Source organism: Chlorocebus sabaeus, chromosome 4, assembly GCF_047675955.1.
Source record: "Chlorocebus sabaeus isolate Y175 chromosome 4, mChlSab1.0.hap1, whole genome shotgun sequence".
NCBI classification, from domain to species: domain Eukaryota; kingdom Metazoa; phylum Chordata; class Mammalia; order Primates; family Cercopithecidae; genus Chlorocebus; species Chlorocebus sabaeus.
The window spans coordinates 80,844,393-80,916,481 of NC_132907.1; positions in this window are offsets into that span (position 1 = coordinate 80,844,393).

The window sequence follows — 72,089 nt, forward strand, 5'->3', positions numbered from 1 at the left end:
CATGATATGTTTGCCTGTTATATACTTGTATATATGGCACAGGTTTTCCATTCCTTTGCATTTTGACGTAAGTAATTTTCTTTTGTAATATTTTCCTTTGATTGACACCATAAAAAATTAATGACCCTTTGGGCAGAGGATTAATTCACCCTCTGTGAAAAATCTATTCCAGAGTAAAACTGAGATAAATTGATAGAGTTTAATTATAAAATGAAGATTTTTTAAAAGACTTCTTTACCCCATAATTTCTTCTGTGAAATTGTTGAATTTCTTTTTATGACCACATAAGATTTCTCTCAACAGGGTATCCTTTAAAGTCTAATATAGTCTGTTTCAGTATCTTGTATGACCTTACAGAAATCAATAAATCTATTATATATATTTTTTTCTGGTTAGTATTAATATTGCCATTGTTCCAAACGGCTTTTATAACTTTTTTCTATTGAATGCAGATTTACTTATTTCATTGCAGGCTAAATTAATTTTGCCTTGTTGTGTATTTTAGTCCCATACCTATTTACTGCTAATCTTGTGTAGTGAATACCTGGATTCCAAGGCATTTTCTCTCCTGGCTGCCAAGGTGTGGCTGACTGATGGCTTACACTGAGTCCTTTCCACTCAGGATTGCTTGCAACCGAATATTAAGGCTCATGGAGATTATGTGCACTCCTAAAAGGAAGTTTTCATGGAATGGCTCAGTGATAGAAGGGATTCAAAGACCTGGCTGTCTTTCTTTAAATTAAGATGTCTCTCAAGGCCAAACTAACTTCACAGCTTTCCACAGTGTGGGCTGAGGCCTCCACTGTGATTGTCATGCAGTAGCACTGAATGATAACACTTCCATTGAACTGGGATGGAAGGCAGTTAAAGAGAATGCCGTGGTTGGGGCTATATCAGGCATTTGAGAAGTTTGGGACAGCTAGTAATTATTAGGCTATGCAATAGAATGGCTTGTGCTGAGTGCTTTTATGTCTTTAAGAAAGAAATGAAACACTTATGGCAATTCATTACCCATTTTGGCTGGAGATTTAAGTGTGTATAGCCACCTTGGAAACACGTAAAATCATACCTATTGAATTGAAGGGCAGAAAAAGCTGAGGATCAGGCTCAGAACTTAATTATAAGGCTGCTAGGAATATAAAGATGTCTAAGTTTTCAACCTCATAAAATCAGCTATGCTAAAATTAGCAGGTTGGATAAGTATGGCACCCTGAGACTTGAGATGGGAGACATCTGGGTTGATTCATTTGACAACCTTAAAGCCCTAGTTTTCTCTGAATGTCCTGGGTCTCAGAAGTGGCCCCCCTCTTCCTGTTAAGAGCTAGCATTTCTGCATTGTTTGAAGACAATGCAAGTGCCTATGCCTCATAAGACAATGTACGTCCTTCCTACCATCTATTTGTATCTACTTTCACATCCTTTCTAGTTGTCAGATAAACAACAAAGGTTAAGCCACAGTATAAGCCAGCAAGGCAAGTGCTGGACATGCTATAGGAAGAAACAGACTCTACCTTGAATTGTTCTATAAGACTTAGCTAATGTATATCAGCCAGAAGTATACATATGGGGCTGGGTGCTGAGAAGCTGAGAGGAACATAATATAAAGTTGGATAAGGGAAAATTTACTGATAAGAGAGAACATTCCCATGATGTAAGATTTAACTACCTGTAGAGAAACAGGGAGATGGTAACAAATTCTAGATTGGCTGTTCAAAGCTTAGAGAAAGCTATGGCCCACAGTAAGTAGGAATGCTTCCTGGCAGATGCCGGAAGAAAGGGAAAAAAACTGAGATAATTGAATCTTCTAGAGATGATAGGCTATGAAAAACTGAAACACCCACCAGCTACCTATGCTCCATGGGATGGCAAGGAAGACACTCTAATTTCTCAAAGCAAAAAGAAATGTGTTGATGAGAAGGAGCCCAACAGTGGCTGTACTTGGAACACTTGGGTTAATAGCGGAGCTAGTCTTACAGAATGGGGTTCCCTAATAGCAACGGGGATGAAAGGATGATAGGAAAATAAGAGGAGACAGATGGCAGACCTTAACCATCCAAAACAAGGTAGACATAATTACCACCAAAAGAACAAGGTCGATCTGATTTTCATGGGGCCATAACCAACAGATAGCAATGCAAATGGATTTTTAGAGCAAAACAAATCGAAGGTCCAGAAAAATGACAAGTGTGTCTGAAGTCTTAGTAAGACACACTCACTTCGGAGGTACTGAGGTAAACTCTGTGGCAATTAAAGGACCCGCTGCATTACTGATATTTTTAAGGGCTTCTGTTGTCTGGGATATGTTGAAACGTCCACTATGAAGTAAAATTCATAGAAGAAGAAAAGCAAAATGACTACTAGGCATCTTTGGAATCCAGAGGAAGCATTTCCCACAACTTAAAAATATTGGTTTGACCAATGTACACGATGACACGTGAGGCTGCCATCCCTGAATGGAGTCTATAACAGAAAATGGGCTCTGCAGCAGTTCCAGGTTGCGGTACCAGCAGGCTTTCCATGGGGCCATACGATCTGACAGACGTGTCTCTGATGGGAAAAGTATCGTGTGGAGTTTATATCAAGACTAACAGGAGGACTAGCATATAGATCCATAGATTTCGCGAGGCAGGACCGTGCATTTCTCATTGAAGTATGCACCCTTCCAAGCTTCTTGTTGGCTACTGAGTCCTGGTAGAACTAAAACAACTTGTCATGTGACATCGAGTGAACATTTGTCTAGAGGTGCCCATAATAAACTGGGTTCCATTAAACTCATCAAGTTCTAAGACTGTGCATGTGTAGCAGTAAATATTAATAACAGTAATGTCAGAGCAATGCATCCTGGATCATGTACAAGCTATGTCAGAAGGCACAAGTGAGGTATATGTGCAAGGATCCCAGTCTCCCATGTTATCTGCCACTATTCCACAGGTACTTCTCCCTGAGCTCACCTGCTTAGCTCACACCTGGAGCTGCAGGAAGGGTGTCTTAAGACTATCTAACTAGGTAGGAAAATGGCCCAGTATTGTTTATGGGTAGGTTGGTGCTGTAATTTTGTACAAAATGAAAATGGACTGCTGCTGCCCAAGAGCCCCAGTCTGATGTGGCTCTGAAAAGTGGCAATAAAGGAAAATTAAAGGGGAGAACTTTGTGAGGCACATTTAATCATTCACATTGTATGAAAAAAGAAGCAGCCCAAGCTTAGAGTATATATAGACTCAAGAGCAGTGGTGAATGGCTTGTTTGGCTGTTAATGGACCTTGAAGGATCAAGATTGGCATGTCAAGGACAGGGACACCTTAGGAAGTCATGTGCATTGATTTATGGGAGTGGGCATAGGGTGAAGGTCTTAGGATCCCATGTTTAATGCCCACTGGAGAGCATTACTCATGGGATAGGTATAAACATAGACAGGAGGACTTGGCCATATATCAGGCAGCTCTACTATCATCCACTCTAGAGGTGGTGCATTTGGCTTGTGAACAGATGAGCCACTGTGGCAGAGAAAGGGGCAGCACATGAGCCCAATGACATGAACTTTCACCCACCAAGCCTGGTCATTGGCTGAATTCCAGTTGGTTGGAATTAGAGATCAATGCAGAGCTCCTTATAGGGTGCTACTCTTTGAGAAGACCAACTAGACATTGTGGCAAGTTGATTACAGTGTAGCTGTTCTGCCCTGGAACAGACAACAGTTGACATTGGATGGAACCATCATGTATTTTAGGTATATGTGAGCTCCTGAGCCAGCACCACTCTCAGAGCTCATAGAGGATTTGATCTTCTGACATAGGATCCTGCTTAATTTCCCAATGGTATCCACTGAGGACTTTGTTTCAACTTTAGTCTCAACTCAATTTTTCTTTCTGCTTATTCCTGTTATCTTTACTCCCTTGCAGATGTTGCTCTCAAGAGCACTCCTTAATAAAGTTCCTTGATGCAAATCTCCATTTCAGAGTTTGTTCCTGAGGAATCCCGATGATACTGCTTTGTTCTCTCTGGAACTTTTTAAAAGTTTTTCTGTAATACCTTATTATTTTTCTATTTTATCTCATAGCTAATAATAATGTTTTATTCTACTATAAAATATGTATCTGTTGCAAATTAAGCTTGGTGAATGCATATTCTTCTGTAATTTATGTCTTCTAGTCCATTGTATATTTTTGATTCAATACTTACTCTTAGCTCACTGACTAATCTTATGGGAAACATTTTATCTGATTTGTGCTTTTTCAAGAACCCTATTTATTTTAGTACCATTATACTATCTATTAGGATTATATATCATTTTCTAATAAATGTGGGGTTCAAGTTCCTTCAATTTCATCCTAGGAAGCAGATGTTTAAAATTCATGCAGAGATGTTACTGTCCTGCTTCAGTGCAGGTTTCATTAAATGTATAAATCAAAAATGTCTTTTTGCAGGATAGAGCAAATCAAGATTCAAATAAGTAAGTAAAATATTGCTCTTGGCAGGGCTGATGGATTTTCTATCCATTGTCTTTATCAATTTCTACATATCACAACGGCCTCATCCATTTTTCAGTTTTACACAGTACCTTTTTTGTGTCTATCTATCCATCCTACTGAGATCTATTGAGCATCTTGTGTAAGATGCAAGATTATCCATGCCCCCAAAACACAAGATGCTGGTAACAGCTAAGTTTATTAGTTATGGTAACTTACAAGGAAAGAACAGAGTGCACGATCTCTCATAGTTGTTACCCTGGGTCATGTCCGTGCCAGTGTTAGTGGTGGTAGTTATCCACATGGGTCTGCAGCTGCCTCAATTCTTGCCTCCTCAGAATAAAGAATTTGACTGAGGGGCACGCGGCAGAAGGGAGACTGAGGCACGTTTTAGGTCAGGAGTGAAAGTTTATTAAAAAGCTTTACAGAGTAAGTTTTTTGAAAAAAGGAAAGGAAAGGAAGGAAAGTATACTTGGAAGAAGGCCAAGTGGGTGCTTTGAAGAGAGCAAGTGTGCAGCTTGACATCTTGACTCAAGGTGTTAAACACTGGCATACTTCCAGGGTCTTGCATTACTTCAGTCCTGAGATCTTATTAGGAAGCAGCTGATCACCTGATTCGGGTGTTTTCTGTCTATGGTTGGGGGGTGGATGGCTGCCTCCCTGGCACCAGCTGTGACCAATTAACAGACCATGTTCACAACCACCTGACCATCACCTGATGGTGACCCAACACTTCTGGGGTGTGTATGTGTGTGTGTGTGTGTGTGTGCGTGTGTGTGTGTGTGTGTGTGTGAGCGCCCTCTCCTGCCCTGCTCATACCTGACTAGGTACTTACTGTAACACCAGCAGCATGAACATGCAGCTAAGAGCACCTTAAGAGGGAGGAAATCCCTCCTAATATGAGCTCCACACTTGGGGGTTGGTCTGAAATGGATCTATTGGTTTGCTAGGGCTGCCATAATAAAGTATTACAGACTGTCTGGCTTAAACAAGAGAACTTTATTGTGTCACAGTCTTGGAGAATAGAAGTCCAAGGTGTAGGCGTTGGAAGTGTTGGTTTCCCTGAGGCCTTTATCCTTGGCTTGCAGATGGTTCCCTGTATCTGCACATGACCTTTTCTCTGTGTCTGTTTCCTAATTTCCTCTTATTGTAAAGATATCAGCCACATTTGAATTTGGGATCACTCTAATGACCTCACTTTAACACAATGACCACTTCAAAGATCCTATCTCCTGAGGTACTGGAGGTGAGGACTTCAACATATGAATTTGAGAGAGGACACAATTCAGCCCACAGAAAGGGGGTAGGGAACACCTACTTACTCTTCCAAGTAAAAAGAAAGAGAGAAAACGCCCTTTGGACCCAGCACAGTGCTGGGGAGAATGCATACTTTGGTGGGTCGAGATCTGCGTACTGAGAATCCCAGGAACAGTGATGAAATCGCTCCCAGGCCCTGCTGTCTTTCTGCAAAATGTCTTGGTGTAGGTGAGCCGGCTTGTCGCCGTACATCAGGTAATGGGGAAGGAGAAAACTCCCCATAGACAGCTAAAACTGTGTATGGATTTGGCTCCCTTCACACCTGCTATGTAACAGGCAGTATTTGAGTTGCCATTGATCTCTGCACATCTGGTGGGATATTCACTTGTAAATTTAGAATGGCTTCCACAGGGAAAGATGTTCACCTATAGATGGGTCCCAGGGTGTCACTAGGGCAGTCTGTGTTGGTGCTGGTTCTAGGTGGGCACAGTAGCACAGCCTCTGTTCAGCTTCTTCAACTGTGATCAATGTCAGCAATGGCTATGGGTATCTCAGTGGCTGAGGCTGTACAAGTTCATGGCAGTGATAGCGAAAGTGTAGGTTGTTAAGGTTCTCAGTGGCAAGGACTTTAGTTGTCCTTCCATTCTCGTTTTTTTTCCCCCAGTGGGGAGTCTTGGTTGGAGGATCCCTCTTGGTGTCTGGTCTGACATGACCCACAGCGGTCACAGCTACACTGTATTCCAGGGCATAGGAGTGACTGTGAAGCTGGTATCCTGGGCTTGGTGTCCTGTTAAACTAGGTATCCCATGGCACCTGTGTTGTGGGTGCAAGTTCACTCTCTGAGGCATGGGTAGATGCAGCTCTCCCACAAAGCCATGGGATGTGATTCTGAGGCGCTCCCCAGTAGCTTGGGCCCAGAGAGTAGAGATACAGCTGTAACTCTGATCCTGGGAGTCAGTCAGCAGCACTAGCACAGCTCCAGGGAAGAAGGGGTGTTTCAGAGGATTGGGCCCTGGGGAGCTGGGCACAGTTTTGCGTCTCAGAGCCAACAGGGCACAGTGGTAACTTGAGCCCCCAGGGAGGAGATGTTACCTTGTGATGACTCTGGATGTTGGGAGGTGAGGCCCAGCAGATACCCCGGCTCTGCAAGTCTAGATTCAGTGGTAGCAGGGACTGAGGAAAAGCGAGGCACAGTGATGGCTTGGGATCTGAGGGTGGGGAGCAGCACAATGATGACTCTATTTCCCAGGGATGTGGGTGACTCAACAGCTCAGACTCTGGAAAGGCTACTCTAAGTTTTGGGGCACAGGGGTTGTTCAGTTCAGCAGGTGAGGTGGCACAGCCCAGTCAAGGCTCGGCCTCCCTGGGTGTGGGGCACCATATCAGCTTCGGGGTAAAGGTGCTCCACCAGACCAGTGCTTCTGGTCACCAGGGAACAAGGCACCAAGTTGTCTGGGGCACCTGGGGTGCAGCTGCTTCACTGGGCCAAAGCTCAGATTCCCAAGGGGGCTGGGTGCTACATTGGCTCAGGTGCTGGGTTTGTGACTGCACCACTGGACTGAAGCTCCTGGTTCCCCAAGGAGTGGTGTGCCGGTCAACTCAGGCTCCAAAAGGCGTGGCTGCTCTGTGGGGCTGGTGCTTTTGGTCCCAAGAGGGTAGGGTGCTGCATGGGTTCTGGTATGAAGGTCATGACTGCTTCCCTGGGCTGAAGCTCCAGTTCCCGTGGGGTTTAGGCACTGGGGGGTAGTAGTAGCAGCTGCTCTGCAGGTACTAGGCTTTGAGTAGCTGTGGGTTGGAGCACAGCTGCAATGGGGCTGGTGGAGATAGAGTGCCTCTGAGGCAATCTGGCTGCAGCAACTCAGCTGGGGAATGGTGTGCCACTGTGTATGTGAGCAGGTGCAATGATGGAATATCCTCAGAGATGCAGGGATCAGTGGCTAGTGGCCCCTGGAGCAGGATGCCCTTTAGCAGTGGCTCCACTTTTAAGATGGCATGAGCAGTGACAATCTGGCCGTAGGAAATCCAGGCTTCTTCTCTGGAGTAATGCTTCCACAAGCACTTCAGGCAGCTCCCCAAGCTGGGCTCAAGGCCTGTGAGGACTCCAGAATCCTCCAGTAGCAAAGGCTGCATGTGTCCTCCGCAGTAATGGGGGCTGCTGGAGCCCCCTACTCACCTTTTCCCTGCAGGGAGAAGCCTCTCCTGGTTGTGAGCTGATCCCTACCAGGTAAATGAGGCAGGTGGAGGAGGTGGATGTTTCCTTCTCTTTTCCTTGGGGCCATCCAGAGTTTCTGTGCTCCACAGGGTTTCTGCCACTCCCTGCTATACTTTGGCATGTTCCTTTAGTCACTCTGGTCAAAATGTAGTTGTTTATTGTGTTGGTCCTTTTTTGTGTTTGTGGGAGAGTAGCATTTTGCACCTTCTTGCTCATTTATCAGTTTATTATAAAGGATATATCAAAGGATATTAATAAACAGCCGGAGGAAGAGATGCATATGGCAAGGCCTAGGACAGGAGCTGCTTAGTGGATTTGGGGTGCATCAACTTCTGGACACATGGATATATTCACCAACCTTGAAGCCTGTCATGTCTTGTTCAAGAATTTTTATAGAGTTTGATCTCCAGAGTTGTATAAAATTTGATCCAGAGGTCAGTGGGTGGGGCTGAAGGTTCCAACCCTCTAATCCTCTAGTCACTTGGTCTTTCTGGTGGTGACTGGCCCCATCTTGGGGCCATCTAGGGGCCCCACCCAAAGCAACCTTATTAGCATAAATGCAGGATTTATCAAAGGGGCTTATTGTGAATAATAAAAGATACCCCTATCACTCAAATTCCAAGGATGTTAGGAGCTCTGTGACAAGAACCGGGGACAAAAACCACATATATTTCATATTAAACCATAAAACCACATGGTACTCTAGCCAGAAACCACAAAGCATTCCAGCTGACCTCACATGCATGAGCAAACTTAGCTGAGATCATCCAATTCAGGCCTAGACCAGAAGAACCAGCAGATGGCCTATAGATTATTGAGGACATTAAATACTTACTGCATTAAATTGTTGAGTTTTGGGATGGTTTGTTATGCACTAACAGCTAATTAATACACATATAAAAACCATTTTCTAAAATGAAAATAGATATAGGAAAAATAAACTAAATCCAGGGAAGAAAGTAAAATAGAAAATGCCTACTGTTACAGTAGGTAGCTAGTCAGGCATGAACAGGGAGAGGGCTTTCCCCCCACCACACACCAGGAGTGCTGGATGACCATCAGGTGATAGTCAGGTGGTTGTTAACTGGCTCCCTAAAGTAATAGTTGGTCACAGCTGGTGCCCGGGAAAGGCATTCTCCTAATAGACAACACCTGAAACTGATCAGCCAGCTTCACAGTAAGATCTCAGGAGTGGAGAGAAGTAACACAAAGACCCCGGAGTTACGCCAACATAAAATCGCAATTCAAGCGGTCAAGCAGCACACTTGGTCTCTCAAGTCACCCGTTAGGCACTCTTCCAAGTGTACCTTCCTTTCTTTTCTTCTTCTCCTCACTTATGTAAAGCTTTTTAATAAACTTTCACTCCTGCTTTAAAACTTACTTTAGTCTCTCCTTCTGCCTCTCAAATTCTTTCTTCTAAGGAGGCAAGAATTGACGTTGATGCAGATCCGTACAGATTAGCACCTTGATACGGTTTGGTTGTGGCCCGCCCCCCGCAATCTCATCTTGAAATGTAGCTTCCATAATTCCCAGGTGTTGTGGAAGAGACCAGGTGGAAGGTAATTGAATCATGGGGGTGGGTCTTTCCCATGCTGTTCTAGTGCTAGCGAGTAAGTCTCACGAGATCTGATGGTTTTATAAATGAGAGTTCCCTGCACACACTCGCATTTGCCTGCCGCCCTGTGAGAGTTGCTTTCTGCTCGTCCTTCGTCTTCTGCCATGCCTGTGAGGCCTCCTCAGTCATGTGGAATTGTGAGTCCATTAAACTTCCTTGATTTATGGGCTACCCAGTTTCGGGTATGTCTTTATTAGCAGCATGAGAATAGACTATCATACACCAGTAACAATACTACAAAATATGTGCATTTGTTAGAGGTAGGCTGAATATTCTGTTCTGAGCTTTATAGCAACCAATGGAAGGAGGACTAGGCCACCTATTATATGACACATAATATAAACAAGATAGAAGTAAGCCAGTTATAACTGTGCCTTTGATATTTCTAATAGACCTTGGAGTGAAATTATGCCACATTTGAAATTGAAATTGAATTTGAAGTTGCAGAAGAAATAAAATGCATCCCTCTTGGGTTTTAATCACTTTTCTTTTGTTTTTTCCCCCTTAGAGAGATTTTGATTAGTAGAATGTTTTTACTACTGCTACTTTACATACTAACTTTCTATTCCTCTTTCATGTCCTTTGCTTCACATCATTTTTCTTGCCTTTCCTTATTTCCCTCCATTTATACTCACTGGTAAAGGCCCACAGAGATTAGAATGGTAAAGTTAGCACTGAGAAATATTAGGTCAGGATTACTTGGGAAGAATAATTCTGATTACAATTTTTGCCGCTTCGAAATAGATTTAGGTACATGACCTTTCATGCTATTCATCATCTAAAATGCTTCAGTTAATGAACTTTCCCATTTCACAAGCTTGTCTGATATCACATTAATTAGAATTAACAATTTATTTATTGTGGAAGCGTATACCAAAAGAAATTTTGTGTCAAAATTGCAAATTATTTACTAGCAAGTTTAGAAATATATCACCAGCATGTTTTCAAACAAATCTTTGAGTATGTGCTAACATGTACTACTCTGCTTTGTTGGCTTCTGAAAGAGTTATCATCAAGTTCTATCTTCAAAACTTAATGGATTTTCTTTCTTCAGTCATCTCTTTATTGTAAATCGTTAAAAAAAAAATGCTTACTGGAAAAAAAAAAATACTGGCCACAACCACAAAGAATAACAGTCACCAGAATAGTAGTTGCCAGAACGTGAAGACAAATTAGCTCTTCTAGTGCCAATAAAATAAATTGCTGTTGGCCATGGTGATGTTTCTGTGCCATCTGTAAGTGCTTGGGGCAGTAAGGTGCTAATGGTAGGTACCTTGAGGACCTGAGAGGAGGCAGCTGCTCAAAAAAATTTGACCATGTACTAATTTCATATAAATTGTAGTGACAGATGAGATTCTCAGAGATCTGTGAAATATCTTAAGTAGAAAGTTGGTCACTGAAGTATACAAGTCAAAAAATACAAAAATGTCACTTCTCTGGTATACATTTTAAAGCAGGGAATTATTTTTTCATGGTCTGTAAAAACAGTGAAAAAGTCTTTGGCTGAGCAGCTGAAAAGAGTTGCTGAACTCATTAACCCTTTTTTGATCTATTGATATATCCCTCTTTCCCCTTCCCTCTCCCTCTTTTTCTTTTGTCTTTTTCAGAATTGCAGTTTCAGAATAAGCCTAGAAAGGAAATGCTATGTTAAATGGTAGTTAATAAGGAGGCACAGGGAAATCTGCTCTTCTTGTTACCAGGAATGCTGGAAAAAGTGAGGTGTTGGAATCAAAGGCCCAGCTGGTTTGATGAAAATGAATCCTAAGTGAATGGGTTCTACTCTGTCTAATCTGCATACACTCTTTCAGCTTTAAGTGTGAATCAGTGGGCTGATTTCTGAATTTCTGATGCAAAAGCTAAAAGCAAAAGATGAAGAGAGCAAAGCATAGAGAAGCAGACTGGAAGATGATTCCCAGTGATCCCAAATGCCTGGGATTTACAACCTTATGTAATCCCCTCCCCTTGAGGGCAGTCTGCACTTACGGATGAAGAGGTTACAGCAGGAGTGATGGAAAATCATTTCTGTGATTAATTTACACACAAAAAAGTAGCTTCTATCTTGAAAGCCCTTTTGCCCTTTCTCACTCTCCCAGAGAGAGCACTTGCTCTGGGAGAAATAAGCTGCTGTGTCATGAGGAACTGATGGAGAGCCTCATGCGGCAAAAAAAAAAACCTTCATGTCTTTGATCACTAGCCAGTGAGGACCTGAGGCCTGGCGATGGCCAAGTGCATGAGCTTGTAAGAGGATCCTCCCCCGGCAGATCCTTGAGGTGACTGCAGTCCTCATTGACACCTTCCTTGATTGCAGCCGTGAGAGCCCCTGAGCCACAGGCAGTGACCCAGTCTCACCTGTGTTCCACAGGTGAGGCTGTGAGGATTTGTTGTTTGAAGCTAATTTTTTTTTTTTTTTTTTTTTTTTTTGGGAAACACAATAATAGAAAACTAAGGTAATTTGATTCCTCCATCTTGTGAAGTTTCTACTCTCCACGTCTATTTTCTAAGTTTTCATGTTTTTGTTTTACTTTACGTTTGAGACTCCTTGGACTAGTTTTTCTTGGCAGTTATGTCCTAAGGGCATGCAATGGGGACTCTGAGGGAATAGGCCAAAGCAGTATAAAGTGCCTGGTTTTCTATGTATCTGGCTCTGGTGTTTAGTTAAGGCCTTCGTTTGCAGAGCAGAGCCACTCCAGCTCCTCTCATGCAATGGACAGAGCATAGAAAGAAATGTGGGGCAGATGGTTGTGCTGGGAACTCCTGTGCTTTCATTATACTCATCAGTCATCTTGCATTTGATTTTTTTTCAAAGCACCTAAAAGAGGAGAATGTTGTTCTTTCAAGTTCTGATTTTCTGTAGCCAATCTAAACATTGTTTCTGTGTCTCCTCTCCCCTGACTAGGCAAATTAAAATTGCAACGCCTTGTCCTATCTCCACCTTCCTTACCACTTGTAACTTCCTCAGGTTTTTTCTTACAAAATCACTTTATCACCAGTTAACATAATGCATAAGCAAATCACATTTGCTTACATATAACACTTATTAATATATGTGTCCACTAACTATAGTATAAAAAATCCATAAGGAGTTTTTTATTCACTGTTGTATTTTAATTGCCAAAAAAACTCAAGTGTTGAATTAACTAACTTATTAATTAATCTGGAAAATTAATGTATAATGATAGATTAAATATCTTCTGATTAAAAGATGAGGAAACAGAGCTGAGGGATAAAAATAACTTTGCCAAAGTCGCTTATTTCATAATGGAATAAGGACTATATACTAGATTTCAAAATCTTTTTCTATTATGCCTTTACATTTCCAAAACAAACCTAGAAAAATATACTTAATATATATGAAACATTAACTTTAGGTATTTTTCTTTAATATTTTTCTCATGGGATATTATCTCCAGATTTTTTAACCTTTCTAAATTTTCTCTAATTAGTACATTTTGGTAGAATTTTAACTTTAATTCACAAAAATCCTCTATACTTTCCAAAATCTGCCAAAATCATATTGAATGATTATGTGACTATAAATCTGCCCCCTAAAGTCTTAGAAACTCATGTTATTTAAAATCCTGTTTCGTTGTTGTTGTTGTTGTTGGAATAATATTCCCAACCTACTTTTTGGCAGCAAACATGCTTATAGTAAAGATTATATTTTTAGTTTGGGAGAGTAGCTATATTTTATCTCCAAAGTATGTGTTATGCTTTCAGGCTTTTCAGAACTATCACTGGTGTAGTTCCAGGCTTGTTTGTGTGCTTCTTGAAGCCTTGCCTTCGTGCCAGACCACTACTTCCCTGACTTTGTCATACATCACTTAATGCCTTCATCAATGTCCATTATCCAACAAATCCTTTAACCTCAAGGCCTGCCATTAAGCTTGCCTCTCTGAGGTCAGATCGCCATCCAATGCCCTAGCCTTTCAGTTTCTTGACCTGCTCATTTACGGGGAGTTCATCTCCCTGCACCTCAGCCATTCCCTTTCCATCCCCTAATTCCACTCCCTGGACCTCATAACTTCTATACCTTTGAAACTGTCAGAGCGTCCCATTCTCTGATCATAACGGCTGTTCTTTCCACTTTGTTCAGCTCCTCCCATTGTGACCACTTACCAGTTTCAACAACATGGGTCCATTGAGTCTTTTGCTTTCTTTTAATTTAGTCATGTTCTGGAGTCATCTTTCTTAGCTGTCATGGGCCAGTATTTCAACAACATTCTTGTCAATGCTATTAACATTCTTCTCTGATTTCTAATTTTGTCTAGCTAGCAAAAAGCTAACCATGGACAAAACTATTCATGTTTTTACTTGTGTACCTGTGTAACAGAGTACTTCTGGAGAAACTCTTACAGCAGGAAAGATGTGGTTTTCTCTGAATTCACAAGCCACAACTTCCACTGTGTTCTCAACCCTGATCACTTTCTCACATGCCTCTTTCAAATGTTAGCTTCTCTCTTCAAACTGCCCTGTGCCGTCTTCTCATTCACTTAGTCTTGGTTTCTGACATTTTCTGGTATACTATGAAAAAACTAAAAGGTTGAAGATGATTAACTTCCCAATATCCACCAAATCAGCATCAGTATTCTATATTCCCACTCCTGTTACAATAAAGGAGCTATCCTAGGCTAATCCCTTCCAGCTCCACCTCAGATCACAACTCCTCCCACCTTTGCAGGAACTTTATACTACTGACTTATTTTTATCTTATGTATTCAAACGTTTCATTTAAATAGAATATTTCCCAAGCTTGCTTATTTCACTCTTATTTAAGGCAAACAGACATGACTCTTGACTCCACCTCTTTCTAGTTGCCACCTGTGGTGTGTTGTAATTTCCAGAAATGGTTGCAGTAATGTCTCCCATCCCGCACTCATTTCTCATTTCTTACAATGTGACCTTCACCCTTCTCTCACTAAGGGCTGGGGACTAGTTCCCTCCCCACAACCTGGACAGAACTTTACACTGCCTCCACTAATAGAGAAGAAATGATAGAAATGTGGCCTCTTTATATGGTCTTCTCCTGTGGTCATGTCTGAACTTCGTCACAGGATGGTAGCTAAATTCCAACAGCAAATATCCTAACAAACAAGGTGGAACTACATAGCATTTTTATGACCTATCTAACCTTGATCGTCTTATGGGGTTACTTCATATCACAGCCTATCAAAAATGCATACTGTCAAATGACTTATCACTGATGATGAAAACCTAGATCACCTGGCTGAGATAGTTTGTCAGGTTTTTCCATGGCAGTTATTCTTTGTATTCCTTTCCATACTATACTCTTTGAATGGCAGTCACTTGGCACTGCTCACACATCTGGAGTGGGGATTTATTTACATGCTCTACTTCCTTGAAGTGTCTACATAAATTTAGAATTCTGCATGGGAGAGCTATTCTCCATCAGTTATTTGATCACTTATCCATGTCTGTATGGACTCATGAATATTTATTGCATATGTTTTATAATGGAATACTATGCTATTTTTTTTTGGCTCGAATATAATTCTAATTATGTTTGCGCCAGTGTCAGCTTTGGCATTGGGTGTTCTTTGTGGTCTCCCGTGTCCCTTTGACATACCACATTAATGTGGCGTTGTTTTTATTACTTTGTTACTTTCTGGCCCTATATGATGCTCCAGGCTCATCTCCTAGATTCCCTTCCCCACTCCTAGAATTAGCCTTTTCTCCAAGTAACTGCTGCTTTAATTGGAGAAAGGTATTACACACTGACATCTGAGTGCTAGCTTGCTAGTTGCTATTAGATGTCATTGCCTTTAGGTCCTATTAGGTGACAAAGTGAGGGAATATAAATGTGCATACTAACCCATGGATTAGGTTGGTGCAAAAGTGATTGCAGTTTTTCCCATTCAAAGTAATGGGAAAAACTGATCACTTTTATACCAATCTAATATTTACACATATAGATAACATTTTTATAACTTAGTTTTTTCTAATTTATAGTTGAAGAAATACAATCTTAATTTTCTTTCAAATATCGTGAATTATCGTTTTTTTGAACTGCCTCTGCAATTAATTTTAAAATCAAGGATAAGCTACTTCATCTGTGGAAACTTAAGTTTAATGTGTTACATGATAGATTCACTGGATGAGTTGAAATCTTACCAAATTTTGAAAGTCTTTATAAGCTATGTACTTGTGCAGATTCTTTTGAGGGACCTTGATCTGCATTTATAAAATTTTAAGAGTTTATTTGTGACTATCCATAAAGCTTGTCTGTGTGCACATGTGTCTGTGGGGGTTGAAAATGCTCCCACAAATTGGCCATTGACTCAGTATATTCATTTGCATTATTCTCGTCTGTATGTTCTATATATTAAAGTGATAATGCACTAGTGAATGTATATAAGGCACTCTGTATATATAAAGTACTATATAGCTTTTATGATCCCTCACAAGTCTTTTATGAGAATGACTCCACCTCTCATGAAGTCACACCTTCCTTCCTTCTCCTCTTGTTTGATTATGAAGAGATCTGCAGTGTTTTCCTTTCTTCGCCAGTTTGAAATCTAGCTCTCTACAGTACAAAGATTCTCAATTTAGGAAAGAAATAAGGGCTTGGTATGTTTCTGACAATTGTTCGGATAATATGTTTCATCATCGCACCTCAAAGGCATGGCATAGACTTCTTTCAGTGTGCTAGACCATGAAAAGAGGAAACAACAGTAGAGTTTCACATTTTTAAGTGAGATAACAGCCAAGTAACTATATGGTTCGCTGCTTTAGGTTATTTTCACAGATGAAAGCGAGCTTTTTATGACAAGCAAGTTTCTCTATTCTGCCCTTCATGGTGAGATCATTGTTTCTGTGGGAGGAAGGGTATTTTAAAAGTTATGGGATGCCTTGGGTCTGGAGTCTTCTTGATCTTTTCAGTGCATATCCAGCTTAAGCAACCCATCCAATTCTGAACTCTAAAAACAGATCTGCCAGATAATTAAGTGAAAAATAATTTAAATCTGGCCATCATAGCGTCTGGGCATTAGAAACAGAATCTTTATTGGCAGCTATAAATTACACAGTATTAACACTGACTTTCATCTCACCTTGATTACAAAAGGATACAGAAGTTTAAATATTTTAATTTTGGAATTTTCCCTTAGAGTTCTTTTCTCTCTAAGAATCACATTTTCTTTCACGCAGCTTAAAAGTTGTGGGTGACACTGGTTTCATAAGACAAGGTATGTCAATTAAAGGGAAGCTGTTTTTTTTGTTTCCAAAAACAAAGTTTTTGACAGCATTAACTGCAGCATTTTCAAGGAAGCATCTGGACTACGGTTATAGATGAACATTTCTCATTTCATTGTCTGAGTACAAAGCCATTTATAGGGCAACTTATCACATAAACACCCCTTGGCATCTTATAATAGAAATCAATAACACAGCAAAAAAGAAGACAGATGCAATTTAACCACATGCTACGTAAAAGATACCCTGTGAACTTCTTAAAAACTTTGTGTATGATATTTACCTTGCATTGATCTGATATATACATTTAATTTTTATTGGTCTTTAGTAAAGAACAAAATATTTATCTTAATAGGAAGATAAAAAATACCATCTGTAGATTCATGAAGCATTTTCAGATTTCTCACTGTTTGCAAACACGCCATCACTGATTAGGAAGAAATGCTTTTGAGACCTGAAAGCAAGTGGAGAGAAGTCCATTCGTAAGTCCAGGAAGAAGCAACAAATTAACATCTAGTAGGAGGTGTGGCCCGGGTAAAGAGATATGTGCATAGGCAGGGGAAACTGATTGTCCTGGAAAGGGATGGTGTGGGTTGGGGCAGAGGTGACCAGGAACTAGAAATATCAGTATAGCTGGTGGACCAGAGTGTGATGCTAACACTGAAGAGAGTGGCACTGACCCAGCTCAGTTAAGGCGATGCCATGTGCCTCCTCAGAGTGGCTCAGTTAGATGGTGGCTGAAGCAAAGATGACAGCACTGACCCTGAAAATCAGTGGTGACACCAAGAGGCATCCCTCTTTTAGAAAAGAGTTGTCTAAATGGGTAGGAAATTGACCTGATTGGGCTTGAAGGAAGGCATTCGGAGCAGTTAGATTTGGAGAAGACACGCTAAGAGACCCAGTATGGCCGCCTTACTCGGGACAGCTGTGGCAGAGGAGAGACTGTGAAGGGAGCTGGGACCCCTGGCTGAATCCATGGTAGCGGGAACACCGCACAGACCGATGGTTTTCTGCCAAGGATCTCTCTTAGGCTGGGGACTGGGAACTGTCTTTACTCAGGGTCCACAAAGAGTTCACAAGTCGATTTTGTCTAGGTGCCTTAAGGACAAAGTCACAATGTCTCGTGGCCATGCTAACCTCTCATAGATGACTTCGAAGTCACTGCCTTTGCAGAAGTCCCCAGCTTGGTAAAAGTAAATGCCCAATTTCTGTTGTAATGTTATGGGCAAGCCCAGTTAAGCATCCTGTCATTTCTTCTAATAATTGACTGATACTCTCTTAGCTTTCTTAGCTTTTTCTTTTACCCCAAATATCCATTTTCTCAGTTCCCTCAATTCATTTAATTATTCAATATCAGAGTTTCACTGGAGGTAAAGTTGTTTTGTTTTGTTTTGTTTTTTTTTTTTGCTTTATTAGTACATTTAGCATTTGTTCTTGTTGCCATTTACTTTTGGGATTTTGTTAAAGCACAAAGAAGAAAATTTTTAAGGTAGGGCTTTATAAAGTAAAAAGCCATATTCTCATAGTTTGTTATAATTTTTGCATTTCACTTCCAAATGTTAGTGTTTTTTTTTTTTCTTTAGCTTTTTCTTTTGAAAGAGCTTTCTTTCTGCATCAAGATTTCTTTTGTGAAAGAGCTTTCTTTCTGCATCAAGGTTTCTTTTGAAAGAGCTTTCTTTCTGCATCAAGTTTTAAGAAGAGTGATCTCTTCTTTTTTATTATAGGTTTATTGAGATGTATTTCATATATCATAAAGGTTTGTTGTTTTGTTTTTTAAGAGTCTCATTCTGTCATCCAGGCTGGAGTGCAGTGATGGCGATCTCTGCTCACTGAAACCTCTGCCTCCTGGGTTCAAGCGATTCTCCTGCCTCAGCCTCCTGAGTAGCTGTGATTACAGGTGCACGCCACCATGCCTGGCAAATTTTTGTATTTTTAGTAGAGATGGGGTTTCACCACATGTAGTGGCTCACACCTGTAATCCCAGCACTTTGGGAGGCTGAGGAGGGTGGATCACTTGAGGTCAGGAGTTCGTGACCAGGCTGGCCAACTTAAAGTTTATCCTTTAAAATGCACATGTTGTGGTATATCTTAAAGTGTACATGTTATACTTGAAAAAATATATCACAAGGTTCTGTAAGTATTACTACTAATTCTAGAATATTTTGATCATCCCCTAAATAAGCCCTGATACCCATTAGCAGTCACTCTATTCCTCTTACGCTGGCCCGTGGCAACCACTAACCTATGGGTTCTGATTTTACAGATTTGCCTATTCTGGACATTAATTTTTGTAGCTGACTAATATTCCATTGTATAGATATACCATATACTGTTTATCCATTTATCAGTTGATAGATAATAGGGTTGTTTCTATTTTTGGCTATTATGAATGATGCTGTTATGAACATTTATGTAGAACTTTTTGTGTGGACATATGTTTTTATTTATCTTGCATATATACTGTATTAGTTTGTGAAGGTTACCATAACCAGTACTGTAGACTGGGTGGCTTAAACACCACAAATACGTTCTCACAATTCTGGAAGCTGGAAGTCCAAGATCAAGGTGTCAGCAGGGTTGGTTTCCCCTGAGGCCTCTTTCCCTGGCTTGTAGATGGCCACCATCTTCTGGCATCCTCACATGGCCTTTCCTCTGTGCCTGCACACCCCTGGTGTCTGTGTGTCCTGATCTCCTTTTCTACGGATACCAGTCATATTGCATTATAGCACACCCTAAAGACCTGATTTTAATTTAGTTACCTCTTTAGAGATCTTATCTCCAAAAAGGATGACATTCTGAAGTACTAGGGGTTAGCACTTCGGCATATGAGTTTCAGAGGATGCACAGTTCAGCCCATACCATACACCTACAAAGGGAAGTGCTTTATCACATGGTTACTCTATGTTCAGCCTTTTGAGGAACTGACAAAACGTTTTCAAGTTAGCTGTACCATTTTACCAGCCATGTAGGAGGGTTTCAATTTCTTTATATCCTCACCTGCATTTGTTAATATCTTTTTGATTATACCCATTCACAGGAGGTAAACACTTGAAGTGTATCTTTTCATGAATTTTCTGTTTTTCCGCATTTCTGTGTTTCCTGTCTCACATTGTCTCTCTTGATGGTGCTGCCAACATCATGTTGGTATGTATCCTGTACTCTAAGGGCTTAAATATTTGATCGTAAGACTGATAATATTAATAATTCAAATAGGTGGAAGAGGGCTGTGAAACCTGATGAATTATGTAGTTTATGATAAAATAAACTGCATAGACACTGTACAAAATATATATAATTACTAAGAACAAAGACAATCTAGATGAGGGATTTAAGTGTTTGTTTACATATGATTCAGCCTAATTTTGAAAACACCCTACATTGTTTATATATATAAAGCAGTAAAGCCCTTAACTCTTTGTCCTTTCAATAACCTCTTTGCTTATTTAAAAGCACTACAGTCTGGGTGCAGTGGCTCATACCTGTAATCCCAATACTTTGGGAGGCTGAGGTGGGTGGATCACTTGAGCTGAGGAGTTTGAGACCAACCTGGGTGACACGGCGAAATTCTATCTCTACAAAAAACTACAAAAATTAGCTGAGCTGAACTCCCAGCTACTTGGGAGGCTGCGGTGGGAGGATTGCTTGAGACTGGGAGACAGAGGTTGCATTGAGCCCAGATCACACTACTGTACTCCAGCTTTGGTAATAGAGGGAGAACCTGCCTTAAAAAAAAAAAAGGGCAAAAAGAAAAGCACCACAATCAGTATGAAGCTATGGCCCTAGCCAAAATGTGTTTGGGGAAGTGTGAGCTCTGTTGCAATCACTCCTCTTGCAAAATGGAACTTATTAGAGAGTGAAATGTTAACATGAGTTGGAAGTTCCCTGTGTACACCTGTTTTCATTCCAGCGCAGGATTTCTGAATTTTGTTTTTAAGTTAATTTATTATTTTTCTGGAAGAGCATAATTCCTGCATATAATTGCATTAAAGACTATCCATCTTTTTCAATAGTCAACAAAGAAACTATTAAAACCCAAAGTTATCCTATGAAGAGCTGTAAGTGGAAATGATCCTTTTTTTTCGCCAGGTGTCTAGGAAAGTATTTTACATTTTGCCTGAGGCCAAATACTTTTCTAATGTCTTCTTAATATCTTTGAAACTTACATAAATGCAAAACAAACACACCAATATTATTCTAAACTCTGAGGTCTCATTTCTAGCTAGGCTTTGCTTTCTGTTTTTTTTCCTGGCAAATTTAATGAGTCTGAGCTTCTTCCCTGGGTGTGTCTTTTTGGGTTGATCACGTCCAAAAATTCAGCCAATGTGTCATCTCCTCTGAGAAACTTTGGTGACTGCCCTAAGTGGAATCCTGCCCCGCTGCTCTGTCTCTTTTCTCTATGCTGCTCTTGCAGTTAGTTGTAGCATCATTACCGTCAGTTACAGTAATTCTGCATTTTTCTATCTCTTCATCTAGGTCAGTGGTTGTCAAAGGAGACAGTGCATCGGTACTGTCTGAAGAACTTTTCAAATACCTGCTCCTTTCTAGGATCCAGACACAGGATAAGGTAAGGTGTGTCTCAAACTGAACAGACTCCTTCCAATTCCTAGATATTGGCAGGCTCAGTCCCTGGGCAGTTTATCAGAATCTGGAAAAGGTCAGACCACCAATACCCGCCGTGGTTTTAACAGTCCTTTCCTCTCTCTTCTCCTTTGCTTGTCTGTGGTTTGACTCTGCCAATTGGAAATACCAGATACTTGTAAATGAAGAAGTTACCAGTTATACACTTCATAGACACATCTGAATAGGTAGGTCTTAGATGGCCTTTTTAAGAAGTCTTGGCTGAAAAGACATCCTACAAGAAAACTGAATAGAGAATAGAGACATTTTGATTGAATAGATGTGTTACATGCTAGATATCTTGTTAAGCATTTTATCATAATTTAATTCTTCCCACAACTCCATGAAGCATGTATTGTCATCCTCACTTGACAGATGAAAAAAATAATCTCAGAAAAATTGAACAAATTGCTGGAGATCAACCACGACAAAGTGATGGAACTGGAATGAGTCCAAAGTTCGTTCAACTCTCACAGAGCCTCTGGGTTAAAGATGGTTATGTTTGTATCAATTTAGGTAAAAACTTCAGTACTTATTGTAACCCAGAATGACAATGTCTAAATGAACTTGTGAAATTTTGCTGTCTTTATTGAGTACCCAGGCCAAAGCTGAGTCTGCTGGTTGTGACATTATAGATTGCTTTCAAACAAAAGACATTTGCCACAGTCGGAATGTGGTTGTCTGTGCATGTCTCTCTGCAGGCTTCTCTGCATGGTGTGCCTGTGTGTGTGCACGCATGTGTGTTTGTGTGTGCAGTGGGTGTGATGTTCATGATCATGGTGGCTGGCTGTTCTTTCATGCAAGGGCATATGCGTGTGTGTGTGTGTGTGTGTCTGTGTGTGAACTGGATGTGATGTTCATGATCAAGGTGGCTGGCTATTTGATGCAAGGGCATGTGGGTGTGTGTGGCGGGGTGTGTGTGTGTGTGTGTGTGTGTATGCATTGAATGTGATCACGATCAAGGTGGCTGGCTATTTGATGCAAGGGCATGTGCGTGTGTGTGTGTGCACACGCACTGAATGTGATCACGATCAAGGTGGCTGGCTGTTCTTTGATGCAAGGGCATCTGTGTGTGTGTGTGGGTGTGTGTACGCACTGAATGTGATCACAATCGAGGTGGTTGGCTGTTCTTTGATGCAAGGGCATCTGTGTGTGTGTGGCGGGGGGTGTGTGTATGCATTGAATGTGATCACGATCAAGGTGGCTGGCTGTTCTTTCATGCAAGGGCATCTGTGTGTGTGTTTGTGTGTGTGTATGCACTGAATGTGATCACGATCAAGGTGGCTGGCTGTTCTTTGATGCAAGGGCATCTCTGTGTGTGTGTTTGTGTGTGTGTGCGTGTGTGTATGCACTGAATGTGATCACGATCAAGGTGGCTGGCTGTTTGATGCAAGGGCATCTGTGTGTGTGTGTGTGTGTGCGCGCGTGCGCACACGCACTGAATGTGATCACGATCAAGGTGGCTGGCTGTTCTTTGATGCAAGGGCATGTGTGTGTGGGTGGGTATGTGTGTGTGGGTGTGTGTACACACTGAATGTGATCACGATCAAGGTGGCTGGCTGTTCTTTGATGCAAGGGCATGTGTGTGTGGGTGGGTATGTGTGTGTGTGTGGGTGTGTGTATGCCCTGAATGTGATCACGATCAAGGTGGCTGGCTGTTCTTCGATGCAAGAGCATGTGTGTGGGTGGGTGTGGGTGGGTGGGTGTGGGTGGGTGGGTGTGGGTGGGTGTGTGTGGGTGGGTGGGTGCGTGGGTGTGTGTGTGTGTGGGTGTGTGTACACACTGAATGTGATCACGATCAAGGTGGCTGGCTGTTCTTCGATGCAAGACTGTGGTCCTCACTCAGAGTCTGATCTGAGTAGGAGGCTCCCAAGTGTCCTCCAGAGATTAAGTTATTTTCTCAAATTAATCCCCTCAATTTCAAGCACTGATACTACAACTGATATGTTTATAGTTTGGGGGTGCCTAGTGGGTGTGCCTGGGAGGGGAGAAGCTTTTACTTAGACATGACACATTTATCAGAGCTTTGTATAAACAAGCATAGGTAAATTATGAATGGTTGGGGTGAAGTTGGGAGTGGGGACAGTAGGTTTACATTTGTTATATACATTCACGGAGTGCTGTCTAAGAACTGTCCTGGAGTTAGAAGATCCTTGTGCATAAGTAAGCATCATCCAAGGCATTATATCTAGTATCTTTGTTCCTATAACATCTATTTCTAACATAGATTTATGCTTATGGGTGTTAATTCCTTAGCACAGTTTCTCAGCAGAACACCGACTCTGAGGCCAGGAAGCTTGGGGCAATATGTAAGATGAAAGATCCCTGAAAAGAAGTTGAGAACATGGTCTAGATGAATGTTTTAAACTATCTTTGGTGAAGATCAGTTATTTTTCTCCAACTTGGTGTAGACCAACATTGGTATCAGTTCACACCAAAAGTTACTCGTCATTTGTGCTTGGCAACATCAAGGTGGTTACTAACACTGTTCGGTGAGATACGTCCACTGAGCATACACTAGAATATCAGGCAATATGGAATTGCTATAAAAATACCTAAATTCTCACCTCCAATTTCTGTACTTATCACATTAAGAAATAGATAACAGGAGACTGGTGCTGGTCCATGGACCACATTTTAGGCAGCATTGCTGGGGACAAACTTTACGTACTGGACAGTTCCACCCAAGGCCAACACTGCCAGTAGAGGAGGAGGTAGACACTTGATGCAATGCCTTAGGTAATGCTTATTTATGTACAAGGATATTCTAACTCTAAGATTGACCTTATAAAACACTATGAGGTTTGAGTAGTAATGATTTCTTAACCATTTTCTTTTTGTCTATGGACTTAACAAGGGAACAACCTTTCTGACCTGATGTAGGAATCTCTTGTATAGAAATGTCACAAAAGCAAATATTGTAGCTGCAGAAGGAATCGAGAGCATTGACTGTATGTGTATAATATCAGTCAGTAAAACACAAAAAAGTAAGCAACTTGCAAAAATGAGAGAAATGTCAGGTCGTTCTGGGGAGAAAAACCATGGCTGGAAAGAAAGAACAGAGATGCAGTTGCTTAGGCAGATCATTTGGAGAAAAAATAGACATGTTTAAAAGGATTCTATAAAATTTTGCTTTCTCTCCATTTTCCTGATAAATCATGTTATTTATCTTTGAGGTTTTTTGGAGTTTGAGTTCTTTTTAAAAATTTTCAATTGCCCCGTCCTGGAGAGACTTACTTTAAAGTGAGAGGTGAGAAGTGTTGACCAAGAACAAAGGTCATTCAAGTGGAGGGATACAGTGAAGAGTGTATTTACTTGATTTGAGCATTTAATTTCATCAATATAAAAATTTGCATTGATAGGCCGGGCGCGGTGGCTCAAGCCTATAATCCCAGCACTTTGGGAGGCCGAGACGGGTGGATCACGAGGTCAGGAGATCCAGACCATCCTGGCGAACACGGTGAAACCCCGTCTCTACTAAAAAATACAAAAAGCTAGCTGGGCGAGGTGGCGGGCGCCTGTAGTCCCAGCTACTCGGGAGGCTGAGGCAGGAGAATGGCGTAAACCCGGGAGGCGGAGCTTGCAGTGAGCTGAGATCCGGCCACTGCACTCTAGCCTGGGCAACACAGCGAGACTCCGTCTTAAAAAAAAAAAAAAAAAAAAAAAAAAAAAAAAAAAAAATTTGCATTGATAATCATTTCCTTATTTGGATGACTGCATTATTTGGCTTTCATTTACATAAAAATCAACCCTCCAGTGTTTTGATGCTTTGGTCATTATGAGAAAGGGGTTTTCTAGTTCCTTTGAGTTCCCTCTTCTGTTATTTTTGTTAATGGAATGTGTTAGGCTTTTTCTTTTCAGTGTTTTGTGTCAGAAGTAAATGTCTATGGGGTAATTAAGGTGAGTGGATTGAGTGGGATTAAGTTTGGGTGCAGAAAATATTCAGGCTGAGGCAGCAGGTCTAGTTATTGAGGTAAACTTTTGATCTCTAGTGTCATGCCATGATAGCTACAAATGTTGTTCTACAGCCAAGCATTTGATTGCTAAGTGAACTCTCTCCCTTGATCCCCAGGCAGGGGGCACATGTAGTATGCAGGATTTTTCACTTCTCTCTTCTCCCAGTCCAGTCATTTTAACATCTGTGTATACTTTGTAAGACAAACCTGGAAACAAGATAAGGAGAGATTAGAAATGGTAACACTGTTTCTTTCAGGAAATAGTCACAGTTCTTGGCAACCAGTGGCCATGAACTGCAATTTTTTTGTTGATGATGTGAAACTACATGAAAGATGAAAATCCTCACGTTCCAAGTAATTATAATCTGATTAATTACGGATTGTAGGAATAGGGGGAGTAGAAGAGGAAATACAGAATTCTCTAAAATGTGAATTTTCAAAAATTAGACCATCAGCTGAAAATTAACCTTATCTTTCTTGGCCACTTGAAAATATTCCATTTTTATTTCAGGCACCCGGAGAATCATAGTGCTTGAACAGAGATGGCAGTTTTACATTTGCAGGTCAATATCTGGCATGCTTAAGCACAAATAGGTATAGCCAGTGTCCTGGAAAGCAGGTGAGAACATGAGGGTGAATAGTTACTGAATGCATGTAACTGAGAGTCACTGTAGGCATGACATCATGGGCTAGCGGCAAATGTGAGAGAACTGAACTGCAGAAGCAGGGAGAGGAAGCATTTGTGGAGAGTTCAACATGTTAAATTTGAGGCATTGCGGTGAATCCACTGCCGAATACTGCTCCACGACACTCTTCAGTCTCCAAGAGTATTAGATTTTTCTAATATTGTTAGTCTGAAAATATTTCAGTAGCTTTTTAAAAACTTGAAGTTACTGTATTTGATTGAATCTGGACTGCCATCAATTATAAGAGCTTATTCCCACTAAGAAATAAAAAGACCTTTGAGTTAAACTGACACAATAATGCCTTCTCATTGAGACTTTATTCTACATTGTTTGTAAATACTTTTTAGTACTTGATTAATTAATTGATCACTCCAGTCTCTCATTATTTTAAAATATCTTTTTATCCTTTCTAGGGATGTAGCCTTGTCCTTTTGTACATATCTTGGTAATAAAATTTTAGCAAACTATCTTTTGTGGATTCAATCCTCCCTTAGATTCCATAAAACTCTTTTTTTTGTGTGTGAGAAAGTATAGAATGTGATCATTCCTTAGAGCAGTTTTATTACTAAATGTATGAACCGCAATTCTATTTCCATACCTTTCTGCATAAATAATACCTTTGATTCAATGTTGAATCATAAAGTAATATTTTAGAAAACATTTTATTTTAAATAAGTGTAAAACTGTTATTACCCAAAATGAACATTACTCAGTTAAATTGACAATTGAAGCACTATGATCAAGTTCAGGCACTCACAGGCAATGCCAACTACACGACAGCTGTTTCACGGCCAACAGCAACTGGGAGAAATTGGGAGATACGTCAGATATCAGAGAGGATAAATATTCTTTTTTAGGATTGAAAATAATTGAGTGAGGACAGTGTGAGCTTAATCTATCTGATCTTTAGCCATGCTAAATTTGGAAACAATTTTTGAGTTACTGTATTTTTACAATAAGATATATATTTATGGCCATGGGCGGTGGCTCACGCCTGTAATCCCAGCACTTTGGGAGGCCAAGACAGGCAGATCACGAGGTCAGCAGATGGAGACCATCCTGGTTAACACAGTGAAACCCCATCTCTACTAAAAAAATTAGCCAGGCTTGGTGGCGGGTGCCTGTAGTCCCAGTTACTCGCGAGGCTGATGCAGGAAAATGGTGTGAACCCTGGAGGCGGAGCTTAGTGAGCTGAGATCACGCCACTGCACTCCAGCCTGGGTGACCGAGTGAGACTCTGTCTCAAAAAAATAAATAAATAAATAAATAGAAGATATATATTTATACAAAGATTAGAAATGTAGCAAAGCATACAAAATGTAATGGAAATAAAAAGCAACTTGAATGCTGCCACTGACTGATAAAGGTAGCCTCTCACACCAATGATAAAGGGTATTCAGAACATATTTTGCAGAAGACACTTGTTTTCTGTATATGAGTTTTCCAGGGAATGAAATCTTATTCATGTTCCCAGTACCAGTTTTGTAGGGAAGAGAATTACCTAAATGAGTACAACACAATCAGAAGCACAGTTATTAGCTTTTGGCTCCTGAGTGTATAAACAGCCTATTGCTCCAGCAAACGAACCTTTGTTCATATTTGTATTTTATCCTTTACCTCTTGACTCCTGTCTCATATTGGACAGGTAGCAAAGCTTAACATGTTTTTGCAAACACATGCCTTACCTTGAAAGATGAAATAAGGTTATATTTCTAAAAATCCACACAGTGCTGAATTCTACTTAATTGAAAAAAGGAGTTTTGTGTGATAAATGTAGTCATTAGTTTAATATCTAGCTCTACTAAAATATTTAACAATGAGCTCTTGAGTACAAGGCATCAAGGTAAAGCCCTAACAGATTTCCTAACAGGAATGTACTGTGCATTATAGATTTTTGCTTGTTACTCTCTAAATTCTACACCAGAGTGCAGAAGGTGATACGAGAAATTCTTTACAGGATTTCAGGTCTCCAGATTAATGATGCTTGTATACTCTTATATATCAAGTTTTAATGTCAACAGTTGATTTAACAGTTATTTAATCTTAATTTTGAGAGCCCCACACCAGGAACATACAAGTCATTTTCTCTTTTTTTCCCAATTTTCATTTTAGGTTCAGAGGCTATGTGTGCAGGTTTGTAACTTGGGTAAATTGTGTGTCGCCGAGGTTTGGTGTACAAATGATTCTGTCTCCCAGATACTGCGTATAGTTCCTGATAGGTACTTTTTCAACCCTCAAACCCCTCTCATCCTCCCCACTCTTAGTCCCCATTGCCCAGTGTTGATTCTTTTCATCTTTATGTCCATGGATGCTCAATGTTTAGCTCCCATTTATAAGTGAAAACGTGATATTTGGATTTCTGTTCCTGGGTTAATTCGCTTAGGAATTAGGATAAAGCCTCCAGCTTTATCCATGTTGCTGCAGAGGATATAATTTCATTCTTTATTATGGCTATATAGTATTCAGTGTATGTGTACTGCATTTTCTTTATCTAGTCCACTATTTTTTATTGATGGGCACCTAGGTTGATTCCATGTCTTTGCTATTGTGATGAATATATACATGCATGAGCCTTTATTAAAGAATGATTTATGTTCCTTTTAGTATATATTTAATAATGAGATTTCAGGGTCAAATTGTAGTTCTATTTTAAGTTCTTTGAGAAATCTCCAAACTGCTTTCCACAGTGGCTCAACTAATTTAAATCCAAATCAACCACTGTTGATATAAACTTTACTCCACAGCCTCATAGGTATGTGTTTTATTTTTTCTTCTATTTTTAGTAATAGCCATTCTGACTGGTGTGAGTATCCGTCTCTGATGAGTGATCATGAGCACATGTCCATGTTTGTTGGCTGCTTCTATATCTTCTTTTGAAAAGTGTTCATATCCTTTGTGCATTTTTAAATGAGGTTATTTGTTTTTTGCTTGTTAAGTTCTTTTTAGATTCTGGGTATTAAATCTTTTTCCAGATGCATTGTTTGTGAATTGATATGGTTGGATCTGTGTCCCTACCTAAATTTCATGTCAAATTGTAATCCCCAATACTAGAGGTGGGGCCTGGTGGGAACTGATTGGATCATGGGGATGGTTTCTCATGGATGGTATAGCGCTATCCCCTTGGTGGTGTTCTTGTGATAGTAAGTGACTTCTTACAAGATCTGGTTGTTTAAAAGTATATGGCACCTCTCCTCTCCTTCTCTCTCTTGCTCCTGCCATGTGAGATGCCTGCTCCACCTGAGGCCTGTGCAGAAGCAGATGATGCCACGCTTCCTGTATAGCCTGCAGAACCATGAACCAATTAAAGCCCTTTTCTTATTACTCAGTCTCAGGTATTTCTTTGTAGCTATACAAGAACAGACTAATACACAAATATTTTCTATCATTCTGTAGGTTATCTGTTTACTCTATTGATAGTTTCTTTTGCTGTGCAGAAGCTCTTTAGCTTAATGAGGTCCCACTTGTCAATTTTTCTTTTTGTTGCAATTGCTTGTGGTGACTTAGCCAAAAGTTTTGTGCCAAAAGTTTTGTGCTGATATCAAGAAGGGTATTTCCTAGGTTTTCTTCTAGGATTTTAATAGTCTTAGATTTTTATAGGTCTCACATTTAAATTATAACCCATCTTGAGTTAATTTTTGTGTATGGTGAAAGGTAAGGGTCCAGTTTCAATCTTCCGCATATGCCTAGCCAGTTATCCAGCGCTATTTATTGACTAGGGGGTCCTTTCCCTGTTGCTTGTCATTGTTGCCTTCATCAAAGATCAGATAATTGTAGGTGTGGCTTTATTTCTGGGTTCTGGAAACTTATAATCATGGCAGAAGACAAAGGGAAGCAAGGCACATCTTACATGGTGGCAGGAGAGAGAGAGTGAAGGGGACATTGCCACATACTTTTAAACCATCAGATCTCATGAGAACTTACTATTATGAGAGCAGCATGGGAAAAAATGCCTCCATGATCCAATTACCTCCTCCTAGGCCCTTCGTCTGACACATGGGGATTACAATTGGAGATAATATTTGGGTGGGGACTATAGAGCCAAACCATATCATTCCACCCTGACCCCTCCCAAATCTTATGTCCTTCTCACCTTTTGAAACCAGAAGTACCTTTCCAATAATCCCCCAAAATCTTAACTCATTCTAGCATTTACTAAAAAATCCAAGTCAAAAGTCTCATCTGAGACAAAACAAGTTCCTTCTGCCTATGAGCCTGTAAAACAAAAAACTAGTTAGTAAGTTACTTGCAAAATACAATGTGGGTACACTCATTGGGTAAACACTTCCATTGCAAAAGAGAGAAACTGGCCAAAACCAGGGAGGCACAGGCACCATGCAAATCTGAAACCCAGCAGGGCAGCCATTAAATCTTAAAGCCTCAAAATTAATCTCCTTTGACTCCATGTCTCACACCTAGGACATGCTGATGCAAGGGGTGGCTCCTGTGACCTTGGGCAACTCTGCTTCTGTGGCTCTGCAGGATACAACCCCCATGGCTGCTTTCATGGGCTAGCATTGAGTGCCTGTGGCTTTTCAAGGTGTATGGTACAAGCTGTTGGTGGATCTACCTTTCCAGGGTCTGAAAGATGGTGGCCCTCTTCTCACAGTTCCACTAGGCAGTGCCCCAGTGGGGACTCTGTGGTGGCTCCAACCCTATATTTCTCCTTTGTACTGCCCTAGTAGATGTTCTCCATGAGGGCTCTGCTTCTGCAGCAGGATTCTGCTTAGACATCCAGGCATTTTCATACACCATCTGAAATTTAGGTAGAGGCTCCCAAAGCAGAACTCTTGTCTTCTGTGCACCTGCAGGCCCAATACCATGTGGAAGCTGCCACGGTTTGGAGCTTGCACCCTCTGAGGCAATGGCCTGAGCTGTACCTGGGCCCCTTTTAGCCATGCCTGGAGCTGGTGTAGCTGAGATGCAGGGCACCGTGTCGCAAGGCTGTAGAGAGTAATGGGGCCCTGGGCCTGGTCCACAAAACCATTTTCCCTCCTATCCCTCTGGCCCTGTGATGGGAGGGGCTGACAAGATCTCTGAAATGCCCTGGAGTCATTTTCCCATTGTCTTGGCTATTAATATTTGGCTTCTCTTTGCTTATGCAAATTTCTGCAGTTGAGTTGAATTTCTTCCCAGAAAAGGGGTTTTTCTTTTCTACCACATGGTCAGGCTGTAAACTTTCCAAGCTTTTATGCTCTGCTTCCCTTTTCAACCTATCTTCCAATTTCAGACCATCTCTTTGTGAATGCATGTGACTATATGCTTTTAGAATATACCTGATTACCTCTTGAATGCTTTGCTGCTTCGAAATTTCTTCTGCCAGTTAAAATCATTTATCTCTAGTTCAAAGTTCCACAGATCTCTAGGGCAGAGGTAAAATGCTGCCAGTCTCTTCACTAAAGCATAGCAAGAGTGACCTTTACTCCAGTTCCCAATAAGTTCCTCATCTCCATCTGAGACTACCTCAGCCTGGACTTCATTGTCCATATCACTATCAGCACTTTGGTCAAATAGATTCAACAAGTTTCTAGGAAGTTTCAAACTTTCCCATATCTTCTGGTCTTCTTCTGAATCCTCTAAACTGTTCCAGCCTGTGCCTGTTACCCACTTCCAAAGTCACTTCCACATTTTCCAGTATCTTTATAGCAGTGTCCCACTCTCTTGGTACAAATTTTCTGTATTAGTCCATTTTATGCTGATGTAAAGGACTACCTGAGACTGGGTAACTTATAAAGAGGTTTAATTGACACACAGTTCAGCATGGCTGGGGAGGCCTCAGGAAACTTACAATCATGGTGGAAGACAAAGGGGAAGCAAGGCACACCTTACATGGTGGCAGGAGAAAATGAGAGAGTAAAGGGAAAACTGCTACACACTTTTAAACCATCAGATCTTTTGATAACTTACTATTATAAGAACAGAATGGGAAAAACCCGCCACCATGATCTAATCGCCTCTCATCAGGCTCTTCCTCTGACACATGGGATTACAATCAGAGGTGAGATTTGGATAGAGACACAGAGCCAAACCATATCATTTATTTTGCATCCTGAAACCTTACTGAAGTCATTTATCAGCTCTGGAAGGCTTTTGATTCTTTAGGACTTTCTAGGTATACGTTGATATCATCAGCTAAGAGAAATAATTTGACTTTTTTTTTTTTCCTATGTGGATGCTTTTATAAGAGTGGGCATCCTTGTCTTTTCCAGTTCTTAGGGACAATGCTTACAGCTTTGTTTAGTATAATGTTGTTTGTGGGTATATCTTAGATAGCTCTTATTATTTTGAGTTATGTTCCTTCTATGCCTAGTTCATTGAGAGTTTTTATCATGAAGGGATGCTGGATTTTATCAAAGGCTTTTTCTGCATCTATTGAGATAATTTTTTTTTTAACTATATGGTGAATCACATGTATTGATTTGTGTATGTTGGACCAGACCCATATCCTAGGAATAAAGCCTGCTTGATTGTGGTGAATTGACTTTTTGATGTGCTGCTGGATTCAGTTTATTAGTATTTTTTTTTTGAGGATTTTTGTGTCTATGTTCATCAAAGATACTGGCCTGTAATTTTATTTTTGTTGTACTGTCTTTGCCAGAGCTTGATATCAGTCATTCTGGCTTCATAGAATTAGTATGGGAGAAATCTCTATTTTCTGGAATGGTTTCAGTTGTATTGGTACCAGATCTTCTTTGTATGTGTGGTACAATTCAGGTGTAAATGGATCTGGTCAAGAGCTCTTTTTGGTTGATGGGTTTTATATTACTGATTCAATTTCAGAACTTGATATTGGTCCGTTCAGAGTTTTTATTTCTTCCTGATTCAGTCTTCGGACATGTGTTTCCAGGAATTTGTCCATTTCCTCTGCATTTTCTAGTTTGTATGCGTAGTTGTGTTCATAATAGTCTCTGAGGATCTTTTGTATTTTTGTGGGATAGATTGGTTGTAATGTTACCTTTGTCATTTCTTGGATCTTCTTCCGTTTTTTTTTTTTTTTTGAATTTAGCTAGCTAGCTATTGATCTTGTTGATTCTTACAAAGTACCAGTTTTTGGTTTTGTTAAACTTTTCATGGATTTTTATGTCTCAATTATGTTCAGCTCTACTCTGATTTTGGTTATTTTTTTTCTGATGATAGCTTTGGGGTTAGTTTTTTCTCATTTTTCTAATTTACATGAGATTGTTTGAGAACTTTCCAAGTTCTTGATGTAGGCATTAATGCGCTGTAAACTTTCCTCTTTATACTGCTTTAGCTATATCCCAAAAATTTTGGTATGTTGTGTCTGTTTTCATTTATTTCAAAGAATGTTTTTATTTTCTGCCTTAATTCCATTGTTTACCCAAAGATCATTCAAAAATAAGTTATTTAATTTCGACTTGTGTGGTTTTGAGGGGTCTTCTTGGTATTAATTTGTGTATTTATTCCATTGTGTTCCAAAAACATGGTTGTCATGGTTTTACTTCTTTTGAATTTATTGAGACCTGCTTTATGGCCAAGCATATAGTTAATCTTGGAGTATATTCTGTGATACACATGAAAAGAATGTGTATTTTGTGGTTGATGGGTGCAGATGACTATTATGTCCAATAGGTCAAGTGTCAAATTTAAGTCCAGGAATTCTTTATTTTCTGCCTCAATGATCTGTTAATGTCAAGAGGGTGTTGAAGTTAGCCACTATTATCGTGTGGCTCTCTAGTCTTTTAGAAGGTCTAGAAGTACTTGTTTCATGAATCTGGGTGCTTCGATATTGGGTACATATATCTTTAGGATACTTAAGTCACCTTGTTTCATTGATCCCTTTATCATTGTATAGTGCCCTTTCTTGTCCTTTTTGACTATTTTTGGTTTACAGTCTATTTTATCTGATATAAGAATAGTGACCCCTGTTCTTTTTTTGTCTGGCATTTGTGTTATAGATATTTATCCAACCCTTTACCTTGAATGGGTCTTGTTACATGTGAGATAGGTCTCTTAATAGAGAAAATGAATGGGTCTTGCTTGCTTTTTTTTTTTTTTTTGAGATGGAGTCTTGCTTTGTTGCCCAAGCTGGAGTGCAGTTATTCAAGGTTAATACTGAAATTTGAGGTTTTGATCCTATCTCAAAGTTGTTAACTTATTGTTTTGTAGTTCCTATTGTGTAGTCTCTTTAGAGTGTCTGTGGACTATGTACTTAGATACGGTTTTGTGGAAGCCAATATTGTTCTTTTGCCTCCATCTTTAGAACTCCTTTAAGAATATTTTATAAGATTGGTCTAGTGATAATGCATTCATTTAGCAATTTCTTGTCTGCAAAATTTATTTCACCTTTGCTTATGAAGCTAGTTTGGCAAGGTACGAAATTCATGGTTGGTGTTTCTTTTTTTTGACAATGCTAAAAATAGGCCCTTAGTCTCTGTTAGCCTGATGGTGTTTCTTTTGTATGTAATCTGACCTTTTTCTCAGCTCCCTTTAAGATTTTTTCTTTAGCATTGACTTTAGACAGTCTGGTGAGTATATACCTTGATGATGCTTGTTTTGTATAGTATCTGGCAGGTATTCTCTGGATTTCTTGTATCTGGATGTCTACCTCTTTAGCAAGATTCAAGAACTTTTCTTGAATTATTCCCTCAAATATGTTTTCCAAGTTGTTTACTTTTTCTCTTTCTCTCTAAGGAATGCCAGTAATTTGTAGGCTTGGTCACTTTACATAATCCCATATTTCTCAAAGATTCTTCTAATTCTTTTTTTTTTATTGGTCTGATTGGGTTTCTTTGAAAGATTGGTCATTAGTCCCAGAAACTCTTCCTTCTGCTTGGTCCACTCTATTGATAAAGCTCTCAATTGTATTTTGAAATCTCTTGTTTTTCAGTTTCAGTAGCTCTGATTGATTATTTTTTTTAAAGATGTTTACTACTTCTTTTGTTTTCTGGATTGCTTTACAGATTTCTTTTTGTTGATTTCAACATTGGATCTCATTGAGTTTCCCTGTAACCCATGCTTTGACTTCTCCATCTACCATCTTTGTGTCTCCATTTTGGGACCATTGCTGGCGAGCTAGAGTGAGCCTTTGTTGTTGTTACAACATTCAGATTTTTTATGGTGGTGGAATTCTTACACTGGTTCCTTCTCATATTGGATAGGGTCTTTTGACTTTGCTTCTATAGTCCTGTGCTCTTCTGTCAGCAGATTTTGTATTGGGTTGTGGGGTTTGACCTACAGGCCAATAGATGGCAGTTGCAGGTAAGATCTAGCTGCCACACAAAAACAGGTAGTTATGAACTTGATTTTTGTTTACTGTGAGGTGCTCTTTGTTGTTGCAGGTGAAGAACTGGACAGTGGGGTGCCTTCTGTTCTGAGCTTCCTGTTCTACCAGGGTGGTGGGACACAGCTGGGCATAGGTGGAAACTCTGACTTGCTCATGAATATTCCAATGGCAAGCACAGGCTCCAGTCCTAGTAAGGGTGGTTGGGAAGAGTTCCTGGTGAAGTACACAGGGGTATCTCTGTGGTGGCGGGTGAGAGGCTGCTCTGGTTCTCCATCCTAGATAGGCAAGAACATAATCTGTTTCTCTGTCACACCCATGTTCCAGGTCTCATGACTCCTAGTTGAGATACATACTGTAGTATATCTCTAGACTGAAATGTGGTTGAGACCTATAGGGAATGCCTGTTTTGTAACTCTCTGTGGGACTGATGTTAGGGCATAACTTCATCACTTGACCTGATACAGATATCTTTAAGGTTTGCCTGTTCTGGTATGATAGTACTGCTACTTCTTGTAAAGGAGCTGGCTCCACTTTTGGGCTCATGTGAGTTGGTGTTGATCACGTTGGTGTCAGCCGGTTGGGTTAGTCTGACCTCGGGCCCTGAGGTAAGTGGTCAGGTGCCAGCAGAGTTGGGATGGGGTAGTTCCCCAGTTCCCAGGCTCCTAGATGGCCTGCTGGACAGCATGTGTGAGTCCTGAAGGGGCTCAACTGGGGTTGGGCTAGCCCAGAGTTCAGGTGCTGTCCCTGGGTCACTAGTCAAACTCTGGCAGGAGCAGGTAGAATGCTTAGGTGGTGGGAGTTGGAGAGAATAGCACAGGCCTGTGGGGGTTGGGTTTTCAGAAGGGCCCTAGGCCACAGGTAAAATGTTCGGGTGTGGGCAGGGCAGCTGTGCTGTGGGCCTTTCACTGGATAGGGTGGGACCCTCAGCTGGGGCAACAGAGACTGGTGGCTGTAGGGCACTTGGCACCCTTGCACTTCCCTCCCATTTAAACAATGCTGAACTTCACTGTTGGCACATAAAGGTGCCAAGCATTGTCTATTACCCAGAGGAATGTAGAGCTGTGACCCACTGCGATGTTCAGGTGGGGATAAGGACTGTGTGCTGCAAGCCTGAGCAGAGCCTTGCCTGGTTTGAAGCAGCTGGGGTGGAGGTGTATGGTCTGCTGGCTGGGCCTTTTCCAGGGAAACACAGAACTGTGCCAGCCCACAGAGTTCTGGTGGGAGCGGGGTCGCTGCACTGGAAGCCAGAATAGCTGGCTTTGCCTGGCTTGGAGCAGTAGGAGCATGGTCTGCTCTATAGGTGGTCAGGGGAACACAGAGTTGTGCCCACCCATGGAATTCAGACAGGGGTGGGACTGGTGTGCTAGATGCCAGAGCTGAGCCTTGCCTGGCATAGAGGAGCAGAGGCAGTCTGACCGCTCCTCCCCACCCGTGCTGCGGCCGCTATCAGGGCTGTGGCAGCTGGTGCAGGGCTGCTCTTGGATCTTGAGCCTGTAGAACTCCTTGTGTGCATCAGTCCTGCCTCTGCAAAAACTCCAGGAGGTTCTCTGTGTCAGTCTAGATGCCCAGGGGATGGTGGGGTGGGGGGGGGGAGGTTAGGGGCTTCTCCCATTCGCAGGATTGCAACGATCTGTGTGTGAGGCATGGATCCCCTGAGGATCTGCCTTCACTCACCCTTTCCCTGTGCCAGGGAGCTTCTCCCAGCTCCACTTCAGACCCCGACGCACCATTGCCCAGTTTGGCTCCTCTGTTCTCTGTGGGTCCTCTCACTTCCTCTGCGAATCCTGACTGGTCCCTTAGATGATTCCCTTGAGGAGCTGCTATTTACTCATCACTTTGCTTCCTCTCTGTGAGAGTGGTATACCCTAACTGCCTCTTGTCAGCTGTCTTGCATCTCTATCAGTCACTTTCTTTATAGTATTAATTTGGCCTGGGAAATTCAGTCCCTTTTATTTTGCAATATAATTATGGAGTCAAACAAGAATGGAAAGCTTGACTCAGCAATTTCACCAACTAAGATTATATGGAAGCCTCTCACCACTGATACATCTGTTTCACTCATCCACATCATGGATACAAAACCTCCGTTTAAAAATACCCATCTGGATTCCCACTACAAGAATTTTGAATATATCCTAGTTTTATTCAAAAAATAAACTGGAATATAGCCTTGAGAGAACTCAAATTCACATGATAAACTATATTTAATTTTTCAACCAATACTATTGGCAGTCTTTAAAAGGGAGCCTTAAATTAAGATATCCCCGAAAATTAAGTACATTGAAAGCTTATTCTAATAATCCTTGACATGTCGATAAGTGAGTAAAAAGGATGTTTCCAAAATCACATTGACAATATATTTAATATTAATGTATTTTCATAGCACCCAGAGTCTTGTTCTGAGGGTGTTTCACATTCGGTATGAACCTAAGGGATAGCATCACTCACTCATCAAACATTCATAGGACCCTATGAATAAAACACTATTTTAGTTACTAGGGATTCAAAGAAGGCAGTGTCACTCAGGCTTTGAAGGAGGCATATATGTAAATTAATAACAGTGACACAATGTGTAACACACAGATTTTTACTAAGTTGGATCTGGTGTGTTGGAATAGATACAAGGGTTGTACTTGATTTACCTTCCAAGAACTAGTATACTATTTTCAATCAGAAAATGTGGAAGAGTGTTCTAGGCAGAGGAAACAGCACAAGTAATAGTTCAAAAGCATAGCAGTGTGTGGACAATTTGGGGCCTAGCACAGATCAGACTTGGTTGGAGAAATAACGATTCATACAAGGGGCAAATAGTGTAGCTAAAAGTAGGTTTGAGCAGGATATTCATCCAAGTAACAGGATATTCTGGAATTCTAGAGCTGATGGAAATGAAAATAGACTCTAATAGGCAGACTGATTCAACCAGCAATGACTTCCCAGGAAATGCAAATATGAAAGTCATGTTGAGCATGTATAATTACATCATTCCAGTTCCAGTTCTGCCACTGATTGGGTGATCGCTGCCAACTCATCCAGTCTCCACACACTTATCAGATGAAGTGGCTGAATCAGAGGATCTGTAAGCCTAGTTATAGCTTTGAAAGAAGCAGGAGTTCTGAGATGACCAGCCCAGTTGTTACTGGGTACTAGAATATATACATACTTTATCATATATATATGTGTTTAGAAAAAAGCTCTCTCAATCTGTTTTTCATCTACACCACCGTAACAATCATCAAGACACAAGAGGACTTCTCTGACCAAAGGTGTGGGATTTTTTCCCCACACACCAAGCATATACATTATATATATGTGTGTATATATATCCGTGTATATATTTCTGTGTATATATGTGTGTATGTGTGTGTATGTATATGTGTGTGTGCATGTATGTGTGTGTATATATGTGTATGTATGTATTTATGTGTATGTGTGTATGTGTATATATGTGTGTGTATATATACACACACATTATAATATAACAATATGCACACTGCTCTCAGAGAAACCAATTAGTGATGGTAAGCACGGACTTGTGATACACTCTTTGATATTTTTTTCTTAGTATTTAAAGACCTTGAGTTATCTATTGAAAGCTCTCCTACTGTAATGGACATTTAATATATAATTTTAGATACCTAGCACCTCTTGAATGTTTCTCACATGTGACAATTTTCCATCTTATGAGTCCCATGTCCTCAAAATATGAGCTGGGAACTAACTTTCCCACTTCCTTTTCAGCTGGAGCTTAGCATATGACCTTAGCGTCATCATCCACATGTATCTGACCAAAATTTCATTTTGCAAGAGAGTGAACTGAAAAAGTAGAAATCCATGTGGCAGAGATACTCTCTTTTCATGATGGTCATTGGAGCGGTCCTCACAGAGGATTCCTACCCAACATCAATAATGCAAGCTCAAGTGTCCCTGTCGCTGATGGCAGCAACCAGATTTTACTGCAGCCACCTGCCAGTGGGACTTGGGCATGTAACCTAGCTGTACAGTGTCCAAGGGTGGTTCTTGATCCTCCTGAAAGGTCTGTGTGCTACCTATATTGTTTAATAAATTTCTGTCTACTAGTGAAACTAGTGAGAAACTTACTTACAACTAAGAGTCCTTTTTGATCTTGAATCCGACCTCCTTTTCCCTCAACTCTGTTTTTGCCAAACTCCTTGGATCTGCTGGGCAGGTATAGCTTTCCAGAATGAGTCAGCGCCAGCAGGCTTTTCCCCATGTAATAAATTAAAATGTGTTTCTTTTTCTGTGACTTTTCAATGATGACAAAAGTGGCCAGTGTTCAAGTAAACCATTTCAAGACTCAGCTGTGTCAATCTCATATTATTAGGGTTCTCTTCTGTCTACCTTCTCCAAAAACTGATGTAGAAAATTTATATAAAGAAATAGCTGCTAAACCTTAAAATCTCTCAGTAGAGTGATAGAAATGGTAATGAACAGGAATTAGAATGAATACAGAGAAATTGGACTTTTGATGAGAATAACAAAACAATTGGAAGGGAAGAGAGTAAATGAAAGTATAATGAGGGTGGGTAATTGTCAGCCTGGAGCTCTCAAATTGGAAAGAATTCTGTACATTTAAATTTGTCCCGGAGCCACCATGCCTTGAATTGTACCACTCAAGTATACTTTATTTTGATTAATTACTGTTCTCTCCAGTTACCTTTTTGACAATGACTATGTCAAGCACAGATAACCCACCAAGTCATTAACAACTCCATGGGACATTGAGCCAAGGAGTGTCTTAAGATTCTCATTGGCTGGTGTAGCATCCTTCCCTCATAGCCCCCACCTTTTTAATTGTATCCTACTTTCTTTTCTGGCCCTATCACTTTCTTTTTCCTGGAAGAGTGATCTACCTAGAATCTCCCATCCTGTCTTCATAGGCATTTATGAGTGTTTCTAAACATTCACATTCCCTGTGTAATGATAACAGAGTTTTGCTTCTCCAAGGATGTGAAACCTGTAGATGGGACAGATTTTGGGTCCTTTCCTTTTCCCATCTTTCATGTCTGCCCAAAATCTGCAAGTTCTATGGAGACACACCTTCAGTTTTGCTTTAACTAAATTTTCTTATAGCACATGGCATCAAAGGGTACCATGAGACTCTAGTAGAGGCTTACACTAATAGCTGTGTGCTGTCTCTGTTCATTCCTTTGAGGCTGTTGAGCCTGACTTTGGATCACCTTCAGGTCCTTTGCATTTGATTCTTTCCACATTTCTGTCATCTTAGACACCTTCTGTCTTCCCATAGCCCCTTTCCCACCCAGAACTGACATATGAAATGCATTTTAGAGGATTATGTGGACATGCATATGGTTACCTAGGTTCAGCGTATGTTTGTGTAGTGGCTGATGTGGCCAGTTAAGATATGTAGGTTTCTATGTGAATTCAATTCTCTGGGGTTATATGTCAGAATAAGCAAGCAGTTCATGAGGTCCCCGGGCAGAGTATATGTTGTGCAAAGTAGCAGTTCTCAACATTTTTCTCCATGGAGTGCCCATGACAGATGCCCTTTTGAGGAAAAATCCCCTGTTGGCAATTCTCAGTAGATCCATTTTTCCCTCTTCAAGACAGGGCAACCAAATGCACTGTACATTAAAGAGATTTTAGGGATTCACTGAAGTCTGCTTTCAATTTAAATATGTCAGTCATTCACAGATGTTAACTAGTGTTGCTAACAGGCGCTTATGATAGACTGCGCTGTTGACTAGAACACACTGGCAAGAGGTGGCACCGCGGCTTCAGGTTCTGTGACTTGATTTCTTGCCTATCTATCTGCTGTCTCCCATCTTCCCTGTACTCACTATGCCTTGGTTACTCCATGGGTCTTCTAATCTCACCCTTCTGTCATTACTTCCTCTTTTGGCATATATTTCACATATAAAATGTAATATAAAAGCTGCTCTCTCTTAGGTAATTTTAGAACTCACTGCACAGAATTTTCAGAATTATATAATACAGTCAACTCTTTTCTTTGCTAGTAAGGAATGAGCTATTCTGGCTTAATTAATCCATCCGCACCTAGACTCACGTACAGCCTTACCTTACCCAACGAGCTATTTGGGAAATAGATGAATAAGATACTGGCCAACTCCTGAGTTTCAACAAGGCTGGACATACGCTCTGGAGTAACAGCAAATGCTGTTACCTTCATAGCAGGTAGCAGACAACTCCACTTTGTAAGGGTCCAGAAGGGACACAGCTAAGCGTGTTTCACTACAGTGCACAGGTGAGATGGAGCAAGTCTGTGTAACTTCACTTTCTGCCTCTCTGCTGTGAGTTCCCTGGGCCACACACCTGCAGGGGTGCTGAAAATAATTAGATACAGGGGTAGGGTGAGTTCTTTTATCTCCACTAATTCAGTGAAAGTCAAACATTTGTGAGGAAGACTCACAAGCATTGTAGTTTTAAAACATTATAAATTCACACTGAATTTCAGTTTATATGTAGAACTTATATTTAATGAGATTTACATATTTATATTCAGGGGTAAGCGGAAGTGAACTCAAGGTGAATATATTCTGATTTTTCTTTATATTATATTTTATAATTATATATTTTATAATTGAAAGAAAAGTGTTGTTTTAACTGAAGATGTCATTTTATCCAAATGAAGTCTTCTAGGATCCTACAGGTTTATGTATATTTCAGTTTTCTATAGATGTATATCTATGCAGAAAATAACCTTACAATAGTTTTAATTTTTAAAAATGAGAAACTGTAATAAATATACTTGTTATAACTGGTTGTTACATTACTTTCTTTAGAAAACGTTTTTAAAATATTGATTTTTCCGTTTATATTGAAAATATTTCCAGGGATGTTAGCTTCAAATGGGATTTATTTACTTGTGTATACAACTCCAATATTGCGCAGTTTTTCTTTCTGAAATTGTCATAAATAAGGATGCAGTTTGGTTTTAGCTGTTATCATATTATATGAATGAAAAGGTTATTTGTTGCAGAGTCTAAGTGAAGAGATGTTAAATTGACACTCAGCAGAAAGGCCTATTTATTATGTCTGTGTCTAATTAAATATAATAAATCCACTTTAAGAGACTTTGCTTCTGTGACGTGTAATGCCTTTTTCACATTCTCATTGAACGCTGCACCCTTATCGCCCATATTTATGCACAATGGAACACAAAAGCTGTGCAGTCAGTTCTAACGACTTGGTTAAGCTTCTCCTTTCTCGGGATCTGGTGATGAGCGTATGTTTGTGAGCTCATGGGGGTAAGAACAGACCATAAACATGCTTTTTTATGTGGCCTGGGTTGTTCCTGTCTCACTAAGATGTCTGCACTAAGATGCTGGTGTCATGGTTTGTGTTCCTTTTTACGGAGTATTAGTCTTTGCTTATGAATTTTCCTGCAGTGCAGTTTGAGTTTCGTGAGACTTTAGCAATTGATTTCTACTCAAGGCTTTGGCTTCCTTCCCTGGTACTCAGAAAAAATCAGGCCAAGGCTGTGGGTTGCTGCCATTCCCCTAACTCAAGCGTATGCTCCTTCTGCCTCCTCTTCTCTGGGACCAGCAGTCCCACGTACATGTTCATGTTGAGGAAAACACAATTTTTACAGCCTGACAACACTTACTAGATAACCTCACTGCCATCACCAAGGTAACACTCCCATAAAAGTTACTGGTGACCACTTGTGCCCAATAATGTGAGCCAATAACACGTGTGTATATGTGTGTTACTACACACACACAAATACATGTGTATATATATGCATATTACACTGCATAATACAGAATACAAAGTGTTCTGTTTTCCATGATTGCTGAAATTTCAAATGCATACATATAAAGGAGAATTATGCATAAGAAACTGATGTTTTCACATAATAGTATCCCAAAGGCTATGTCTCTATAGTAGCAGAGAAAAGACAAAAACCATCAGCCGACCAAACAAAACCAATAAATAAATGTGTGTATGCACCTGTATGTTTGTGTATGTATGTGTGTGGGGGGGTGGGGTGGTTTAAGATGTAAGTATAGGAGAAGTTGCTTCTTAAACAGGTCTTTTGCTCTAATAAAAATGTTTTTCCATGACAGACAAAGAAAAAGCAAACAAGCCTTTTTGTTCTTTTCCTTCTCCCCCTAGGTTTACCAAATGATCCTCTTGTCAGAAAACACAGAGGTACAAGTGAGGAAATGTGGTGCCTTTTTGGGTAAATACTCTGAATTCTATCATTCACTAGACATATTCCTTAACTATTTGAAATTTCAATAAGCCTATCCATCATGGTTGCCTGATGGCCTGGGGGATATTGGCAGGGCCCAGTTCCCACTGCTGAAGCTAAAAAGATATTTGTTTCCCAGACTGCTTGTAACCCGTGCAATAAGTATGTCAGAAGATTTCCGTGTGTGTGTGTGTGTGTGTGTGTGTGTGTGTGCGCGCTTAGTATGGAGAGACAAAGAGAAAGATACAAAATTGCATGGTCAGTGGAGCCTTTATCCTGGCAGTGATTACTGAGCAACATTCAGTGTCCAGTCACATGTGTTCTCAGTAGACAAGATTTCCAGAATTTCTGCTAGTTTTTCAAATCTGGTTCTTCAGTGTTAACACTGACTCTAGGCGCTTCTCATTATGTTTTTATTAACCTTACAAGTAACTTAAAGCATTTTTATTATATATGCTAAAGAATATCTAGAAACATAATTTAATGAAGGGTAAGCATTCACACACATCCCTAAGTAACCACTGTTATCTTCAGAAGTGAGACGTTAGGCAAGATATGGTATATTAAAAAATAGAAGAGAAGCTTTTGAATATCCTTACAGCAAAGAAATGATAAACGCATGAGATGATGGTCATGCTAAATACTGTGATTTTATCATTATAACACATATATGTATTCAAACACAAAATTGTACCCCATAAATACGTACATTTACAATGTGTCAACTAAATAAAATTTTTAAATGCCGCTTCTTTCTTGACAACAAAGGAATGCATTTAGAATGCATTTAAAATTTAAAATGCTTTTAAAAAGCATTTCTTTGTATATTCTTCCCTACTTACGTCTTCTTTCTCCTCACCAGGTATAAGCACTCTTTGATATTTATGTTAATTATTATTGTGCATTTTTGTAGGTTTGTTACATACGTACATAGCTGTAAACAATACATCGTGTAGTTCTTTTCCTTTTCTTTTAACACAAATGAAATCTTTGTATTTTTCAGAAATTTTCTCAATTGTGTTTTTATGAGACTCATTCATGATTGTGTAGTTTTAGTTCATTTACAATGTTGTGTAACAGTGGTTAATCAACATCAATGCACATTTGAATCAGCTGGGAAGGTTTTCAAAAGTATTAATGCCTGGGTTCTACCACATATCAGTGAAATTCTTCTATCTTGGTGGAGGGCCTAGTCACGGGTATTTTTAAAAACCTCCTACCCACTTCCAATGTGTAGCTCCAGTTAATACCCCCTGCATATTTGGCATTCTATTGTGAAACTACAGCACATTTGCTTCTCTCTTGTTATTTGTAATTTCTTACTATTACAGATAATGCTGATATAAATATTCCTATATCTCTTAAGGCCCTATGCCAGATTTCCTGTAGGAGTAAAATTTTCTGGATCATAGAAGTTGTGCGTATGTTCAAATTTACTAAGTTATAATCATCTTTAAATGAGAATTCCCATTTTCCTTGTGTTAGTCTGTTCTTATACGCTGTTCATAAAGACATAATCGACACTGGGTAATTTATAAAGAAAAAGGTTTAATAGACTCACAGTTCCACATGGCTGGGGAGGTCTCATAATCATGGTGGAAGGCAAAGGAGGAGAAAGAGACACGTCTTACATGGCAGTAGGAAGACAGTGTGTGCAGGGGAACTCCCATTTATAAAACCATCAGATCTCATGAGACTTATTCACTACCATGAGCAGGACGTGGGAAAAACCCATTCCCGTGATTCCGTTACCTCCCACTGGGTCCCTCCCATCACATGTGGGGATTATGGGAGCTACGATTCAAGATGAGATTTGGGTGGGGGCACAGCCAAACCATATCAGTCCACATCTTGCGAACATTTGATACTTCCTTGATTACTTCTGAAGTGTGAATCATGTGACTTTTAGACATTTGAGGTACTTTTTTTCTGTGAAATGCCTGTTCATGTTTTTTCTGTTTTTCTATTGGGAGGGAGGTTTGTTCTTGATATATTTGGGCTGGTTCTTAATATATTCTGGAAACCAGTCATTTGCTTTTGTATGTGAACATTTTTCCATTTGTAAGTTATCCTTCTCTTCATGGTGTTTTAGGCTAAACAGAAATCTTCATTTTAATATAGTTTAACTGTAATATTTTCTTTCATAGGTTAACTTTTAAACATGTTTTGTTGAAGAAATCTTTCCTTACCCTAAAGTCATGCGCTTATTTACCTATATTTTTCTTACATATTTAAGACCACAATCCATCTGAAATCTGTGTGTGTGTGTGTATGTGTGTGTGTAGCATAACCTAGAGGTTTCCTTTCATTTTTATTCCCTATTTTATTCCTATAGATCAGCACTTGTCCCAGTTCTGAGTTTATTTTGTTTCATTGATCTGTTTATCTTTTGCTGTGCCAACATTACATTGTTTTACTAACAATAGATTATTTTAACAATTTTTAATATCAGTGGAGGTTACTTATTGGGCCTTTGCTTCCTAAATAGATGGACAATTAGCTCACCAAGTTCCATGGAAAATCCCTTTGTGGTTATGATTGGGACTATATTGCATTTATAAATTAGGGAAAATTTATAATTTGGATCATCCCATCTATAAATGTGATATGCATTTCATTTTCCTTATTGTCTTTCAATAAAGTCTTAACATTTCTATAAAATATTTATATATATGTTTTTAATTCCAGATATTTATTTTTTCTTTTTGGTTAGTAAAATGGATGTTTTAATTTAATGCTGTAATAGTTCTTTTATGGCATAGAATATAATTTTTTATTATAAAGTATATATAGAGTATTTAATATTTTAACTGTTTGTAAGTGTATATAACTCAGTATCATTAAGTACATTCATGATGTTGCATAACCATTGCCACCATCTATATGCAAAACTTCTTCATTATCCCCAACATAAACTCTGTAGTCATTCAACATTACTCCCCATTCCTCCCTCTTCACTGCCCTTCGTAATTCTGTTCTACTTTCCGTCTTTAGGAATTTGCCTATTCTAGGTACCTCATAAAAGTGGGATCATGTAATTGTCCTTCTGTGTCTGGCTAAGTTCACTTAGCGTAATATTTCCATGTATATCCATGTTGTCTGTGTCAAAATTTCATTTTTTTCTTTTCAAATTCTAGATACATAGGGTACTTGTGCAGGTTTGTTGTACAGGTATATGGCACACAACTAGTGAACCTAGTACCCAATAGGTAGTTTTTTGACCTATGCTGCTGTACTCCCTCTGTCCCGTCTCTAGTGGTTCACAGTGTCTATTGTTCCCATGTTTTTGTCCATGGGTGCTCAATGTTTCACTCCCACTTATAAGTGAGAACTTGGGGTATTTGATTTTCTGTTCCTGTGTTAGTTTGCTTAGGATTATGGCCTCCAGGTTCATCCGTGTTGCTGCAAAGGACATGATTTCATTCTTTTTTATGGCTGTGTAATAGTCAATGGTATATATATATGTACCCCATATTTTTTATCTAGTCTACCACTGATGGATACCTAGGTTGATATCATATATTTGGTATTATGAATAGCACAGTGATGAACGTATGTGTGCATGTGCCTTTTTGGTATAGTGATCTGTTTTCCTTTGGATATATATCCAGTCTCTGAACTACTTTTCACAGTGGCTGAACCAGTTGACATCCCCATCGACAGTGTGTAAGCATTTTCTTTTCTCTGTAGCCTCACCAGCATCTTTTTTTTTTTTTTAATAGTAGGCATTCTGACTGGTGCAAGATGGTATCTCACTCTGATAATTAGTGATGAACAGTTTTTCATGTTTGTTGGCTGGTTCTTTGTTGTCTTTTGAGAAGGGTACATTCATATTCTTTGCTCATTTTTAACGAGTTTTTTTTGCTTGCTGATTTACATTCCTTAAAGATTTTGGATATTAGACCTTTTTCAGATGCATAGTTTGTGAATATTTTCTCCTATTCTGTAAACGTCTGTTTACTCTGTTGTTTCTTTTGCAGTGCAGAGGCACCGTAGTTTCATTGGGTCCTATTTATCAATTTTTGTTTTTCTGGTAATTGCTTTTGGGGACTTAGTCAAAAATTCTTTGCTAAGGCTGATGTCAAGGACAGGATTTCCTAGATTTTATTCTAGGATTTTACAGTTTTAGATCTTACATTTAAATCTTTAATCAATCTTGAGTTAATTTTTTGTGTATAGTGAAAGGTAAAGGTTCAATTTAATTCTTCTGCATGTGGCTAGCTGTTTATCCAGCACCTTGTATTGAACAGGAGGTCGTTTCCCCATTGCTTTTTGTTGTCTTTGTCAAAGATCAGATAGTTGTAAGTGTGTGACTTCATCTCTGAGTTTTCTGTTCTGTTGCATTGGTCTGTGTGTCTGTTTTTGTACCAGTACCAAGCTGTTTGGGTTACTACAGCCTTTTAAAAGTCAGGTATTATGATACTACTGGCTTTGTTCTTTTAACTTAGGATTGCTTTGGATTTGAGGGCTCATTTTTGGTTCCAAATGAATTTTTGAATAGTTTTAAACAATTCTGTTAAGAACAACATTGGTAGTTTGCTAGGAATAGTGTTGAATCTATATATTGTTTTGGGGAGTATAGCCATTTTAACAATATTGATACTTCCAATTTATGAGCATGGGATGTTTTTCCATTCATTTATGTCATCTCTGATGTCTTTCAGCAGTGTTTTATAGTTCTCCTTGTAGAGATCTTTCACCTCCTTGGTTAGCTGTATTCCTGTGTATTTCATTTTATTTGTGGCTATTGTAAATGGATTGTGTTCTTGATTTTACTCTCAGCCTGGACATTATTGGTGTATAGAAATGCTACTGATTTTGTACATTGAGTTTGTATTCAGAAACATCACTAAAATTGTTTATTCATTCTAGAGTCTTTTTAATGGAGTTTTTAGGGTTTTCTAGATATGGGATCATATCATTAGTGAAGAGAGATAGTTTGATTTTCTTTTCCCTATTTATGGATCCCTTTTGTTTCTCTTGCCTGATTGCTCTGGCTATTACTTCCTTGTTTCTTACTATGGTTGAACAATATTGCATTGAATGTACACACTTTTGTTTGCCTATTCATATATTAGTGAACACTTACATTATATACACCTTTTGGCTCTTGTGAATAATGCTGCCATATATTCCATATATACTATATATTCCACCAAAGAGTGGAGTTGCTGGGTCATATATAGATTTATGCTGAACTTGTTGAGAAACCACCAAACTGTTCTCCATAACAGCTCATACCATTTTATATTCCTCCTAGTAATGCACAAAGGTTTCTATTTATGTACATTATTACCATTTTTAAAGAAGTTATTGCCATACTAATGTGTGAAGTGGTATCTCATTGTGATTTTGATTTTCACTTCCCTAATGACTAATGATATTGAGCATCTTTTCATATGTTTATTGGTCATTTATATATCTTCTTTGGAGAAATGTCTATTTAAATCTTTTCCTTATTTAAAAACACTTTGCTGTTGAGCTGTAGGAGTTTGTTTATGTATTAGGGATATTAGCTGTTTAACAGATACAGTTTGTAAGTATTTTCTCCAATTCCATGGGTTGCCTTTACACTTTGATTGTGTCCTTTGATGTGCAGGTTTCATTTTTGTGTAGTGCAATTCATTTCTTTTTTGCTTTTGGTGTTACATCCTAAAATCATTGCAAATCTAATGTGATGAAGATTTACCCTAATGTTTTCTTCTAACAGTTTTAAAACTTTTGCTGTTCAATTTATGTCTTTTGAATCATTTTTAGTTAATTTTTGTATATCGTCCTACATAAAGGTGCAGCTTCATTCTTTTGCTGGTGGATATCCGGTTTTCTCAGCGCCATTTGTTGAAAAGATAGAATGTCACTTTTCAAATCTTTATTAACATTTTTCATTCTAATAATTTTTCAATACACAGATTAATTTGAGTTTTCTGTGAACAGTTTTATCAGCTGCCAATAAATGTTGTTTCTGTTTTAAACTTTATACCTTTTTTCTTTCTCTTCTCTTCTTTTCTTTCTTTCTTTTGTATCCCTAAAGTGTCTCCCCACTTCTTTCCTGATTTACATGTCTTTGTAGAATTGTTTACTTCAGTGTGTGTTGGATATACTGACTTCAAAGACTGTGGCTTTTTTCTTTTTTTTTTTTTTTTTTTTTTTGAGACGGAGTCTTGCTCTGTCGCCCGGGCTGGAGTGCAGTGGCCGGATCTCAGCTCACTGCAAGCTCCGCCTCCCGGGTTCACGCCATTCTCCTGCCTCAGCCTCCCGAGTAGCGGGGACTACAGGCGACTGTGGCTTTTTTCTTAGGCACCTCTCTTACTACTAATGAGTTTACTGTCCCCTGCTCTCGTGTTTGTGTGTTGTGAGTGTTGAATGAAGTGGTGATAGTCAGCACCCTTGTCCTGTTTCGGATTTAAAGAAATGCTTTGTTTATAAATAGCTGAAATGTTTGTCATAGTTTGTTTTGTTCCTTACATAGTCTCTAACAGGTTGAGGAAGTTTCAATGAGGATGATTTCATGTCATGTGCAAATAAAAACTTTTATTTCTTCCTTCCCTTAAAGATCAAGATAATAAAGTAATGTCTTTACTGATTCCAGGGCAATAAAATAGGTCTTTTTTTTTTTTTTCTTTTAGTTTCTTCTAGTTTTCAGGGTTTTTGTGTGTGTGTGTGTGTGTGTGTGTGTGTGTGTGTGTGTGTGTGTATGTATGTATGTTTAAACTTTATTTTTTTAGAGCAGTTTTAGATTCACAGAAAAATTGAGCAGAAGGCACAGTGATTTCCTGTACTCCCTGTCTCACCCCAGTCCTCATTATCAGCATCACCATAGTGGCACATTTGCTACAGGTGATGAACTTACGTTGACACACCATTATCACCCAAATCCATAGTTTACATTAGGGTTCACTCATGGTGTTGTATATTCTTTAGGTTTGGGTCAATCTATTGTGACATGTATCTTCAATTAATGTATGTACAAATAATGATGTATAATTAATGTTAATTATTTACATAATTAATTTTATTCATAATTATGTTCAATTAATGTATGTACAAATTATGTACAGAATAATTTTACTGCCCTAAAAATCCCCTGTGCTTATTAACCCATCTCGACGCTAAACCCCTAGCAACCACTGATCTTTTTACTTTCTCCATCGTTTTGCCTTTTTCAGAATGTCAGAGTTGGAATCCTACTGAAAGCAGCCTTTTCAGGTTGGCTTCTTTCAGTTAGTAATATGTAATTAAATCTCCATGTCTTTTCATGACTCGATACCTCATTTTGTTTCAGTGCTGAATATATTCCTTCCTCTGTATGTACCACAATTTATCCCTTCGCTTACAAGAGGGACATCTTACTTGCTTCAAGTTTTGGCAATTTTGAATAAAACTTCTCTAAACATCTGTGTGGAGGTTTTGTGTGGATATAAGTTTTCAATTTCTTTGGGTAAAAGCCAAGAAATGTGAGTGCTGGAACATACGATAACAGTATGTTTAGTTTTGTAAGGAACTTGCGAACTGTTTTCCAAAGTGGCTGTACTGTTTGTATTCACACCAGTAATAAATGAGAATTTCTATTGCTCCATATGCTTGCCAGCCTTTGTTGTTGTCAGTGTCTTGGATTTTGGCAATTCTAATAGGTGTGTAGTGGTATCTCGTTAGTTTGCCTTTCCCTGATATATGATGTGGAACATCTTTTCATATGCTTATTTGTCATCTTATCTTTGTCATGCTTACCTTTTTTTTTTTTTTTTGAGACGGAGCGTTGCTCTGCCGCTCAGGCTGGAGTGCAGTGGCGCGATCTCGGCTCACGGCAAGCTCCGCCTTCCGGGTTCCCGCCATTCTCCTGCTTCAGCCTCCGGAGCAGCTGGGACCACAGGCCCCGCCACCACGACCGGTTAGTTTTTTGTATTTTTAGTAGAGACGGGGTTTCACCGTGTTAGCCAGGATAGTCTTGATTTCCTGACCTCGTGATCCTCTTGCCTCAGCCTCCCAAAGTGCTGGGATTTCAGGCGTGGGCCACCGCGGCCGGCCTGTCATGCTTATCTTTGATGAGGTGTCTGTTAATGTATTTTACCCATTTTTAAAATGAGATTGTTTTCTTATTGCTGAGTTTTCAGAGTTGTCTATTTTGAATAGCAGTCATTTATCAGATATGTCTTTTGCAAACGTCTTCTCCCAGTTTGTGGCTTATCTACCTATTCTCTTGACATTATCTTTTGCAGAGCATAAATTTAATTTTGATGAAATTCAGCTTGTTTCTTTTTTTCTGAATCGTCCAGTGATGTTGTACCTAAACGGTTATTGCCAACCCCAATGCCATGCAGATTTTCTGTTATCTTCTAAAAGGTTTTATATTTAGGTCTATGATCTGTTTTGAATTAATTTTTAAGAAGGTGTTTAAGTCTAGATTCATTTCTTCACGTTTGGATTTCTATTTCTTCCTGCACCATTTGTTGAAAAGACAATTTTTTAAAAATTACATTGCCTTTGTTTCTTTGTCAAAGATAATTTGATTATATTTATGTGAGTCTATTTCTGGGCCCCTTATCTTATTCCACTGAGCGATTTGTTCTTTTACCACTACTGTGCTGTCTTAATTACTGTACTTTTCTATTGAATCTTAAAAGTAGTGTTAGTTCTCCAACTTTGTTCTTCTTTAGTATTGTGTTGGCTTTTCTGGATTTTTTGCTTTTCCATATACACTTTAGAAGCAGTTTGTTGGTATCTGTAGTATAACTTGCTGGGATATTGATTGGGATTGCATTAAATCTGTAGGTCAAGTTGGGAAGAATGAACATCACTACGATATTGAGTCATCCGTAAACATGAAATACCTCTCCATTTATTTGGTTCTTTCATTTTTTTTCATAAGAGTTTTGTAGTTTTCCATATTTATACCTAAGTATTTCATTTTTTTGCAGTGCTGATTGAAATGATTGTTTTAAATTTCAAGTTCAACTTATTCAATACTGATATACAGAAAAATAATTGACTTTTGTATATTAACTTTGTGTCTGCAACCTTGCTATAATTGCTTATTAATTCCAGGGATTTTTTTGTTGTTGTTATTGATCTTGGAGGATTTTCTACAAAGATGATTATGTCATCTGCAACCAAAGACAATTTTTTATTTATTTTTTCCTTAAAGATCAAGAGAATAATATCTTTGCTGGTTCTAAGACCATAATTTTTTTTTTTTTTTTTTTTTTAGTTAACAATTTAATTTCCACTTCTGGTCTTATTGCATTAGCTAGGGCTTCCAGTATGATGAAAAGGTGCGGGGAGAGCAGACATCCTTGTCTCTATATCCTGAGGAAGCTTTGAATTTCTTGACGTTAAGTATCATAGTTGTAGATTAGTTTCTAGTTATTTATCAAGTTGAGAAAGTTCTTTTATTCCTGGTTTGTATCATGAATCAGCGTTAGATTTTGTCAAATGTTTTTTCTGTATCAAGGTGATTATATGGTTTTTCTTCTTTAACTTCTTGATGTGATGTGTTATGCAAATTGATTTTCAAAAGTCAAATCAGTCTTGCATATCTGATATAAATCTCATTTGGTCATAATGTACATTTTTTAATACAATGTTGGATACATTTTGCTAATAATTTGTTGAGGCGTTTTGCATATATGTTCATGAGATATTTTAGTGTGTAACTTCTTGTAATGTCTTCATCTGGTTATGATGCTTTGATAGTTGACCTCATAGAATGTTAAGAACTATTCCTTCATCTTCTGTCTTCTGAAGGAGATTGTAGAGAATTAGTACAATTCATTCCTTAAATGTTTGCTAGAATTAGTGAACCCATCTGGGTCTGGTGCTATCAATTCAATTTATTTCATTGTTATATGCCTATTCAGATTGTCTATTTGTCCTTTTGCAAGTTTTAGTGGATTTTGTCTTGCAAGGAATTGGTTCATTTCATCTACATTATCAAATTTGGGGCATAGAGTTGTTTATAGCATTGATTTATTATCATTTTAATGCGTATGAGGTCTGTAGTGACGCCCTTTCATTTCTGATACTAGAAATTTTTGTCTTTTTTTTTAAGTTAGCCTGGTGAGAAACTGTTTTTGTATTTTCCTACATTGAAAACTATTTTTTCTCACATATTTTGCGGGAATCATAAAAATATGAATTATAAAAGTGAACCAATTTTGCATTTTTGGATTAAATCTGTCTTAGTCATGATATATTTATTACCCTTTTGATTCATTGCTACATTTAGTTGCCTAATATTTCACCTTGAGGTTTAGCATCCATATTCTTAAACTGGCTATATTTTTAAAAATATTTTCATTATGTAAGGTTTCTAGCATGCTAACCTTGTAAAATGAATTTAGAAATATTTCCTCTTTTTCTATTTTTTTCAATTATATTTACCTTGCATATATGGTAGATCCTAACTATTCAAACTTCTGTAGCTAATGTTTTCTTTTAGAAAGTTTTTAAAGAGCGAGATAATTTAATATCTTTACTGGTTCTAAGGTTACAAATGGTTTTCTAATTCTTGAGCACTTTTAAGCAATTCTTTTTCTAGAAATTTGTCAATTTAAAAAACTCAAACTTCATAGTGACGTCAGTTGTAATATTCCTTGTAATCTGCTACAACTCCATTAAGTTTCGGTGATGGTTAACTTTAAGTGTCAAGCAGACTGGGTTAGAGGATACCAAGATAACTGGCCACACATTATTTCTCCATATGTTTGTGAGGGTGTTTTCAGAAGAGATGGGCATTTGAATCCGTGGACTCAGTAAGGAAATCTGCCCTCACCTAACGTATGTGGACACCATCCAATCCATTGAGGACAGAAAAGCAGAGGAAAGTGAATTCTCTCTTCTGGAGCTGGGACCTTCATGTTTTCCTGCCTTTGGACATGAGAACTCCAGGCCTTTGAGTCTTCACACTCAGGGACTTACAGCAGCAGATTCCCTGGTTCCCAGCCCTTTAGACTCACACTGAATTATACCGCCAAGTCCTGTGGTTCTCCAGCTCGCAGATGGCAAGTCATGGGACTTCTCACTCTCAATAATCATTTGAGAATTCCCATAATCTGTCCCCTCTTATACAGCTATATATTTATACCTATCTATATGTCCTATTGGTTCTGCTTTTGTAGAGAATCCTAATACTATTTTCTTTCTCATTTCTAAAGTTTTTGTGATTTTTCACCTTTTCTTTCTTTATAAATATTACAACAAATTTATTATTTTTATTAGTTATTTGACACAATTTTCTTTTAATTTTTTTGTTATTGTCTTTTAGATTATACTTTTAATTTGATTACTTTGATTTACTTGGATCACTTCTTTTTGTGGGGTTTATCCCATTGTCCATTTTCTAACTTCTTAAAACTTTATTCTTTGTGCATTTATATTCTGCTTTTCTTCCTTTAAAAATATGCATTAAAGATATTAATTTTCTTCTAAGCCCTGTTCTACTGGTATCCAGTAAATTTCATATGTAATATTTTTGAATTGTTCATGTCTTTTCAATATTATATTTTTTGTTGAAGACTTCTATATTTTTCTGTATTTTCAAATATTTTTCTTCTTGATTTATTGGCACTGTATGTTTAAAATGTCCCAAGGTAGTGGTGTACTTGTCAGTTTCTCCTTGGAGTCTTTTCAAGTTTTGCTTTAAAAAATTTGAAGCTATGTTATAGAGTAAACTTCTGGTGCATTGAATGTTTTATTGATAAGTCATGATCTTATTTCTAGTAATATGCTATTTTTGTTTCAGGTCTAGATTGTCTTACAGACCTGTTATCTTTGATCTTCTCTTATCCCACATTTAAATAAAAATTTCTGAGTGTTCTTGTTTTATTTTGTTTTTATGCCGCATGTGTAATTTAAATTTGAGCCCTGTTTGGTTGATCGGAGACAACTAGGGTTTAGGATTCTCACGGAAAATTTTTCTTCTTCACCTCTCATCTTCATTAGCCAAGGCAACAATTTTGCCTACATTTGTAAAATGGGTTTGTTTTCCAACAACAATGACAACAACAACAACAATAACAAAATACATTTCAGAGGATGTAGCATCCCTTCAATGCATGACTCTTTAGTGATTCTGGGATTTTGCAAGTGAAAGCCATTCATTAAATCTCTTACCTTGCTTGGACTCTAGTCTTTGTTGCCTGTTCTTTGTGTCCCTTCTCAAGCAATCTTTTTGTTACTCGGGATAACCATAAGTTCTGCCATGAACATTGGCTCCTGATGATCAATTATCTACTGATTTGTTCTTTATTGTTGCTTCCAATCAGCTAAACAATATGAGCATGTTTTTAAAGGTTTTACTCAGTAATTTTAGCCATGTTCTTCTTACAGTGGTTTCTGTGGACCCTGCATTCACACATCAATCATTTTGACTTCTCTTGTTTGCAACCAAGAACCTTAAGAAAATCTGTCTCATAGGGTTGTGGGGAGGATCTGATGACACAGCTATATTGCTAACATAGTACTAGTTAACCAGTAAATTTTAATTATTGTTATTGTTTTATTGTCATTATCATACAATCATAAGACCAATGATAACAATCTCAGGAATATTTAAATTTTACAGAAGAACAATTCTTAAAGGACAATGCTGAATTCAAAGACATACATTTCTTTTGGGCAAATATCAGACATGGATAAATAAGGGGTTTTGAGGAGGGAATGAGATAGGTACTATCACTTCATACATTATAGGTATGATAACAGTATGAGTAAGTTTCTTAAAAAATGACACTCATCTCTAACTTTTACTTTAATATGGAAAATATTCCGGTATAAATCATTGCAGTATTTCCTGTATTTGTTTCAAATCGTAGAACAAAATCAGAATAAGAGATCAAGATGACTAATTTTACTTTTGGAGTATTAGTAAGTGTCAAACTACTAATAAAAATGCATTAGCCAGATTGTATTCCTTCAGGGCGGAAGTTGGTAAATATTCAAGGGTATGTTTAATTTTGAATTCTTCTAAGTTTCTCTTTAAACTACGAAGTTTTTCTGAAAACACTTTATGCATATGCACAGAGTGATAAGTAGAGTCATATTTGAATTTCATGTGTTTCTGGCTTGAATTAGATTTCTAATCCTTAGTATTTTAATATAATTTGCAATTTCTTTTTTATTTTCAAAATTAAAGTTTCCCAGTAAGTTAGGTTTTAAAATGTTATGTACCTTATGTTTTCGTCTAGAAATTTCAGTCTTGCCAATAGGTTTTATGCCACAATATGTGTGATAGTTCGGGTAAACTGTGGTAATTTTAATGTACATTAAATGTTCTTCTAATGTGTTGTCAGAGTCTCACTCAAACTGTACTTTATTGTCTATTTACCTGAATCCAAACATCCATTAAAGGATTTTACAACTTTTTTTCTTGAAAGAAGGCAGAAATGAATTATCTTGTTGTCACTTTCTTAAGAAAAATACATTTTACTTTAGCCTAATGAATTTGCAAAGTTCCTTTGAGGAAACGTTTTCAAAATACTGTGATGTCTTCCTACTTAATATTGCTATGGAGAGTGATCAGCTTGTTGAATCTATCATCAGTGAGGAAAAGAAATTACAACTTGGCTTTATCTCTGCCAGTCATTTCCATCTAGAGACATTCCTAAAAGGAGCTAGACCTCCCTGCCCTGTATTTTGAAACCATTTGCTCATTGTAAACAAAACACTTTGTGCTTGCTTCTCCCTAGAAGTGGACTATCAAAACTACCTAAAATTTCAAAGAATTATTCATAAGAGCCATGGTAGGCAGAATATTGCCCCCCTCAATGATGTTCATGTCCTAATCCTCAGAACCTATGAATAAGTTAAAGTTACATGGAAAGTGAGGAATTAAAGTTGCAGAGAGAATTAAGATTGCTAATCAGCTGATGTCAAAATAGAGTGATTATCTAGGGTTATTTGAGTGGGCCCAAATGTAATCACAAAGTCCTAAAAGGGGAAGAAAGCAGAGAACTACAGACAGTAGTGTAAGAGGAATTTGGTCCTATGTTGCTGGCTTTGAAGATAAAGGAAGGGGCTATGAGCCGAGGAATGAGGGCAGCCCTTGGGAGATGGAAAAGGCAAGGACACAGATTTTTCCCTGAGCTTCCAGAAATGAATGCACCCTGCCAACATCTTGATTATAGCCTAGTGAAAAAACGTTTCAGAATTGACTACCAGAACTGTAAGATCTACATTTGTGTTGTTACAAACCAGAAAAGATTGTGGTAATTTGTTACAGCAGCAATGGGAAACTCATACAAAGGGTAAAACCAGTGTAATGATATATTAACTTGCATATACTGTTTTTAGTAGAGAATGAAAAAATACAAGATATCATTTCAACTGGCCTCTAGATATTTAAGACTAAAGTTTCCACCTTGTTTATCTACCCTAGTCTGGAGACATTGACAAGTGTCTCATACAGCTCAGCACAGAATGAGCTGGTATCATGCAGTGGTCCAGGTGAATATATTAAAGGAAAGCAATAGAGGTGTAGTTTACTGTAAGCCAAGCAAGATTTCAGACTGTTGTGGTTGGCATGTTCAGGTTGGGTCAGACTGAAAGAACAGTTATCAGTGTTACAGTTTTTTCATAGAAGGGCAAGAAAGCTCACCCATCACTTATTTATTTCTTTGAAAACACTGTGAATAGAAAGTGTCACCTAGGACTTAATCATTAGACTTTAGAATATCTTTTTTTATTTTAAGAAAAGCATAGACCTGAAATCTCTACAAAGAGGTACAGAATAATTGATGTGCAGCTAACCACAGAAAAGGTAAAGAGTAAAATCCCTGCCTTGGCAGTCGATGGATAATCCTTAAACTAAGTTGCTTCAGATAGTGAGTGAAGGTGACCCTTGAAAAAAAGGGTCACCACAAAGCAAAGGTTATGGAGTAATGTACTAATGTTTCCTGGGTTCAAAGTTACTCTTTTTGCTGTCCAAAACCAATAAGAAAAACATAGTAGACATTTTTTTTCCTAGTGTTTTTTAGTAGGCTTTGTTGACAATAAATTCACAGCTTGAGTATGGTAGAGAGAAACTCACTCCCATCCCCCAATTCCAGTGCTTTCATGACATGTGAAAGAGAAAGGAGAGAACTATTTAGAAGCAGCAAATTCAGTCTGATGGAATATGTATGTATAAGTCCAGAGGCAACAGATCCTCTGCATTAGTGTGCAATTTCTGATTTGTGAAGTGACTAATTCTGCATTTAGTAGGTGACTCATGGGAGTTTTAGTGTAGGTTGCAATAATGATTCAGAATAATGCAGAAACCAACCAAAAACCAGACTATACCCTCTTCTCTCATGAATGATAACTTTCTAATAAAGTAATTAGCAGGAATTAACATCAAAACCATGCTATAATGTATAGCTATAGTTCCTGTGACAGTGTGTATTGTATGTACTTACATGTATCTACATCTCTCTGTGCTTAAGTTAATTATGCTGGATGATTAGATCATCAAGATATTGAATTCTATAAAATGGTTTCATTTTCTACTAATACTCTCTTGTCCTTTATAAGCTCTACAATAGGGGACTTTCCCTTTGTCCTATTTATCAGAAGATCTGATCTGGGTAAAATCTTTGGCTTTTGAACCAGTAAACTGAAACCAAGGGTAAACAAAATCTTATATAAAGTGGTGGCTAAACAAGACCTAATCCTCTGAGTATATGACCTTTCACATAAATATTAGTAAGAGGAGGTATAATAAAGTAATTATACAACAGCAGTATTTAACACTTACTGCACATTTATTATAAGTAGATTGTCTTCATTCTCTCAAATACCATGAAGCATGGACTATTATCATCCCTATTTTACAGATAAATTGGTGTGGAGAGGTTCTGGCAACTTATCCAAAATCAGCTAATAACAGCATAACAGAATGAGGATTTGCATACATGGCTGCCTAACCCCAAAGGGTGTGGGCTTAATGAGTATGTTATGATAGAGCCACACATTCCTGAAGAAAATAAAGGGTTACACTGACCAGAAGCCTTTAGGGTATCTGCAGTTTTTATTTTGAGACTGTTCTATTTCTCTGCTGAATTTTTCTAGCATTAGACTGATGTGACCTCAATTCAATATCTCTATATCTCTAATTTTGTAGACAGGGAAGTTGCAGAGCAAAGCAAAGCAATGTGTATGTTGTCATCAACTGTGCCTTGTATTCTTATCTCAGGTTTTGACTGAGTCCCATCACTTTCCTGGGCATCAGCTTCCTCACCTTCCCTATATAAGTCACTGTTGTTTCAAGGCTTAAGTGGAGGAGTTTGCCTGAAATAGAGGAAATGTGTCTTCTCAGCCTTGGTCATACCAACAAATATACTGACCTTGGGCAACAAGGAGTCTGTTTAAGAGTTGGAGACAAAGTTATATATTTCCAATTACCAAGAAATGTGAAACATCTCAAACCTGGCAAAATGCCTGGGACCCCTCATAATAATTTATTCAAGGGCATTCAAAATATAATATTCATATTGTCAGTGTTTTAAAGTGATAGCAAGGATAGAGCACAATGCAAGATGGCTGAAAAGGATTGACAGTTTTTTTAGTGAGCCAGCAGATGGCAAATGTAGTTCAGTAGCAGAATGCAAAATGAAGTGATCGCAAATGTGTGCTCATCATACGGCACATGGATTGGAAAACAGATTTTCTGTGACTATTATATAAAAATTACGGAGAACATTCGTTTAATCCATAACTATCAAGTGCCATTTTTAATATCCACTATAATATATGCATGCATATATTTAAATAAATAAGGTATTATGAATATATTTGAAACAGTCTGAGAATTCTTGTGCTGGGTCATGTTCATCAAGGGGTTGTTGGATGCCTCTAAACATAACAGACCTAAAATTTCTGTGGGGAGGTTTTAACTATTCAGGCATATTCAAGTTGCAATACAAGAAGCTCCAGTACTATCAAGTGGACTTCTTGGGAAAGAACAGTAAGACAGTATATTAGAATAGAAGAAACCTGACTGTTTTTGTTTTTTTTTTTTTCAGGTAAAAAATCTCCCAACAAAAACTATTACTCTGTCAAATTCAATCTGTATTCCTGTCTATATTAGTTTTCTGGGGCTGCCATGTGGCAAAGTACCATGAACTGGGTGACTTAAAGAACAAACAAATACTTGTTTCCTCGTATTTCTGGAGGGTAAAAGTCCCAGATCAAGGGTGTTGGTAGGCATGGTTTCTTCTGAGGCTTCCCTTCTTCTTGGCTTGGAGATGACTACCTTCTCCCTGTGTCTTCACATGGTCTTCCCTCTGTGCTGGTCTGTGTCCTAATACCCTCCTCTTTTTAAATTTTTACTTTTTGAGACAGAGTCTTGCTTTGTACCCCAGGCTGGAGTGCCGTGGCACGATATTGACTCACTGAAACCTCTGCCTCCCAAGTTCAAGCGATTCTTCTACCTCAGCCTCCTGAGTAGCTGGGATTAGTGGTGTGCACCACCATACCCAGCTAATTTTTGTATTTTTGGTAGAGATGGAGTTTCACCATGTTGGCCAGGCTTAAACTCCCGACCTGAAGTGATCTACCTATCTCAGCCTTCCAAAGTGCTGGGATTACAGGCGTGAGCCACCGCCCCTGGCCATACCCTCTTATAAGAACAACAGATATATTGGATTAGGGCCCAGTCTAAAGGCCTCATTTTAACTTAGTCACCTCTTTAAATGCCTTATCTCCAAATACAGTGACATTCTGAAGTACTGGTAGTTAAGCCTTCAACATATGAATTTTGAGGAAAGAAAATTCAGGCCATAACACTATCTTGTAGGTATAATGTTAGAAATAACTTTTTTCGTTACAATTCAGTGTTCTTTTACTATGGAATAAACATTAATTGAAGTATCTTATATAATAGATACAGTTGTGTCAAAGTTTGTAGTTTAATTGCCTGGAGTATGGAGTCTAACTAGATCATAAAATATTTTTCCCATTTTATATAATCACAGATTAGTTTCTAGGCACTTCATTCATTTTTCTACCCAGAGGTAAAACTTACTGGTTCATTCAGCCTCAAATCTGCTTTTCAGATGCATTAATTTTTTATTCCTCAAATATTTATTGGAATGTTTATACATTAGAGTTTATCATTGCATCACTGGCTGCCTCAACACTGATTATGGTTGGATTGGACTCTAAGCTAGTAATTGTGTCAGTAAAAATAATAAAAAACCTACTCAGTTGTGTGCTATGTGTTTGGCACTGTAATACAATTAACTACATTATTTAATTAATCTTCACAATAATCCTATGAGGCAGAGACAGTTTTAATCCACATTGTACAGATGATGAAAATGGGACACAGAGAGGTTGTATCAGAGTGCTCGTTTTCTATTGCTGTGTAAAAGATTGCCACAAATGTAGTAGCTTAAAACAACATCCTTTTAGCAACTAAAAGTTCTGCAGGTCAGAAGTCTATCAACCACAATGAGGTGTGGCTGGATTTTCTGCTTAGGATATCACAAGGCTGAAATCGAAGTATTGGCTCAGCTGAGTCTTCAACACAACGCTCTGGGGAAAATTCTACTTCTAAGCTCATTCAGGTGTTGGCAGAATTCAATCCGTTGTGGTTGTAAGATGGAGACCCCTGTTTCCTTGCTGATTGTCACCTGTGGGGCCCCTCTCAGCTTCTAGAGGCCACCTACATTTTTTGCCATCTGGTTCCCTCCATCTCCAAGCCAGTAGTAGCCCATCGCATCCTTCTCATGCTGCAGATTCGAATTCTCCCATTTTTTGACCTCTAGATACAGAATTAAAGGACTCTTCTGATTGGTCTAGTGACACTCAGATAATTTCCCTTAAAGTTAACTGTGCCACGTAAGATAACCTAATTGTAGAAGTAAAATTCATCATACTCACAGACTTGGGTTTTATAGGTCATGTATACCAGGGAGTGGGAAATACTGAGTGCCATCATAAAATTCTACCTAGTACAATCAGTTAACTGAGGCTCCAGTGATGCTGTATCACATCACCACAAACTCTCAGCAGCATGCAACCCTCTGCATTTATTTGCTTCACACATTTGTGGGTTGGTTGGTGGTGGCAGGAGGTCAGTTGGTCTGGTCTAGGCTCATTTTGGGGTCCTTCACTGGAGCAGTTTTCTTTTTCTTTATTTTTTTTATTATACTTTAAGTTCTAGGGTACATGTGCATAACGTGCAGGTTTGTTACATCTGTATACATGTGCCATGTTGGTGTGCTGCACCCATTAACTCATCATTTACATTAGGTGTATCTCCTAATGCTATCCCTACCCCCTCCCTCCACCCCATGACAGGCCCCGCTGTGTGATGTTCCCCACCCTGTGTCCAAGTATTCTCATCGTTCAATTCCCACCTATGAGTGAGAACATGTGGTGTTTGGTTTTCTGTCCTTGCAATAGTTTGCTCAGAATGATTTCTAGCTTCATGCATGTCCCCAAAAAGGACATGAACTCATCCTTTTTTATGGCTGCGTGGTATTCCATGGTATACATGTGCCACATTTTCTTAATCCAGTCTATCATCAATGGATATTTGGGTTGGTTCCAAGTCTTTGCTATTGTGAATAGTGCCACAATAAACATACGTGTGCATGTGTCTTTATAGCAGCATGATTTATAATCCTTTGGGTATATACCCAGCAATGGGATGGCTGGGTCAAGTGGTATTTCTAGTTCTAGATCCTTGAGGAATTGCCACACCATCTTCCACAATGGTTGAACTAGTTTACAGTCCCACCAACAGTGTAAAAGTGTTCCTATTTCTCCACATCCTATCCAGCACCTGTTGTTTCCTGACTTTTTAATGATCGTCATTCTAACTGGTGTGAGATGGTATCTCATTGTGGTTTTGATTTGCATTTCTCTGATGGCTAGTGATGATGCGCATTTTTTCATGTGTCTGTTGGCTGCATAAATATCTTGAGAAGTGTCTGTTCATATCCTTTGGCCACTTTTTGATGGAGTTGTTTGATTTTTTTTTTCTTGTAAATTTATTTAAGTTCTTTGTAGTTTCTGGATATTAGTCCTTTGTCGTATAGGTAGATTGTAAAAATTTTCTCCCATTCTGTAGGTTGCCTGTTCACTCTGATGGTAGTTTCTTTTGTTGTACAGAAGCTCTTTAATTTAATTAGATCCCATTTGTCAATTTTGGCTTTTTTTGCCATTGCTTTTGTGTAGAGGGAAATTTCTAGCACTAAATGCCCACAAGAGAAAGCAGGAAAGACCCAAATTTGGCACCCTAACATCACAATTAAAAGAACAAGAGAAGCAAGAGCAAACACATTCAAAAGCTAGCAGAAGGCAAGAGCAGAACTGAAGGAGATAAAGACATAAAAACCCTTGAAAAAATCAATGAATCCCGGAACTGGTTTTTTGAAAAGATCAACAAAACGATAGACTGCTAGCAAGACTAATAAGAAAAGAGAGAAGAATCAAATAGACACAATAAAAAATGATAAAGGGGATATCACCACCGATCCCACAGAAATATAAACTACCATCAGAGAGCACTATAAACACCTCTATGCAAATAAACTAGAAAATCTAGAAGAAATGGAAAAATTCCTGGACACATACACCCTCCCAATACTAAACTAGGAAGAAGTTGAATCCATGAATAGACCAATAACAGGCTCTGAAATTGAGGCAATAATTAATAGCCTACCAACCAAAAGTCCAGGACCAGATGGATTCACAGCTGAATTCTACCAGAGGTACAAAGAGGAGCTGGTACCATTCCTTCTGGAACTATTCCAATCAATAGAAAAAGAGGGAATCCTCCCTAACTCATTTTTTGAGGCCAGCATCATCCTGATACCAAAGCCTGGCAGAGAGACAACAAAAAAGAGAATTTTAGACCAATATCCCTGATGAACATCGATGCAAAAATCAACAGAATACTGGCAAACCAAATCCAGCAGCACATGAAAAAGCTTATCCACCATGATCAAGTTGGCTTTATCCCTGGGATGCAAGAGTGGTTCAACATACGCAAATCAATAAACATAATCCATCATATAAACAGAACCAGACAAAAACCACATGATTATCTCAATAGATGCAGAAAAGGCTTTTGACAAAATTCAACAGCTCCTTCATGGAGCAGCTTTCTTACATGAGTCTCTTGTCCTCTGTCCTAGGTTGCTGGGCTAGTTAGGCCTGATGATGCTCAAACAAAGATACAAAGGCAAGCAGAAAGTTGTAGGGCTCTTATGGCCTAGGCTCAGAATCAATACTTCTGATATTGGTCACTTGCTCTTCATTTTATTGGCATAGGTAAGAAAAAACATGAACAAAGTGAAAAAGATGAACAAAGTCAAAGAAATACTATTTTTTTGCTTCTTTAGTGAGAAGAACTGCAAAGTCAGAAGACAAGGTAAATATAGGAGTGAATGCAGAACTGGGGGCAAAGCTCCATCTCTGAGCTAGGCTTTGCCACAGTGAACTTCCCCTCAGCTTCTCCTGGGGATCCCATCTAGCAGCTGTGCAGCCTAAATGGGTGTTTAGTTCTAATCACTACTTGTATGAATCATTCTTCCATGTTTGGTTGACCAGTGTTTTCTGTACAGAGCAAGACAGTCACTATTAAGCTTTGTGGACTATACTGTCTTTGCCACAATTGCTGTGTTCTGCAATTGGTGCATGGAAGCAGCCAGAGACAATATCTGAATAAAACTTTATTTAAAAACTATCCACAGGCTGGATTTGGGACATAGATTGTAGTTTACTAACCTTAGGTCTATGCTGTGATTTGGATGTGGTTTGTTTGGCCCCACCAAACCTCATGTTGAAATTTGGTCTCTGTTGTGGTGGTGGTAAGAGGTGGGGCTTAATGGGAAGCTTTTGAGTCATGAGGGCTCCGAGCTTTCTGGAGACTGGATTAGTTCTCCAGGTAATGTTACCAAGAGAGTAGGGTGTTATAAAGGCAGAAGGCCTCCAAGTTTGTCTCTTTGAACATGTCTGCTTTTCCTTTGATCTTCTCTGCCATGTTGTGATACAGCACAAAAGCCCTTACCAGAAGCCAGGACCATGCCCTTGAACTTCCCTGCCTGCAGAACCATTAGCTAAATAAATTTCTCTATAAACCTCTTTTCTTTATAAACTACACAAATATTCAGTGGATTCCTAAAACAAACATTGCTTAATGCTCAAAGCTCTGCAGAGAAACTACAGTTTGGCTCATCTGTGATGGCCATACTAAATGGCTTTGCTTCAGGCTGTGGGTTGGCTGGTCTCGGCTCTAGGCAGCACATTGAGTTAGGTCTGCTATGTAGGCATTTTTTCTTGGGCCTAGAAGTAATTATCTGGTATGCACTCTGCTTGTGGTGGTTCAAAAAATGGAAGAGCCAAGAATGAGCTACAAGTTTTTATGTCTACTAGCATTCAATTGGCCAAAATTCACATAGCCAAGCTGAACATGAATAGCATGATAAAGTATACTCTGTGGTATGAAAGGGAGGGGAGTGAATATTTGGAGAAAACCCAAATTATTACACTTGGTTGAATTATAAAATATAACAATTTTCCCTAATTATTGTCAATGTTTTTGTTGTGATTAGAAACATTTTGCACAAATCAACTGGTTTATTAAATGTGAAACAATTTACATAGACAGGAGACTCTGCTCTAAATATATGTACATAGAAGATAAATGTTTAGATTATCATTTATGGATTCTCCCCACCCCATTAATTCACTTGGGATACCAACCAACTAGGAAACATCAGGAAGAAAACGGACTAGACGAGGTCAATCAATGCCCACAGAAATTATGACAACTGCCAATCAAATTCCCAGCTTGTAAATTTGCAGAAGCACTGCAAGGAGGTTTGTAGAATCTACTCCACTGCTGATCAGTTCAATTTCATGTACTTCCTGGTGCATTGAGGTAAAATTTGGCCATGTAAACCAACAAGGAAGTCCAGATACAAAGCTGAGTCCAAGAGTTGAGAATTGTGTCTTGGAGCCAGTTTATGTAAACATGTGGTTCTCAAATTTGGCAGGATATTAGTGTCACCCAAGCAAATAATAATAATAATAAATCCCACTTAAAGATTTGGGCAAAATAGTTGCAGTGGTAGCATACTTTTTCCAAATCTTCCATAAAACCAGCTAGAATAATTCAGTAGCAAATCCAAAAACCCTTGGCCTATATTTTCAGTAAAGCTAGGTGACAAGAATTTTGAGTTACTTATTGCTGTATAACAAATTACCCCCAAATTTAGTGGCTTAAGATAACATTTTATTATCACTCATGATATCTGTGGGATAGAAAATTTAAAAAATGGCTTAGGTGGGTGGTCCCAGCTCTAGGTTTCTCCTAATGCTGCAGTCAGACTGTGGCTGGAACAGGAACAGAAGATGCTGAAGCAGCTCAGGTTGGCCAGTAACTTCCTCTCTTCATGCATTATCAGGATCTCTCCGTATGGAATCTCCAGATCATGTCTCATGGGCTTCCTCAGAACCTAATGTCCTCTGGAAAGTCAGAGTGCCTATAGTATGGCTGAAGACTTCAAGAGTATTCCGCCAAGAAAGGCAGAAGCTTTACTATCTCAGATCCAGCCCCAGCGGTCACTAGTGGCATTTCTGTCATATTCTCCAGATTCAGTTCAAAAAGCCAGTCAAGTTTCAAGGAGAGAAGACACCGATTCCATCTGTCAGTGGCATGGTGTCAAAACCACATTGTAAAGCCACCATGTGGAATGACAGTTATTGTTGCAGCCATCTTTAAAAATATTGTCCTCTACACAGCACATCTCCATAAACATATAGGTGACTGGGGGGCATTTCCTATAGCCCCAAGACCTGCTTGGAGTTGGCATGCTGTGGGAGGAAGCAGCAGGCAGGCAGCCTGTGATGGACTTGAGAACAGAAAAATCACTAAATAGCCAATAGGTATTCACTGGAAGCACTGCAGATGATTTTCAGAAGAGCAGCTGCAATGTTGCCTTTTCCAATAATGGGGGAATGCAAGGGTTTGGCTGGAGAGGTCTAGCCCTTATGTATACTCCAGACAGATCTTCCAGCAGGTCCTTACAAAACAGTGTTCACAATGGGGAGAAACTGCTGGAAAATGAATCTTAATAAGTGGGATGGAGCGTTGGAAATAAAGGAAAAGATGCTCACCAATTTTGGAGAATGGACTCAGGAAGAGACTTGTCTTAATTTGGTACTACACAAACACAGTAGGACATTGATGATCAAGGACACAAACCATGGATAAACCTGCTGGATTTGAGAACTTATCAGTTGGGCCGTAACCCTGGTTTTACAAAGCATGGAAGAGAGTCTAAAAGCAGGCAAAGGCTCAATAGGTACAGGCTGAAAACGAGGGTGTGTCATTCAACCAGAGACTCATCGGGAATAATTTGAAAGGCAGAGAGTGATCACCTAATGTTGACGCTTTTTTCTCCCAGTCTTATGATTATAATACATGACCAGCTGAATAAAGCACTGGCTGAAAATAACCATCATAATTTTCACCAGTTGAATTTCCATTCATTTACTTATGCATTCATCCTTCATTCACTCATCAAATATTTATTGAGCCCCTATTGTGTACTGGGACCTGGGACAAGAACTGAGAATACACTTGCTTCTTTGCTCTTCTGTCTTCTCATTTTATTCCCAACTGAATCTCATTTGGATCCTAACTCAGTTCAACTCTGATTTCTTTTTTCTTTTTTTTATTATTATTATTAAGTTCTAGGGTACATGTGTACAACGTGCAGGTTTGTCACATATGTAGACATGTGCTATGTTGGTGAGCTACACCCATTAACTCATCATTTACATTAGGTATATCTCCTAATGCTATTCCTCCCCTGTCCCCCCACCCACAATAGGCCCTGGCGTGTGATGTTCCCCTTCCTGTGTCCAAGTGATCTCATTGTTCAATTCCCACCTATGAGTGAGAACATGCAGTGTCTGGTTTTTGTCCTTGCGATAGTTTGCTGAGAATGATGGTTTCTAGCTTCACCCATGTCTCTACAAAGGACAGGAACTCATCCTTTGTTATGGCTGCATAGTATTCCTTGGTGTATATTTGCTACATTTTCTTAATCCAGTCTATCATTGATACACATCTGATTTCTTTTATCTTCCTGTGGTCTCAAAGCTTCTGTTTGTTTTCCCTGAGCTTGACCCACTGTTCTCCCTAATGTGCTCCATATGGGCTAACCTCTTCATCTTTTTCTTCTGCATTGTACAAGAAGATCTGTCTACCTTAGACTTGAACTCTTGGGCTCTGGAAAAGTTAGTATTGTTCTCTTTCCAATAGTGGTAGGAAGAAGTTTTGGGTAGATCGCGTGGGGAGGAAATTTTGACACACAGTGATTGAGGCTTTGCTAATGTGTTGGGCATAAAGCAATATTAGAGCCAGAGAAGAAATGTAAGGTAATATGTGTCTTATATTTTAATAGGGATACATAATTTAGAGAGTATGTAGAAGTGCATAGTTTCTATGTCTCTTACTATGTCTTAATATTATACATATCAAGGAAAGCTGTGTTAACTCATAATTTGAAGACAACTCATTTGATTTTTATAAGCACTTGAACTATTGATATTCCAGGATTTTTTTTTATTAAAGAGATGAGCCACCGTATGTTAGTTTTCAGATGTGGGGGTCCCAGAATTGGCAATTGACTTTGAGTATTAATGAGCCTTATTAATAGTCTTGCTTAAAAGTAACACATGTTACACAGAAGTAGGTCCAAATATTACCAGCAAAATAGGACATATATATATATATATATATGTTTTAATAAAAAAATTATTTTAATATGTTTTGAAACATGAGGCAGGTACATGTTTTTGTGTCATACTACACTGGAAACATTGGTTTTGGTATTAATAATTCAAATGAATATGTTAGAGCATTCATGACAAAAATCTTGTCCATCCAAGAACTTCTAGTTTTGAATGGAACTTAGTGCAATTCTCCTGACATTACTGAGTTAATCATATTGAATTGACTAATTGTAGAACCATTTAACACTGCCCTTTAAAAATCTGAAGAATGAAATTATAGTTTAAGTAATTGATGCTCAATTGTTCTTTCTGCTAACATTTAGTTGGAGGTTTAATTGCTTCTTAAAGTAGCACCTTTTCTATGGTACTTAAACAGTAACATTGGTATAGACAGTGTGTGTCTACTTATAAGAAATGCCAATTAATCACCCAGTCAGGTCATCACATTTAGCATCTGTTATTCAAATGCAGATATGGAAGAAGGGGAGGTAAGCAGTAGGGCCGCCCTGTTTTACAGGATTTCAAATAGGGATTCTGTTTGTCAAAACATTGATCTTACCTTGAGTCTGGTTGAAGAATAGTGTCACTGTATAGGATTTGAAGGCACAAGTAACTTTGAATCTATGCTGAAATTATAAAACTTGTCACAGGCACAATTTTTGATCAACAGAAAAAAGTTAATATTTTCTTTGATAAGAGGAAGGGGAATAGAGCTTCAAATAGTACTGGGATGGTACTCTGTAAAGCCCTGTGGCATAAGGCATCTACTTGATCCCCACAGCAACGTGGCAAGGTAATTTTTCCAAGGCTATGGATAGAACTAGAAGCCAGAGCTGCTAAATTCAACCCAAATAAGCTTTTGATTAAAGGATATTATTTCGGTGTTTGGTGGTCAAATGCTTACTCTCTGTTTCTGCAATCCTGTTTTTAGGTAAGGTGGTAGTGTAACCCGATGGTGTTAGGCACTGAGTGGGACCCTGTTTACTGGGAATTGACTACTCAGAAAAGGATACTAACAATTCCATATATTGAGTTCTGAGAACTACAGGTGATTGTGCCAACTTCTTCCCCAAGAGGCTTAGGAATATGCCATTTGAGAGATCCAGCCTTACCACCATCATCCCATCCTCTAATTCTCCCCCTCCCCTCCCCTCCCTTGTGACAGTCTCTCATTTTTGGAGGTGTGCAATGTCTGTGAATAATTATAGCTCCTATTCAATTGAGCACCTACTATGTGTCAGACACCGTCCTGAGAGCTCAAGGTCAGAATTCTCTTGCCTTCCACTCACCAAAGAAGATACCAAAAAATGACTTGTAATATTTGCTTATAACTGTGAAAAGAGGAAAGAACTATGCTACTTCCTAATCTTGCATTTGATATCTTTGCCAGATATGACTACTTTGATTGACTGATTGATGCGGCCTCTTCTGCAAGAGGAGGTGTGCTGGGGAAGTTTCAACTCACGATGAAACTTAAGACGCAATATAACAGTATTGAAAGCTGAGGTTTTTAAGAGGTGATTGGCTCATGTGATATCTTCACTCTTGAATGGTTTAATTCATTCATGGATTCATAAATTCATGTGTTAAGATCAATAGGACATCATCGAAGGGGAAGGAGTAGCTTTATAAGAAGAGGAAGGAGGACCTGAGCCATCATATGAACCTATCACCTCATATATATATGAGGTGATATACGTATACTAAAATACCCAACTAAAATCTTTTTTTCTCTCTCTCATAGAACAACACAGCTTGGGGCAAAAGGGCAAGTGAATCAGAGGATGTATAGGGCAGCATCCCGCCAGGTTCTTGGTTGGAGAATATAAGTAAATCTTACATAGGCTAAGCAATGCTTAGGCAGTCTGTTTAAATACATATATGTACACATACTTTCTCTTTGAGAGATACATATAGATAAAGAAATGTTAAGGAATTGGCTCACATGATTGCAGGGGCTAGAAAGTATAAAATCTGTAGAGCAGGCTGTCTGGAAACTCAGGCAGGATATCTAAGTGGCAGTATTGAGAATTCCTTCTCCTGGAAACCTCAGTCTTTTTTCTCAAAGCCTTCAAATGATTCGATAAAACCCATCCACATCATGGAGGGTATTCTGCTTTATTCAAAGTCTACTGATTTAAACATTAATCATATAACAATATACCTTTGCAGCAACATCTAGGCAGGTGTTTGACAAAGCAACTGGTCACCATAGCCTAACCAAGTGGACCGAAAAAATTAACCATCACAAATGCAACACAGCTTGGAGCAAAATGGAAAGTGCATTAGAGAATGTAATGGGAGGTTTCCAGCCAGGGTGCTGGCTAGGGAATATGAGTAAGTCTTACATGGGATGAGCAATGTCTAGGCAGTCTTCCACCTGCTACCTAGCTGGCTCGATGGATATGACAGAAAGGATTCACCATAGACAGTGAGTTCCCTTGTGCTTTAGGGCCAAATACTATTCCCAGAGTGATGGGAGGTTTACTAGAGAAATTGACTACTTCTCAGAGCCATCAGAATCTCACCTGCTCTGAGGATAGATGGATGGGAGTCTGGGGATATCATGAGGAGAAAGAAATTTAGCACCACGGAAACTGAAGACTTGGGACTGACTGCTGCTTTAACAGCAAAGGTTATTGAGACAGTTTGTAAAAATAGCCTGAAATTACATTAATGGAGCTTGCTTTTAGGATATGAGAAGGAACTGATGGAGCATAGCTGGAAATTATTAGGAAGTATAAAAGTCAGTACATTTGTATACCACAACTAAGACTCCCACTAAGCCAGTATTGTAGGATAACAGTTCCTGCAAAACATTACTTCATTTAGTAACCACAATTCCATGGTGTAAGGAAGACTCTCTCCATTGTATGAATGAAGAACCTGAGTTAGAAAAATT